General features: G+C 39.1%; 2 long non-coding RNA genes across 2 annotated transcripts; one reads left to right on the top strand and one right to left on the bottom strand.

Moving 5' to 3' along the window:
• Window positions 1–30,916: 30,916 nt before the first annotated feature.
• Window positions 30,917–52,451, top strand: LOC124254073. The gene is made up of 3 exons (XR_006892377.1): window positions 30,917–30,929; window positions 38,228–38,230; window positions 52,338–52,451. It is a non-coding gene; the product is annotated as an uncharacterized LOC124254073 (long non-coding RNA).
• LOC124254074 lies at window positions 31,651–51,054 on the bottom strand. Its single transcript, XR_006892378.1, has 3 exons — window positions 51,043–51,054; window positions 37,890–37,892; window positions 31,651–31,734 (listed from the first exon to the last, which is right to left on the bottom strand). It is a non-coding gene; the product is annotated as an uncharacterized LOC124254074 (long non-coding RNA).
• Window positions 52,452–72,089: the final 19,638 nt, after the last annotated feature.

Raw genomic sequence — 72,089 nt, 5'->3', positions numbered from 1 at the left:
GGAAGGCACGGAAGAAAGCTGAGAATTATTTCCGTCGCCATCCTATGGTCCATAATTTGAATAAATTTAAAATTTTAAATGCTAAGGCACGGCGTACCTTCAAGCAAAGTAAACGTCAATCCTGGCGAACTTATGTCTCAAAAAATAAATTCACGAACGCCGATATCAAAAGTATGAAATATGATCCAGAAAATAAAAGGTAAAGGGTTCTAAATCTAGCATTAAGCATCTGAAGATGGAGACGAATTAATAACTAGTCAATCTGATATGCAAATAAACTTGGAGAAACTTTGGCCAAACCACTCTTCCTCATCGAATTATTTACATCAATTCCAAAATTATAACAAACAACAGGAAGAAAAACTATTAATTTCATTTCAGATAATGGGGAAGATTACAATGAACTATTTTCTATTCATGAGCTTCATACTGCTCTTGATCAGCAGCTCATGATACGGCTACAGGTGCTGATAACATACATTATCAGCTCCTGAAACTATACCGGATTCATGCTTAGAAACCCTTTTAAACATTTTGATGATATTTGGACTTCTGGACAATTTCATTCTTCATGGCACGATGCTATTATTGTACCCATCCCTAAACCTGGACGTGATCATACTGATCCTTCGAATTATCGACCAATCTCATTAACTAGCTGCGTTTGCAAGACCATGGAGCGCATGATAAATAATCGACTCGTGTGGTACTTGAAACTAATAACCTTATAACAGACATTCAATGTGGTTTCCGTAAAAACAGAAGTACTATCGATCATTTAGTGCGTTTAGAATCCTTTATTAAAAATGCCATTATTAAAAACAACATGCAGTGTCGATCTTTTTCGATTTAGAAAAGCATATGACACCACATGGAAACATGGTATTTTAAAGAGATTTACACGATTTTGGATTGAGAGGCCGTTTGCCTCTTTTTATATCACAGTTTTTAACGGACAGGCAATTTCAAGTTCGCGTGGGTTCTACCCTGTCTGATCGTTACAATCAGGATCAGGGTGTCCCACAAGGCAGTATTTTATCTGTCACACTCTTTGAGTATTAAAATAAATAGTCTGTCAAAGGTTTTAAGTGATTCAATCGATGGATCTCTTTTCGTGGATGATTTTAATATTTCTTGCCGTGGTAAAAACATGCGAACTATTGAGGAGACAATTACAAATTTGTCTCAACAAAATTCATAAATGGTGTCTTGAAAACGAGTTTACATTTTCGAAATCCAAAACCAACTGTCTACATTTTTGTAGGAAATACAAACCCCATAAAGATCCAGAATTATCATTAAATGGCACACCCATCAAAGTTGTCAAAGGAAGCTAAATTCCTTGGTCTCATCTTTGATTCGCATTTAACCTTTCTGCCACATATCAAAATCTAAAAGCCAAATGCCTGAAGGCACTCGACTTGTTGAAAGTCGTTTCCAGTTCAAAGTGGGGAGGGACCAAACCACCCTCCTTCATTTGTATAGATCACTGGTCCGATCGAAGCTTGATTACGGCTCTATCGTATGGTGGGGCCTGCAAAAGCAACCTCAAACTACTTGATTCTATCCATCACCAGGGTCTAAGACTTTGTCTTAGGTCTTTCAGAACCTCTCCCATTGACAGTCTCTACGTTGAGGCCGATGAGCAATCTTTAAAACTTCGCCGTATCAAATTGTCCCTACAATATATCACAAAGTTATATTCCTAATGAATCCAATCCTGCTCACACTTGCGTTTTAATCCTCTTTATGAGGACTTGTATAATAAAAACCTTCACTTGTTCCACCTCTTGGGATAAGAATCAACAATATATTTCTGCTGGTGGCATTGAGTTGGAGAATATATCTCCTTCCCGTCTTCTTTCTTCTCCTCCTTGGCAATTAGGTGAGGCCACAAGTTGACCTAACACTGACAAAGTTTAAAAAATCAGAAACTAACGAATTACAGGTATAAACAAGAATATAATCAATTAAAGAATAACTATAATACATACAAATCCTTATTTACAGATGGGTCCAAGGATGGTGGCGCAGTGGCATGTGCCACTCTCATTGGATCCAGAACAATATCTTCAAGAATACCAGATAACAGCTCTATATTTACAGCAGAAGCAAACGCCATCTTAACAGCTCTTAAATATATTGAAAGACATCCCAAACATAGACAATATATAATATTTTCTGACTCTCTTTCTTGCCTTCAGGCGATTAAAATCTCTCTTGCAAACATCCACTTTTAATTGAAATAATCTCCGAGATTATATAATGATCTTGCTACTGGCCAATGCGACATCGTCTTTTGTTGGTTACCCAGCCACGTTGGCATTTCTGGGAACACAATGGCTGATCTTGCTGCCAAGGCAGCGCTCAACAAATCGGTGACACCACTTCTTATTCCATATTCTGATTATAAAGCCAGCATTAGAACATACATCCGCGATCTAATGCAGAAGAAGTGGGACACCCAAGTAGGTATTAATAAATTACATGCAATAAAACCCTACATTGGTTACACCTACTTGGGTTGTCAGTCCAGATTTGAAGAGGTCATTATGCGACGATGTCGCATTGGCCCACACAATATATACTCATGAATATTTACTGAAAGGCGAAGATCCTCCGTTTTGCATCCCTTGTGATGAAAGAATCACGGTCAAGCATGTCCTGCTTGACTGTGTTGAATATTCCATCACAAAGGGATAAGAATATTTAAATGTCACAACATTGAAGGATCTTTTTATAATGTTAGTACTCATTTAATTATTGCATTTTTAAAAGAATTAGATTTGTTAAGTGATTTGTAAATAGATAAATATTTTATTATTGGTAATTAAATTAGTAACTGAGATTGTTAGTGGCTGTACCCTCAAGGGGTTGACGTAGCGTAAAATTATTGTCCTCCTGAGGAGGGTATGTAAGTCCCAAACATTTCAAGTCAGTTTAAGTGTACCAGGTTTTAATCGTAGTATATTTGTGTTTTAATGTATGGCTAAATCTCAGCATCAACGCCAATGGCTGAAGGGATGGTGTAAATCCAGCTAGGGTCCATGCAGGTAGCAAAAGTAATGTAAGTCCCCATGGGCCTTAGTATGGTGATCTACGTTCAGTTGTTGGCGCTCTATAGCCCGTATTTTTATATTGTATTGTCTTCTTTAATTGGAATATTTTAACTTTGCGCTAGTTTTATATTTATAACTGTGATTCTCTAGTCTTTTTACTGTCCATCGTCGACAGGTTTTAATCTTTAAAATGTTTCTACTTTTCATTGTATGGCTTGTTTTCGTCACGATATGGCTGCAATATTGCCGATGTGACGTTAAATCTTAACTCACTCACTCACTGTTATCAATCAAAACATTTGCCAATATCGAGGTTGCTGTGACCGTGCACAGAACTCTCAATTCCTGTCGTGGCATTATTCGAGATCGAGCTCGCTGTCTGTCTGATATGTCGGAAGACGATATTGCAGAGGAACTACAAGATCAGGGTGTTACTGCTGTGAAACGTTTCACCGTTAAAAAGAGGGTACTGTTGTAAAACAAATACCTATCTCATAACGTTTGACCGTACATTCTTACCGCCATCAATCAAGGCAGGAGTATTTTAACATCTGGGTAGACGTGTACGTCCCTAGTCCCCTTTGCGATGTTATAAATGTCAAAAGTTCGGACATGGGTCAAATTCCTGTCGTGGGCTCTGCGGTATGCCCTCGTTGTGGTGAAAGTCACGAGAACACAGACTGCAACAAAGATTTTAAATGTGCAAATTGTCTCGGTCCTCATGGTGCGTCGTCTAAATCCTGCCCTGTGTGGCAGAAGGAATCAAACATAATGAAACTAAAGTGTGAACAGAATATATCTTACTTTGAAGCCAAAAAATTACTTGGTAATGAAACCTCAACTCCACTAAATATTACCTACTCAGCTGCACTCACCCGCACAGTGACAACATCCTCTGTTACATGCCAGACTGACTTGACATGGGTCAAGTCAGACAAGCCCATTACTTCAACTTCAGTCGCACCACAGAAATCACGTATCACACAGTCTACATCTGGATCACAGACTGAACATCAGCCTGAAACATCATCACAGACTTCTAACCAACAGCCTGACACTGTTCATTCATCAAAACAGAAAGGGCAAAAATTCCTTCACCTTCAGAGGTTCCACTAGAGAACCCTTTTGGACCTCTAGATATGGAGATCACTCTGTCCTCACGGGACAAGCGGAGGAATAGTTCCTCCTCACATACTCGAGGGAGATCACCAATTGAGCCACCATGACTCAGTTGTCTCCTTTAATGCAATGGAATTGCAGAGGACTGAAACATAATTTCAATGAAATCCACTTACTAATACAAGATCTTCAACCGTCAGCACTATGTCTTCAAGAGACTTATCTAAAAAATACTGACAACTTTAATCTGAGACAATACAATGATTATCACTCTTTTCTCCGCCTGGAGATAAAGCGACGGAGTGGTGCTTCCATTTTGGTACGACAGGGTGTTATACACAGCCCTGTCCATCTTAATAAAATCTTCAAACTGTAGCTGTTCGTATCACCCTGCACATTGCGTTGACGCTGTGCAGCTTATATATCCCTCCATCTTCTGATATTCGTCAATCCGATCTCAACAATTTATATGATCAGCTTCCGAAGCCATGCCTCATTATGGGCGATCTTAACGGACACAACCCGCTTTGGGGGAAGTAACCATACTAATACTAAAGGTAAAATCCTTGAGGAATTCATTTCCGATAACAATTTATGTATTTTCAATGACGACTCAGCCACTTATCTACATCCAGCTACGGGAACATATTCTTCCCTGGATCTGTCACTCACCGATTCAACCTTGTATAATGAATTCGAACGGATGGTCCATGATGATCTGTGTGGGAGTGATCACTTCCCCATCATTCTCAAAACAATCAGCCCCTGATGATGATCCACCTTTATCAAGAAGGAACTTCGGCAGAGCTGATTGATCATTATATGAGAATCTGTGTGCTGAACACATAACTCATGATCGTTTAGGAACAGTGAAGATCCTATTCAGTCGTTTTCTGATATCCTTAATGGCATTGCTGACAGATCAATTCCTCAGTCCTCTGCAGTTCCACATATTCGTAAACCATGGTTCAATAACGAATGTAAACAGGCCAGAAAGTGTAGGAAGAAAGCAGAAAAATATTTTCGCCGACATCCTACTGTCCATAATTTAGATAATTCAAAATGTTAAATGCCAAGGCGCGACGCTTTTAAACAGAATAAGCGTCAGTCTTGGCGAAACTATATTTCCAAAATAAATTTGCGCACACCGATGTCAAGGTGTGGAACATGATACTAAAGAATAAAGGGCAAAGGTTCCAAATCTACCGTTCATCATTTTAAAGGACGGTGATAATTTGTTAACTGATAAGGCTGACATTGCCAATAAGCTTGGTGAAACTCTCGCCAAACATTCGTCTTCATCCAGTTATGTCCCTGAGTTTCAGAAACATCAGAAACAACAGGAGAAGAAAGAATAAATTTTACATCAGACAATGGAGGGACTATAATGAATTATTTTCAATGCATGAGTTACGTACTGCCCTTGAGCAAGCTCATGATACAGCAACAGGGGCTGATAATTTACACTATCAGCTCTTGAAACATTTACCTGAATCATGTTTGGAAACACTTCTAAATATTTTTGATACAATATGGACTTCAGGGAATTTCCCAACTTCGTGGCGTAAAGCCATAGTAGTCCCTATACCAAAGTCTGGCCGGGATCATACTGATCCGTCTAATTACAGACCAATCTCTTTAACGAGTTGCGTCTGTAAAACCATGGAACGGATAGTAAATAATAGATTAACATGGTATCTTGAAACCAATAATCTCATAACAAATATTCAATGTGGTTTCAGGAAAAATCGTAGTACCATTGATCATTTGGTACGTTTAGAATCCTTTATAAAAAATGCAATAGTTAATAAACAACATACTGTATCGATATTCTTTGATCTTGAGAAAGCATACGATACCACCTGGAATCATGGCATTTTAAAGGATTTACATGATTTTGGTTTGAGGGGTCGTTTACCTCTTTTTATATCACAGTTTTTAAAAGACAGGCATTTTCAAGTCCGAGTGGGTTCAACCCTGTCTGACCATTATAATCAGGATCAGGGTGTCCCACAAGGCAGTATTTTGTCTGTCACATTGTTTTAGCATTAAGATCAACAGTTTATTCAAGGTTTTAAATGATTCTATCGATGGATCACTTTTGTGGATGATTTTAAATTTTCTAAATCAAAAACTAATTGCATACATTTCTGCCGTAAATATAAACCACATAAAGACCCGGAACTGTTTTTAAATGGCACTCCCATCAAGGTTGTAAAAGAGGCCAAGTTCTTAGGTCTCATTTTCGACTCCCATTTAACTTTTCTTCCGCATATCAAATCTCTAAAAACTAAATGCCTGAAGGCACTCGATTTATTGAAAGTCGTGTCTAATTCAAGGTGGGGAGGGGATCAAGCTACGCTCCTACACCTTTACAGATCACTAGTCCGCTCGAAACTTGATTATGGCTCCATCGTATATGGTGGAGCCTGTAAAAGCAACCTAAAACTACTGGATTCTGTCCATCACCAAGGCCTAAGTCTTGGGTCTTTTAGAACCTCTCCTGTTGACAGTCTTTATGTCGAGGCAGACGAACCTTCTCTTAACCAACGCCGTATAAAATTATCATTACAATATATTACAACATTATATTCAAACGATTCTAATCCTGCATTTCACTGTGTCTTTAATCCTCTTTATGAGGATTTGTATAACAAAAAATCTTCTCTTGTTCCTCCTCTTGGGCACAGAATTAAGCCATTCCTGTCTGCTGCCGGCATTGAAATATAGCTCCTTCCCGTCTTCTTTCTTCTCTTCCTTGGCAATTGGTTAGGCCACAAGTCGACCTAACACTCACTAAATTTAAAAAATCAGAAACTAATGACTTATTATATAAACAAGAATATAATCAATTAAAAGTAAATATAATACATATAAATCCTTATTCACAGATGGGTCTAGGATGGTGGCGCGGTTGCTTGTGCCACTGTCATTGGGTCCAAAACAATATCTTCAGATTCTCTTCTCTGACAGTTCAATTTTCACAGCAGAATTAAACGCAATACTAACAGCTCTTAAATATATTAATAAACACCGTAAATATAAACAATATATCATCTTTTCAGATTCTCTTTCGTGTCTTCAGGCTATTACAAATCTTTCTTGCAAACATCCACTTTTATTAGAAATTATTGAATTGTATAATGAGCTTGCTACTGGCCAATGTGACATCGTCTTTTGTTGGTTACCCAGCCACGTTGGCATTTCTGGGAACACAATGGCTGATATTGCTCCTAAGGCGGCACTCAACAAATCTGTGACACCACTTCTGATCCCATACTCTGATTACAAAGCTGCTATAAGATCTTATATCCGTGATCTGATGCAAAGAAGTGGGACACCCAAGTAGGTATCAATAAATTACATGCAATAAAACCCTATATCGGTTACACTTTGCTTGGGTTGTCAGTCCAGATTTGAAGAGGTCATCATACGACGATGTCGTATTGGCCACACAAGATATACTCACAAATACCTGTTGAAGGTGAGAATCCTCCGTTTTGTATCCCCTTGTGATGAAAGAATCACGGTCAAGCATGTCCTGCTTGACTTTGTTGAATATTCCGTCACAAGGGGATAAAGTATTCAATGTCAAAACATTGAAGGATCTTTTTTATAATGTTAATTATCATTTTAATAGTTGAATTTTTTAATGAATTAGATTTGTTAACTGATTTGTAAATAGATAAATCTTTTATTATTGGTAATTTAAATTAGTCACTGAGATTGTTAGCGGCTGTATCCTCAAAGGGGTTGACCTAGCGTAAAATTATTGTCCTCTCCTGAGAGGGTACGTAAGTCCCAAAACTTTCAAAGTAAAATATAAATTATCACATTTTAAACGTAGTATTTTTGTTATTTTAACTGTTGGCTAGAATTTTCCTACAATCGCCAGCGGCTGAGAGGGATGGTGTAAAATCCAGCTAGGATCCATGCAGGTAGCAAAAGTAATGCTAACTCCCGATGGCTCCTAGCATGGTGATCTACCTTCAGTTGGTTGGCGATCTATAACTTCCGATTTTATATTGCGTTGTCCCCTATAGTTAAAATGTTTTAGATTCAATTACTAGTTTTACATGTATATTTGTGATACTCTAGTTGTTTTACTGTCCTTCGTCGGCAGGTGTTTTATAATATACATATATTTTATTTCAGTATCAAATGTTCTCGTCACGATATGGCTGAAATATTGCCGATGTGACGTTAAATAATAACTCACTCACTCCACTCACCCAAGCAGATACAACTGATTTTTGCTGGTTTCAATTCATGAAGTGTATATTTTTGCTCTACCTATGTGTCCCTCGTTTTAGCCAAATGTCCTGAGTTCAAAGTTTGGAAATATGGTTTGTAATCACTCTATGTGATAAGCCGTGGATAAAGGTTTCTCAAGAGCTGCCTTCACTGCAACATCATGGCTTGGTAACCAACAAAATACCACGTGACATTGGGCGGGAGAATGGTCGTTGTAAAGTTCCTAAAATGTCGAGACAGATAGTGAGACTCAAGTGACATTTTGAAACAAGACAATGAACCTGAAAAGATAATGAAAATGATGATGTTTTAAATTGTATTTTGTAATTATATTGATATATCGGAATATAATATATTCATGGACTGTGAAACAAGTGTTCATTGTCGTTGTAGTTCAGATCCATTTCAACAATACTGACATATCAGGGACAAGCTTCACTGTACATATTTCCTGTATGCTATTAAACATTACATGTCTTGCTGTATGATAAAGTAGTTGATGAATAAGAAAGTGAAAGAAGTGCGAAAACAATGTCAGTGTACATACAAAGAGAATAATAATGTTACAGTACTACTGAAATATGTACACAATACAGATTACATACAAAGAGAATAACCATGTTACAGTTACTACTGAAATATGTACACAATACAGATTACATACAAAGAGAATAACCATGTTACAGTACTACTTTGACATATGTACACAATACAGATTACATACAAAGAGAATAACCATGTTACAGTACTACTGAAATATGTACACAATACAGATTATACACAAAGAGAATAACCATGTTACAGTACTACTGAAATATGTACACAATACAGATTACATACAAAGGGAATAACCATGTTACAGTACTACTGAAAATATGTGTATGTGGCCGAGATGATTTTATACTTGCTTTGTAAATATTTTAGAAATATATGTTTTAGGCCATTAAGTGCCTGTACAAGGTTAACACGTTACACAGTATACAGAAGTAACAATAGATTTACCCCAGCAATTATATAGCTCTTAACTTCACCATAGCCACTGTCACTCTAATGATAAGCGCATTGCATTTGTCTGCCTTGTCCCATATCCTTATTATGTAAGTCTCCTTGCCTACAGTTCAACTTTATTTCATCAAGCGGTTATCAGATACTACTCTTACAAGTTCAGAGGTCCTACACGTTATGCTGAGCGAATAGTTTGTTTTTATGGAATGAGTGACTGTGGACCTCACTTCTATTTATGTATCTATAAGGTCAGTTTGCGTTTTTGCTTTCATATTCATGTATTTATTTATATGTCTGTATAGTTGTATATGAATTAAATGCATTAAGTTAATGCATTGATAGGATATATTTCTCTGTTGAACCAACACATTAACTTGCCATTGAGTGTGTGTTATTGACTAGTAGTTCATAATTAGTATATAAGCATATTTAAATGTTCAGATATTCTACCAGCTTTGAAGGTAATATAATTTCTCTTTTTAATCCATGAACTTATGTCCTATACACTGTATTTGTATTGCCATTTTTTCCTGGTTGCTCATCATTTGTGTAACATTTGTAGAATATCCCGATTGGACACTGTCAACTTAATCGCTGCCAGCTCATTTGCCACACAGTGGTAAGTCAGGTGTACATATTGTATATATTGACTGTATATCTTGATGATTTGTGGAGACAGTAATGTGTCGGCAACCTAAGTATACATTGTAATCTGTACGAGTTAATCTTTTCAGTTTAACTGTATCTAATGTTCCCTTTTGTACATTAGTCATGTATAATTCATAGATGTTATGTGATATGGCTGGTGTAATTAATTTATCAGATATTTTAAAATTATTTTTATATAAATATTTACAGAGCTGGAAACTGATTAGTGTTTACACAATAAAGAGATTGCTGTCGGCTCACAGCCCAGTAGCTGTTCCGCATTATTCTTTCTACGGGAACCTCGTCCGCTACTACATGTACACAATACAGATTACATAAAATGGGAATAATCATGTTACAGTACTACTGAAATATTTACACAATACAGATTACATACAAAGAGTATAATCATGTTACAGTACTACTGACATATGTACACAATACAGATTACATACACGTCGTTGTCGGTGTGGCAGTACATGTCCAACTTCTGGTTGATATGATGGAATTCCCACTTCTCTCAGACGATATGTGATGGTTTGGCCGAGAATTACTCGAAGAACAGGCACCTGCCCTGCTGTGTCCGTTGCTGTAGCAAATCAGTGACGTAGGTGAAACACCCAAATGAATCGGTTCTCCGCAGGAGTGGTCACTCTTGGTCGTCCACTTCTGAGACGATATTAGAGTCGAATTGAAGCGGGTATACCGATGCCATAATCAAGATGCGGTGCTGGGATGGACATTGAAGTGGTAGGCTGGGACTCCCCTGCTTCCAAACGTCCAGTCAAATGGTCTCGTCACGATATGGCTGAAATATTGCCGATGTGACGTTAAATAATAACTCACTCACTCACTCCTCCTCCAAACGTCCAGTGGCGATATTCCGGTCAGTAGCATTCAATCTTTTCATATTTCATTTTCGTATACGTCGTAAATTTCGTAATGAAATGATGAATTTGGTTTGATCTTTTATAGTCGATGTCTCTACTCATGTTTCCGCGATATGGCTGAAATATTGCCGATGTGACGTTAAATAATAATAATAATAACTCATGTTTCCGACGCATTGCACGTGCATGACGTGGAAAACCTTTTCAGCATGCACTTTTCATGTATCGTTTTCACTGTTTATGACAAACGTTTACAAACACATTTTGGGATGCATTTGCGCGCAATACAAAACAACCAAAACATGATTAACGGGATTCAAACATAGGAATTAATGACGACTGCTGTAAAAACATATCGATATGCACTGCTGAAAACGTCCTTGCAGTCTTTTTGAAGATTGTACATTTTAATGGAATTCTATCGGTAGGAACATTGCTATGATGAACGGTACTGTTACAATTACACTGTGAAAACTTCTGATCATGTGTTAATGCTTTCTTCATGTTCTCATGTTGCAATTCTCGTGCGTTTCCATGTGTTGTTGACGCGGCATGGACGCCTTGTAACATCACTATTTGATTATGATTCACAAACACATGCTCATGATATCGTTGTAATCGTGCCACGGATTTGCAGATATTTATCATGAAGGGTTTTATGTAGGTGGCTTGAAACTTGCTTTTACAAAGGCCTATAGGTTCGATCACATTAATATTCATTTTACAGCTTCTTTTTCTCGATAGAAATCAAAATGTTGCCAAACCTGGCTCTTTGCTTTTCCTGTAAAATCATAGATCTTGTTCTTTTCACTCATGATTAGTCACTATTCACCACTTTACTCCACTTTACTCCACTTTACAAGTCATAGTATTTCAATGACGTCGTGACCTTTTGGGAAAGGGACAACCCAATCTAAATATATCTATTGGCTGACAGAGGAGGCATGCGCACTTGTGTAGTACACAGCTTTCGTTTTAGATGTAAACAAGCAATGACGACCAGGGCCCCGTTCTTCAAAGCGACCGTAGTCGATACGTCAGTCTGAGTATATGTTAAAGTATGGGAGTTACGATCACCTTAGTGCTACGACTGTTGTAAGTCTATGTTAAAGTATGGGAGTTACGATCACCTTAGTGCTACGACTGTCGTAAGTCTATGTTAGAGTATGGGAGTTACGATCACCTTAGTGCTACGACTGTCGTAAGTCTATGTTAAAGTATGGGAGTTACGATCACCTTAGGAAAAGACGACAAGGTAGAATAAAACGTTTTAATGAATGTGCATCCAAATAATGATTATTTCTGATTATCGATCTGCAGTATATTAGTAATCGACAATCGTTTATTTTGACTTAGATCGAACGATTAACCGATCCTACGATTAATCGCTCCAGCACTAGATATCGCGTTTACATAAGTTTGAAAAGTGGTCAAAGTGGCGTGGTGACGTTGAAAATAATGTGAAGGTCATCCACGTCGACTGGTGTCATGATAATCCCTCAATGTATATGCTGTCACCAAATTTGAAGATATTGGGTACAATGAGATATCGTATTAACAAGAGTTTGACAAGTGGACGTACGGACGGATGCTGCTGTATACATAGTCCCCATGTGCTGTGGCAGGGGACAACAAAAACTACCGACAGGCCCTGTTTGGGTTATGGATTAAGTGTATTATAAAGAATATTAAAATGCGTTATAGGTGAGGTGAGGTGAAATTGGCTTTTAAGTCGTGCTTGAGAATATTTCGCTCATATGACGACGTGCATGCGTGTGTATGTGTATGTGCGGCTGCTTGTACTAGCCCAGACTGAAGCCTGTTTTATAGTGCTAGCCCACTGAGATACCATGCCGCAGTGAAGCATGAATACCCCACTCAGACACATTATACTGACTCCGAGACGACCAGTCCTTGATGTACCCATTAATGCCGGGCGCCAGGCGAGGGACCAACAAGTACCATATTTTAACGTCTTTTTGGTATGACGCGGTCGGGAATCAACCCGCGACCTTTCGCTCCGGGCGAACGCTCTAACTACTACACCACAGAGGCAGTCAAAATGCGTTATAAGAATTTTCTCATTTATATAAAAATATGTTGATCACACTAACTCTTGAGTATATAGGGCTATGATATATTGTTGTAAGTCTACATTACAGTGTGGGAGCTTCATTCCCCTTAGGGCTATGATATATTGTTGTAAGTCTACAATACAGTAAGGGAGCTCCATTCCTCATAGGGCTGTGATATATTGTTGTAAGTCTACAATACAGTAAGGGAGCTCCATTCCTCATAGGGCTGTGATATATTGTTGTAAGTCTACAATACAGTAAGGGAGCTCCATTACTCATAGGGCTGTGATATATTGTTGTAAGTCTACATTACAGTAAGGGAGCTCCATTCCTCATAGGGCTGTGATATATTGTTGTAAGTCTACAATACAGTAAGGGAGCTCCATTACTCATAGGGCTGTGATATATTGTTGTAAGTCTACATTACAGTAAAGGGAGCTCCATTACTCATAGGCACCCATGAAGGGCCACCTCCTCGTGGTGGGTGCTGGGTCACACTAAGTGCCCTTCAACCCCCCGTTGTGGACCCGGGGGGATATTAGGTCCACCAACCCGTTTGCCGTGGGTTGCGCCCCTGTGTCGGTGGAGGACGGGATTCTGGTGGTTGAGGGCAAGGGCTCCTGGAACCGTGTTCCTGTTGCCCAACACACCACTTTGGCCCTTACTTCACCTAGACGGGTGGGTAGAACTGGCCCAGTTCTATCAATCGGCTGGTCACGCCAAGCCCTGTGCATAGTTATTTTATTTGCACGTTTTCTTATTGGGCCTTGGACATTTTGATTTTCAATGTACAAATTATTTATATCTGAAATTGCCTAGAGTCCTATGCCAGAAGGCGGTGGCTCATGGGCCAATCTGGTGATGTTGACCTCTGAATAATGCATGTCTCGAATTTCTTGTCAAGGGCCGAACCAGTCTGGCATTAAATTGGTAGATAAATGCAGCTATTCATGTTGTATTCACTTGAGTATAACACCCCTGTATCCTTGGTGTCAGCATCTTGGAGATCCGGTGCTATGACACTGTCCTTGTTGACATTCCGTGGTGGATGGGGAGCAGGGGTGCCGAATCTTTTTCCTTTCACTATGGCGTCACAACAATCTGGTTCACTGAGAAATGAAAAGAAAAGGCGTTTGGATGAACTTGACCAAACTACAAGAAATATCTCTTCAAGTGCTGAGTCATGGGCTAGATTTCTGGTTAAAGAGGGCAAAGATAATTTACCTATCAAACTTAATCCTTTTTGCGATCTCCAAAGCAATATCTGGGTTTTGTGGGGGAAGTGGCGAACGTCACCCGTCTTCAGCGGCTCGCTTCTGGTCGAGTGTGCACGGAAACAGCAATCTCTAAATCTTGTTGTCAATCAAAATGTTTGCAAATATTGAGGTTGCTGTGTCTGTGCACCTGATGAACTAAATTCTTGTCGCGGCATTGTTCGGGACAGGGCTCGTTGTCTTTCGGATATGTCCGAGGAGGACATTGCAACAGAGCTTAAGGAGCAGGCTGTGACAGCGGTGAAACGTTTCACCATCAAGAGAGAGGGTGTCGTCATTAACACCAACACCTATCTCCTGACATTTTGCTCTTGCAACCATTCCCCAATCAATTAAAGCTGGATACTTAAACATCGGGTGGAGGTGGTGTCCCCAATCCACTCCGGTGTTATACATGTCAACGTTTTGGCCATGGGTCGAAATCATGTCGCAACTCTGTGGTGTGTCACCGCTGTGGAGACCATCATGCTGATCAGACTGTCAAAAGAGTATAAATGCGCAAATTGTGAAGGTCCTCATCCTCCATCATCAGATCCCGCCCTGTGTGGCAAAGGGAAGCGACAATTATGAAACTAAAGTGTGAAAAAGTATTGCATACTTAGATGCAAAAAACTGTATGCAACTCAGAACTCAACTCCTTTGAGTATAACTTATTCCGCTGCAGTCACGCGTGCTGTAGCAACATCATCTCTATTGCTTGCCAGACTGACTTGACATGGATCAAGTCAGAAAGACCTATTTCAGCCAGTCCACAAAAGTCCCCAGTTACTGAACCTATGTCACCAGCTACACAGACTACTTCTTCTTCTCAGACTGTTAGTCAACCCTGAGCTACAGTCAAAAATCGGTAACCAAACAGCCCCACTCAGCCAGTTCAGCAAAGGGAAAAGGAAAAAAATTAAATGCAGAAAGAGACACCTTCTGTCCCTTTACCTTCAGAGCTCCCCCTGGAGAACCCTTTGGACCTCTCGACATGGAGGTCAAGCAATGTCCTCACAGGACAAGCGGAGGAATAGCTCATCTTCCCATTCACGAGAGAGATCTCCGATTGAGCCACCATCATGACTCAATTGTCTACTGTAATTCAGTGGAATTGCAGAGGACTGAACAATAACTTCAATGAAATACAATTACTCATTCAAGATCTTCAACCGTCAGCATTATGTCTTCAAAGAGACATACCTTAAAAAATACTGATACTTTTAATTTAAGACGGTTTAATGATTATCATTCCTTCTCCCTCCAGGCAATAAAGCTCCTGGTGGCGCCTCTATTTTGGTACACCAGAGTGTCATTCACAGTCCTGTCACTTTAAATACGGATCTTCAAACTGTTGCTGTGTTGTCTCCTCTGCACATTGCTCTGACATTGTGCAGCTTGTATATACCTCCTTCTTCAAATATTCAACAATCAGATCTTCAAAATCTGTTTGATCAACTTCCGAAAGCCATGTCTCATCATGGGCGATCTGAACAGTCACAATCCGCTTTGGGGAAGTGACCATATTAATACTTAAGGTAAAATCCTTTGAGGAATTTATTTCCGATAATCACCTGTGTCTATATAACGATGATTCTCCCACTTATCTACATCCAGCTACAGGGAACATATTCTTCCCTGGATCTGTCAATTGCTGACTCCAGCCTGTATAATGAATTTGAATGGGTGGGTCATGATGACCTATGTGGGAATTGATCACTTCCCCACCATTCTCAAAACAGTCAGCCCTGGGGATGATCCACCTTTATCGAGAAGGAACTTTGCCAGGGCTGACTGGTCATTATATGAGACTCTCTGTGCTGAACAATTAGCTCATGATCGTTTTAGGAACAGTGAAGATCCTATTCAGTCGTTTTCTGATATCCTTAATGGCATTGCTGACAGAACAATTCCTCAGTCCTCTGCGGTTTCACATATTCGTAAACCATGGTTCAATAACAGATGTAAACAGGCCAGAAAGTGTAGGAAGAAGGCAGAAGAGTATTTTCGCCGACATCCTGCAGTCCATAATTTAGATAAAGTGAAAATTTTAAATGCCAAGGCTCGACGCGCATTTAAAACAAAATAAGCGTCAGTCTTGGCGAAACTATGTTTCCAAAATTAATTCTCGCACACCAATGTCAAAGGTGTGGAACATGATTCAACGAATAAAAGGCAAAGGCTCAAAATCTACTGTCCACCATTTGAAGGATGGTGACAATTTATTGACAGATAAAGGCTGATATTGCCAATCAGCTTGGTGAAACTCTCGCGAAACATTCTTCTTCGTCCAATTACGTCCCTGAATTTCAAACCTACCAGAAACAACACGAGAAGAAGCGGCTTAATTTTACGTCCGGATAATGGCGAAGACTATAATGAATTATTTTCATTAAATGAGCTCCACACTGCCCCTTTGAGCAAGCTCATGATACAGCAACAGGGGCTGATGATATCCATTATCAGCTCTTGAAGCATTTACCAGAATCATGTCTGGAAACGCTGCTACATGTTTTGATGCAATATGGACTTCAGGGAATTTCCCGGACTTCCTGGCGTAATGCCATTGTAGTCCCCATTCCAAAACCTGGCAAAGGATCATACTGATCCGTCTAATTACAGACCAATCTCTTTAACGAGTTGCGTCTGTAAAAGCCATGGAACGAATAGTAAATAATAGATTAACATGGTATCTTGAAACCAATAATCTCATAACAAATATTCAATGTGGTTTCAGGAAAATCGTAGTACCATTGATCATTTGGTACGTTTAGAATCCTTTGTTAAAAAATGCTATAATAAATAAACAACATGCTGTATCGATATTCTTTGATCTCGAAGAGAAGCGTACGATACCACCTGGAAGCATGGCATTCTCAAGGATTTACATGATTTTGGTTTAAGGGGTCGTTTACCTCTTTTTTATATCACAGTTTTAAAAAGACAGGCAATTTCAAGTCCGAGTGGGTTCAACCCTGTCTGACCATTACAATCAGGATCAGGGTGTCCCACAAGGCAGTGTTTCTATCTGTCACCCCTGTTTCAAATATTAAGATCAACAGTTTATCCAAGGTTTTAACTTGGTTCAATCGATGGATCATTATTTGTGGATGATTTTAATATTTCTTGTCGTGGGAAAAAAATATGCATACCTTCAGACAGCAACTGCGGTTGTGTTTAAACAAAATACATAAATGGTGTCTTGAAAACGGCTTTAAATTTTCTAAATCAAAAACTAATTGTATTCATTTCTGCCCGTAAATACAAACCTCATAAGACCCAGAACTATCTTTAAATGGCACTCCTATCAAAGTTGTTAAGGCCAAGTTCTTGGGTCTAATTTTTGACTCCCATCTAACATTTCTGCCACATATTAAATCCTAAAACTAAATGCCTGAAGGCAATTTGACTCGATGAAAGTCGTTTCAAATTCTAAGTGGGGAGGGATCAAGCTACCCTCTTACATCTGTATCGATCATTGGTCCGTTCGAAACTTATTATGGCTCCATCGCATATGGTGGGCCTGCAAAAGCACAACCTACAACTTTTAGATTCTGTCCACCACCAAGGCCTGAGACTTTGTCTTGGGTCCTTCGAACTTCTCCTGTTGACAGTCTCTACGTCGAGGCAGATGAGCCATCCCTTGCACAACGCCGTATAAAATTATCTTTACAATATATTACTAAACTATTTTCTAATGAGTGTAACCCTGCATATAACTGTGTCTTTCATCCCCTCTATGAGGATTTATACAACAACAAACCTTCTCTTATTCCGCCTCTTGGGCACAGGAATTAAACCTTTCATTTCTGCTGCCGGCATTGAGCTAGAAAATGTAGCTCCTTCCCGTCTTCTTTTTTCTCCTCCTCCTTGGCAACTGGTAGGGCCTGAAGTTGACCTAACTCTGACAAAGTTTAAGAAATCTGTAACTAATGACTTACAAATATAAACAAGAATATCATCAATTAAAAAATAAATATAATACATATAAATCCTTATTTACAGATGGGTCCAAGGATGGGTGGCGCGGTGGCTTTATGCCACGGTCATTGGATCAGAACAATCCCTTCTCGCTTTACCAGATAACAGCTCTCTTTTTACAGCCAGAAGCTAACGCCATATTAACAGCTCTTCCAATATATTGAATAAACACCGCAAATATGGAGCAATACATCATCTTTCCGATTCTCTTTCGTGTCTTCAGGCTATTAAAAATCTCTCTTGTAAACATCCACTTTTATTAGAAATTATTGAATTGTATAATGAGCTTGCTACTGGCCAATGCGACATCGTCTTTTGTTGGTTACCCAGCCACGTTGGCATTTCTGGGAACACAATGGCTGATATTGCTCCTAGGCAGCACTCAACAAGTCTGTGACCCCTTCTGATCCCCATTCTCTGATTACAAGCTGCTATAAGATCTTATATCCAAGCGATCTGATGCAAAAGAAGTGGGACACCCAAGTAGGTATTAATAAATTATATGCAATAAAACCCTACATTGGTTACACTTACTTGGGTTGTCAGTCCAGATTTGAAGAGGTCATTGTAGCCGACGATGTCGTATTAGCCCACACTAGATATACTCACCAATATTTACTGAAAGGCGAAGATCCTCCAGTTTTGCATCCCTTTGTGATGAAAGAATCACAGTCAAGCATGTCTTGCTTGACTGCATTGAATATTCCATCACAAGGGATAAGTATTTTATCATCAAGACATTGAAGGATCTTTTATAATGTTAATTATCATTTAATAGTTGAATTTTAAAAGAATTAGATTTGTGGACTGATCTGTAAATAGTTAAATATTATATTGATGGTAGTTTCTGTTAGTAACTGAGAGATTGTTAGTGGCTGTACCCTTAAAGGGGGTTGACGTAGCGTAAAATTATTGTCCTCCTGAGAGGGTACGTAAGTCCCAAAACTTTCAAAGTCAATTTAAACTTGCCAGGATTTTTTAAACGTAGTATTCTTGTTCTTTTAATTTTGGCTAACATTTCTTCCAATCGCCAGCAGCTGAAGGGATGGTGTAAATCCAGCTAGGGTCCATGCAGGTAGCAAAGTAATGTAAGTCCCCATGGTCCCTAGTATGGTGATCTACCTTCAGTTGTTGGCGATCTATTGCCTATTTTTATATTGTGCTGTCCCCTAAAGTTAAAATGTTTTTAGATTTAATTACTAGTTTTACATGTATATCTGTGATATTCTAGTTGTTTTACTGTCCTTCGTCGGCAGGTTTGTATAATATCTGTATATATATTCTATTTAAATGTTCTCGTCACGATATGGCTGAAATATTGCCGATGTGACGTTAAATATTAACTCACTCACTCACTCAAAGGTGTGGAACATGATACAAAGAATAAAGGGCAAGGTTCCAAATCTACCGTTCATCATTTTGAAGGACGGTGATAATTTGTTAACTGATAAGGCTGACATTGCCAATAAGCTTGGTGAAACTCTCGCCAAACATTCGTCTTCATCCAATTACGTCCCTGAGTTTCAGAAACATCAGAAACAACAGGAGAAGAAAAGAATAAATTTTACATCAGACAATGGAGAAGATTATAATGAATTACTTTCAATGCATGAGTTACGTACTGCCCTTGAGCAAGCTCATGATACAGCAACAGGGGCTGATAATATACATTACCAGCTATTGAAACACTTACCTGATTCATGTTTGGAAACACTTCTAAATATTTTGATACAATATGGACTTCAGGGAATTTCCCAACCTCGTGGCGTAAAGCCATAGTAGTCCCTATACCAAAGCTCTGGCCGGGATCATACTGATCCGTCGAATTACAGACCAATCTCTTTAACGAGTTGTGTCTGTAAAACCATGGAACGAATAGTAAATAATCGATTAACATGGTATCTTGAAACCAATAATCTCATAACAAATATTCAATGTGGTTTCAGGAAAAATCGTAGTACCATTGATCATTTGGTACGATTAGAATCCTTTATCAAAAATGCTATAGTCAATAAAACAACATGCAGTATCGATATTCTTTGATCTTGAGAAAGCGTACGATACCACCTGGAAGCATGGCATTTTAAAGGATTTACATGATTTTTAGGTTTAAGGGTCGTTTACCTCTTTTTATATCCTACAGTTTTTTAAAAGACAGGCAATTTCAAGTCCGAGTGGGTTCTACCCTGTCTGACCATTATAATCGGGGATCAGGGTGTCCCACAAGGCAGTATTTTGTCTGTCACACTGTTAAACATCAAGATCAACAGTTTATCCAAGGTTTTTAAATGATTCCATCGATGGATCACTTTTGTGGATGATTTTAATATTTCTTGCCGCGGTAAGAATATGCATACCATTGAACGACAACTACAGTTGTGTTTAAACAAAATAGATAAATGGTGTCTTGAAAACGGCTTTAAATTTTCTAAATCAAAACTAATTGCATACATTTCTGCCGTAAATATAAACCACATAAAGACCCGGAACTGTTTTAAAATGGCACTCCCATCAAAGTTGTAAAGAGGCCAAGTTCTTAGGTCTGATTTCGACTCCCATTTAACTTTCTTCCCCATATCAAATCTCTAATAACTAAATGCCTGAAGGCACTCTGATTTATTGAAAGTCGTGTCTAATTCAAGGTGGGGAGGGGGATCAAGCTACGCTCCTACACCTTTACAGATCACTGGTCCGCTCGAAGCTTGATTATGGCTCCATCGTATATGGTGGAGCCTGCAAAAGCAACCCTAAAACTCTTAGATTCAGTCCACCATCAAGGTCTGAGACTTTGTCTTGGGTCCTTTCGAACATCTCCTGTTGACAGTCTCTACGTCGAGAGGCAGATGAGCCTTCTCTTACCCAACGCCGTATAAAATTATCATTACAGTCTATTACGAAGCTATATTCTAACGAGTCTAATCCTGCGTTTCACTGCATCTTGACTCATCTTTATAACAAAAGCCTTCTCTTGTTCCGCCTCTTGGGCACAGAATTAAACCATTCCTTTCTGCTGACCGGCATTGGGCTGGAGAATATATCTCCTTCTCGTCTTCTTTCTTCTCCTCCTTGGCAATTGGTGAGGGCCAGAAGTTGACTTAACATTAACCACATTTAAAAATCCGAAACTAATGATTTACAGGTATAAACAAAAGAATTTAGTCAATTAAGAAATAAATATAATACCTATAAATCCTTATATACAGATGGATCCAAGGATGGTGGCGCGGTTGCTTGTGCCACTGTCATTGGGTCCAAAACAATATCTTCCAGATTACCCAATGACAGTTCAATTTTCACAGCAGAAGCAAACGCGATACTAACAGCTCTTAAATATATTAATAAACGGCGTAAATATAAACAATATATCATCTTTTTCAGATTCTCTTTCGTGTCTTCAGGCTATTAAAAATCTTTCTTGCAAACATCCACTTTTATTAGAAATTATTGAATTGTATAATGAGCTTGCTACTGGGCCAATGCGACATCGTCTTTTGTTGGTTACCCAGCCACGTTGGCATTTCTGGGAACACGATGGCTGATATTGCTGCTAAAGGCAGCACTCAACAAATCTGTGACACCACTTCTGATCCCATACTCTGATTACAAAGCTTGCATTAGATCTTACATCCGTGATCTGATGCAAAGAGATGGGACACCAAGTAGGTATCAATAAATTACATGCAATAAAACCCTACATCGGTTACACACTTACTTGGGTTGTCAGTCCAGATTTGAAGAGGTCATCATATGACGATGTCGCAAACGTCATGATCCAGCGAAAATTACTGCTTCCTCAGCCAATTTTCTGCTTCCGCAATCGTTGTGGTTCGTGATGAAACACCCGGAAGTACGGATCTGGAAGGACCGCTTTTACTCTGGAACGCGTGACCTTGAAGTGTCATAACACTTTGAAGTGCACACAAAGCAGAGGTGGTATGTCTGGAAACGCCAAGTCTTAATCCACAACTTCTTTTGTAATTAATGTGTGTTTAGGCGGTCTGTTTTAATCACCGTTGATGTGGTCGTTTATGATCCAGAAGTGGAGGGTTCGGCATGCAATTTGTGTGTTTCTGTGTACGCTTCGACAACGGCTACGTGCAGTTATTGCATTACTGTTTGCTCACATACTTCACTGTCTTTATGATCTATTGTATTCTATAGCAATTATCTGATATCTTCTTATGCTTAGTGATAGAGCTGAACTATTGTCGGAGTGACATTAAATTTTAACTCACTTACTTGAATGAGTTTTATATATCTCTGATTTTGACAGGTTGTGTAGTCTGCATATGTTATAAATATGTTTTAGATATCATATGTCTGACATGATTCTATTTACTCACTCTGTTGTTTTATTCAGACTGTACAGAGACGCCACCAGCCAAGATCAATTCCACCATTCAGCCTCTAAGTTCAAGCTATGACTTGGACTGCATATGTGGAGTGTACAATTACACCGACATGACAGCATTCTTGTTTACTCAAGATCACACCCATGCTGCAGGCAAAAGAGGGCATACCTGTTTTCGAAGGATTCTTTTTCCTCGGATTTGAAAACTTAAATCAATTAACCAAAAAAGGCGGATATGATTTTGATGTTGCTACCGCATCAGCAGGAAAAGCTACGGGCGTGGTGTTCTACACAAATTGAAGCAGAAAGTTATGCTGTGCACTGGAACTCCTTTGAGAAAAGTAGTAAATTCGTTGGCAGTGATCAAATCCTAAATGCCCGGGCTAATAACGCCAGTTGTTGGTACAGATTTTACTTGAACGGACTTGTTTGACCCACAATCACAACAAGAACCGTTGAAATGGAGTTGTTGCAGGTCGCTGTTACGTTTAAAGGATATCTATTCCAAATCAGAAACTATGAAGGATCTTTATTAATATAAGTTCTCATTTAATTATTGCATTTTTAAAAGAATTAAACTTGTTAACTGATTTGTAAATAGATAGATATTTTATTATTGGTAGTTTAGATTAGTAACTGAGATTGTTAGTGGCTGTACCCTAAAAGGGGGTTGAAGTAGTGTAAAATTATTGTCCTCCTGAGAGGGTACGTAGCATTCTTGTCATTTTAATTTTGGCTAACATTTCTTACAATCGCCAGCAGCTGAAGGGACGGTGTAAATCCAACTAGGGTCCATGAAGGTAGCCAAGGTACTGTAAGTCCCCATGGCCCCTGGTGTGGTGATCTACCTTCTGGTGTTGGCGATCTATAGCCTGTTTTTATGTTGTATTGTCCAAATAGTGCTATCAGTTTTAACTCTCCACACTAGTTTTAGTTGTAATTGTGATATTGTAGTTGTTTCACTGTCCTTCGTCGACAGGTTTTTATAACGTACATATGTTCCATTTCAATGTCAAATGTTCTCATTTCCCTTTTTACTGTTTAAATTGTTTTCGTCGAAATATTGCCGTTATTGTGACGTTAAATAATAAATCACTCACTCACTCACTCAAAAGGATGTGGAATGCAGATGTCAACGGAAATATTGCAGAAACCTGCTTTGACATACTTCGGAGGATTTGGTTGGATTGTTTCGTTGTTTCTGCGGGTTGTAAATATTTTAACATATGTCACTCCCTGATCTTTCATCTCAGAAACAATATCTAGTTCTGACATATCAGCCAACAGTCGACCTCTGTATCTGATTATGTCTTTACTAGTGTTCAGAGTTCTATGGGCAGTGATAGACACTGGAATTCCAAAAAATAATTCTGTTGACATCAGGTTAGTTGCTTGCTGTTTTCTACTGCATTCAACCAATAGAGAGCCTGAACGCAAGCGTTTAATGTTTTTGACCTCACCTGCAATGCCATGTACACCCTTGGAAATTGCAAAAGGGTTTAGCTTCAGTGGTGTCTTGTCTACAGTCTCGATAACTAAAAATCGTGGCCAATATTCGATTGAGTTGAAAGGTCATTGGTCGTCATCATCATTGTCAAATTGACGTTTGTTTCGTTTTTGGGGGGTTTTGTATTCCATAGGTAGTGTATAAGTTTCATCATCCGAGCTCCCCGACCTCCACGGAGTATCACAAGGACAATGCTAAACACAAGCGGGTCTCCGACTTGCAGCACCAAGGATACTCGGATGATATACTACAGCAGAATAACTAAAAGATTAATTCTTCCTCCAGATTGTCCCATGAGCCACCGCCTTCTGGGCATAAGACTCTAGGCAAAGTTCACGATAAAAATCAAATGGTGTTACATAAACAAAAGGTGACAAGAACAAAATTAAGACAATTCCAAATCAAATTTTGTGCACAGTCAATGCACAGGGTCTGGCATGACCGGCCGATTAATAGAACCAGAATCCCTTCTTCCACCGACACACGGGCCGGCCGATTAATAGAACCAGAATCCCTTCTTCCACCGACACACGGGCGCAACCCACGACAAACAGGTTGCCCAATTCGGTCTTACGACCAGCAATGGGTTGCTGTGGACCAATATATCACCGGGGCCACAAGGGGTTTGAAGAGCTCTTAGCGTTACCCAGCACTAACTACGAGGGGTTGGCTCTTCACGGGTGCCGCCTTGAAGTTAAATGTGTATATCGTCTGTGGTCAGTTCGACACCATCATATTATAACTATGGGTGACTATTGAGGAGGAAACTATAGGATACTATTGTGATAGCTATAGCCTATTGCGATCAACTATTGCAATACTATTGCAATAATATTTTTCTCAACTTGTATATATAATAAAAACAAGTTGAAGTAGTTTCAGTCTCTATTACTAGCTGACAACCAAAGATCAAAAAAACCCAGATCAAGTAAACAGTTACAACATAAACTTATTGTTAACTTACAATTTCTACCTCCGAGTCGCATGCCATGTTTGCCGCCATGTTTGTTAAAGAGGTTATAGGGTCAGAAACTTCTAAATCAAAGTGAATGAATTTGGTATTTCCTGTATTTTGCGCTGCGCATTTATTAATGGAAGTCAATTTCTAAACTATCAATAGCCACACATACTATCGATGCATCGATACTTTTTGTTTCTACCATCGATTTATTGCTATCTCAACAATTTCAATTCATCGATGGTTCGATGCATCGATACAACACTAATTATACCATCTCCGAATCTGCATCGACGAAACAAAACAAACTGATGCCGGGTTAAAGCAATTATTTCATATATATTTACAGTTATGAGAACTTATAAAATTGCCGTCTGGTAATCTTGATATTGTTACGCATTAAGTTGAAAGAACTTGTTAACCAACAAACAAGCCCAAATTATTGACTAGTTAATACATGTGTTATAACGGCAACTGAGTTTACAGATCACTGCAAATCAATGTCAGTGCAAAACACAGTGACAGTACAAATACATTGGCAATATATTATAAATGCTGTGGTTATATTAATATATAAAGCCAGGGGTGATATTAAAGCTCACTGCAACAGTGGTCATTTAAACTAGGCATAAGTTTAGAATGACAAAGTCATCTTCACAGACTGTTAGTCTCTTGTTTCACTATATTACAGAGGCTATTAGTCAAGTATACCCAGTGTAACCTTTCTTTAACCTTCCATACTGTTCTCATAAGGATTTAGTACCGTGTAGTACTTTCCAGAAACTCTCAGTTTTAATTTGGATAAAGTATTTGTATAGCACACCACTGCCAGTGCTGAATGTCATCATCTGGAATCAATGTTGAAACTCTGTTACAAAATGCATAACACTGACATATAAGGTGTTATAAATAGGGAAATGTACATTTGTGTCCTCATAATTCACCATGTTGTCACTGATTTGAATTTGTTTTATAAACTGCCACAAAACCTTAGCCGGAAATATATTGGTAAGGTGAATATAAGCATTAGACATTGTTATAACTGCATCGTCGGAGAGGTACACACAGTCAAATTTGGTGTTGTGCTTGTCAACAAATATATTATATTTTTCAAGACTACGTATTTCTTGGAATTAAGAACCTGCATCAAATAATCAAACAAGGAAGACACACTATATATGTTTTCGCCACATCAGCAGATCAGGGGACTGGTTACTTACACACATGCGTTGAGTCTGCAGCTGAAGGTTTTGCTTTGCACTGGGATTCCTTGGAAAGAGGACATATGACGGCAGTCTGTAAATAATCGACCCTGGGCCAGAAAAGCCAGTGATCAACAGTATGAACATCGATCAATGCAACTGGGATGCGATGACATGTATCAGCTAAGTCAGCGACCCTGACCACCTAATCCCGTCAGTTGCCTCTTACTACAAGCATGGGTTGCTGAAGATATTGCGGCCTTTTGTTCTCCGCAGAAACTGTGAAGCTGCAATAAACTATAGATCTACAGGGAGTGTTAGATCAGATACGTTGAAGCATACCGACCGTGCTGATGGGAAATAAAATGAAACACGAAGTCGCTTTCAAAATTAACCATATTGTATTGTGTTGATTGTCTTACGAGTTGACAGCAGAATGATTAAATACAAATATACTGAAAGGCGAAAGAAACGTAGTATTTTTGGATTTGGTATCAATGATGTATTTTGATTAACTAGTTGTAACTTGATGACTGTAAACAAAATATTAAAAACTTGATTGTTGGTGCAACACAGCAACTTTTGGGATGGTTTCAAAACGTTTCACTGTTTTTCAACAAGGAACAGCTCAACCAAACACAACATTGAAAATTCTGCACGTGCATTTCGTGTGCATACAAGTATAAATTCCAAGTTTGACGCCGATCCTTCAGTCGTTTCCTGCCTACGGCAGCTATGCCGAGGTTAACCGAGGGGCCTTCATTATGAATTATCCGACAATGGACATCGCTCTGTATTACACTACATCTTGACACGATTGACACACTGGTTGTTGTGTTTGTCACATTGTTCCTGATTCCTGAATTCACAACGGCGATATCAGGGCCATTAAACATGTTGTTCTGCCTTATGGTCTCCATTTCCACCCAATAACGTTTACATGGAAACCCTTCATTGTTTCAAAGGTAGAATGTATTTTAACAATGCACAATTTCTTTTTGTAGCTAGTATACAATATAAAACTTTACATTTTATCATATTAAAGAGAGAGAGAGTAGGGTGATTTGAGGTAGGTGAGTGAATGAATAACATTGAGATGTCTTTGATTGGTTGTTTAACGCAGCGCTCAGCAACATTTTAGTATATGACGGCGGTATGTAAATTATCGATTATGGACCAGACAATCCAGTTATCAACAGCATGAGCACCGATCTACTTAATTTGGATATGATATGAATCAACCAAGCCGGCGAATCGGACCACCAGACCCCTTTGGTCGCCTCTTACGTCAAGCATGGGTTATTACAGACCAATTCTAACCCGGATCTTCAAGGGCGAAATAAAGTTGTAGGACGCCGATGTGCCCTATCACTCTCCTCAGTATCATGTTATTGTTTGGTCCAGTTACGAATATTTACAGTTTGTCGTCAAACAGTTGTTTCGATTGATTTCTGTTTTCAAAATCAAGAATCAGTATCCCCCACACGCCTGATGGAATCGATAAGCGTCCCGCCGAGGAGACATTACTGACTTGTCAGTCTCATATTATTCAGGTTATTCAGTTACCGACAGTGTTTCAAAACGTACGGACAGAAAGCAAAGACGCATTTTTACAAGAACCTGCTGCCTTTGAAGATTAGAGTTGACGGTAAGTTAAAAGGAAATTATTTATGTCGACTATTTGCCATATATTTTGCTGTAACAAACGCAACAAAAGAAATTCACGATGAGTTCGTATATAAACTAGTGTCTGAATAAACCGACAGTTTATACTAAAATCACTTTCAAAATGTTACACACCCAATAATAAAGCAGTGTGTCGCCATTTCTCGCAAAGACGTATACGATACATTTTAACAAGAACCTGCTGCCTTTGAAGATTAAAATTGACGGTAAGTCAAAGGGAAATTATTTATGTCGACTATTTGCCATATATTTTCCTGTAACAAATGCAACAAAAGAAATTCACGATGAGTTCGTAAGTAAACTAGTGTCTGTATAAACCGACAGTTGATACTAAAATCACTTTGAAAATGTTACACACCCAATAATAAAGCAGTGTTTCGACATTTCTCCTTCCTCTGCCCCCGATGTTTGTGTATTCCTCCTGCATCTTCACTGTCACGTCAGTCTCCTGAAACCTCTACTGTCACTCGCCAATGGCTGAGGGATGGTGTAAATCCAACTAGGGTCCATGCAGGTAGCAAAAGTAATGTAAGTCCCCATGGTTCCTAGTATGGTGATCTACCTTCAGTTGTTGGCGATCTATAGCCCGTTTTTATATTGTATTGTCTTCTTTCATTGGAATATTTTAGCTTTGTTTGCTAGTTTTATATTTTCATATCTGTGATTATCTAGTATTTTTACTGTCCTTCGTCGGCAGGTTTTTATAATATCTATATATATCTTTTATTTCTTACTGTCAAATGTTCTCGTCACGATATGGCTGAAATATTGCCGATGTGACGTTAAATATTAACTCACTCACTCACTATATTGTATTGTCTTCGTAAATAAAACAGTTTTACATGTTCATGCTAGTTTTAGACTCCATCTGTGATACTCTAGTTATTTTACAGTCCTTCGATGACTGATTCTTTAGCAACTTTAATTTATTATTTATACAAAACATTTCTCGTCACTATATGGCTGAAATATTGCCGATGTGACGTTAAATATTAACTCACTCACTCACTCACTCTACTGTCACATCTATATCCTGGGTTTTCACTGACACAACTGTCCCCTATGTCTTCACTGATAGATCCGACGCCTGTAACTTGTGTTTTCACTGTCAGATCTGTCCATATATCTTCACTGACAAAACTGACGCCTGTCTTCACTGTCACTTGTTTCATCACTGTCAGCTATGTTCCCTGTGCCCTAAGTGCCAGCTCTGTACCCTGTATCTTCACTGCCAGCTCTGTTCCCCGTGTCTTGACTGTCAGTTCTGTTCCCCTTGTCTTCATTGTAAGCTCTGTTCCCTGTGTCTTTACTGTCATCTGTGTTCACTGTTATCTGTTCCCTGTGCCTTCATTGTCAGCTCTGTTCCCTTTGTCTTTACTATCAGCTCTGTTCAGTGTGTCTTCACTGTCAGCTCTGTTCCCTATGTCACCGCCGTTCCCTGTGTCTTTACTGTCAGCTCTGTTCCCTGTGTCTTCGTTGTCAGCTCTGTTCCCTGTGTCTTTACTGTCAGCTCTGTTCCCTGTGTCTTTACTGTCAGCTCTGTTCCCTTAACTTGATGACATTTAATACATATTATGAAATATCGGCTTCCCATTGCTCAGACTGGGGGTCAAGGTCATTAGGACCTCCCGAGACACATAACTTGCTGTTTGTTACGTGTTAGGTATTAGACTTATGTCCTGAGCGTTAAATCTTTGTAACTAGAGTCATACATGTATGCGTGTTAAAGTTCACCACTGGACTTCAGTGATTTAGTGAAAATAAAAGAGTACATTATATATATGTCCCAGACGGGGAGGTCTCAGGGCATTCGTGCCAGTCTGGATACGGGATTACATATGTGATATAGAGAAATAATAATTGTCATTGTTTGCCAATGCCTTGTATACCAAGTTTTCTAAACCATATCGCGTGAGGCAATGCTTACATTTAGTCAGCATTCTGAAATTGTGCTTGTGTTTCAGGTTTAGGAGCATCATTCAACCTGGCTGTAGCTGACAATGAGACTTCTGCAGACATACATGATAATACTTGTTGTTTGTCCTCTGGTTGTCCTGGCAAGAAGGAGGCGAGTTACATTCATGAATTTCCCAGCAACAAAATCAAAGAGTGCTTCTGTGACAATCCAGCCAGCCAGGAGCAGGATCGAATGCTCTGTGATCTGCCTGAATGACCCGAAATGTCTGTCAGCCTCCTTCTGCAAAACAGTAGATGGTTTCACCTGTCAACTGAGCGGGTCGTACGTGAATGGGAGCTCTTCTGGACTCACAGTTGATAGTGCCTGTACCCAGACTGCAGTTGTGAGTTGTTCTCTGATTATGATGATGTTAGGTGAAATAGCGTGTGTGTGATCCTCTGGGTGCATTTTGGAATAACTGATCCATATTGTTTTGAAAATGTTTGAATACTTTACAGATCTATGCTTTATCTAGGTCTAAACACTAATGATGCCCAATGTCAGCCTACAACGACACTGTGTTCATATTTAAACTGTCATGCAAAGGCGGTCCCCATTTTGCTGTACGGTAATTAAATGTGAGGAATGGGTGACATGAAAGTCACAAGAGCCTTACACACTTGCTTGTCAATATATCGTAACAGTAGAAACGATGAGCTGTTGCATGAGCGTTTAATAAAACTTAAGAATAAGTGTGATTTGTCCAGATTACTTGATGCACTACATTCCAAGAAATTTTATTATGGTAACACTAGATGGGCATCAAACAAATACCATGTTTTATATATCTGCAAAACCCATGATGTTTGCAGTCAAGAATATTCTCTTTCAGTTTTTAAATTTCAAATGTAGTTCTAAGATGTGTCATCATTCATTGATCAATAATCTATCCTTACTTATTATGATTTTTATTACTTGTATTTCCAGGTATATCCATGTGAAAATGGAGGAACATTCATTCTAGAGAATAGGACATGTTCCTGTGTGGAAGGATTCGATGGTGATTACTGTCAAAGGCGCTACAGAGGTAAGTTCCCAAGTATCTTGATATTGTCGGCTGATTATGTGACATTTTGACATGGCAGTCACATGATGGGGACAGGCGATTCATTAAAATATCGTTGCACAAAAATCATTGCAAAAGTAATCAGGAAGTTCATATTCCTGTAAGGTGTCAAGGCCTCATCTTAAAGACCAATTACAAATATAAAAAAATTCCTACCCTTGCCAGTTGATGTATCTAAAATGCTAATCATCTGAGATCTGCATCACTTCAACATAACTGAAGAATTAGGTTTACACGACGTTGTTACAGGAATTTTGTTCAAAGCGTCGTTGAACACATTTCGCTTACTCGCCCTAGCTCTTCAACTCAATTACAAAGTCAAAACCTGTGTATTGTACAACCATATATTTTTCCTTTCATCTCAGAATGCTCAGACACACCACGTCAGAATAAAGTCTACTCTCTTCAACCACTGAACTCTGATTATATCTTCGAATACCTTTGCGGGCCCCCGAATAAGTACACAACTTATGTGACGACTTACTCGTTTACCTTCAACGGAAATTTTACAAGGACATGGGAGACAATGAAACGAGGCCTTCCACTTTACACTGGTACTCACTTTTACTTTCTCGGCCTTGAAAATCTACACCAGTTAACCAAGCATGGTTCGTATGACTTATTTGTATATGTGTGGGTGTTTGGTGTTAACAACGGCTTACTATTGTACAAGAATTTCCGAGTGGACTCTGAATCAGAGGGCTATGCGTGTCACTGGGATTACTTTCAACAAAACACGACTGGTACCCTCAGTGATCAGTATCTGGATGGTTTTGGTGGTGCTGGTGATGTCACCAAGAACTTAAATGGATCACGTTTCGCTACCTATGACAACGACATCAATGGCTGTGCAAGCTCCAAAGGATCTGGATGGTGGTATAATCCCATCGGGTGCACTTCCCTGTTGTTTGAACCAAATGGATTGCATTGGCCAGTTAATCGAACAGGAACAATTGAAATTGAGAAAGTGCATCTAGTTCAAATACGCCTAGAGAGGGCTTACTGGTATGTGGATGATGACCTTGTCCTTTGATTAATCAGTATTTACAGATCTGAATGGTTGTTCTTTACTACAGGCACTGCCAATATTTGTAACTTTATTCACAATAAGCTGAAACTGATATGAACAAATTGTGTGCGCACACTGTGTACTTGTTCAAGAGTCTCTAAATTTATTTTCCCTTTTGCCAACGTAACATGTCTGTCGGTTTATATTTTCATCTATACTTTTATCCTAGATACTATCTTTTATCCCATCTATATAACTACACGCGAGATGATTGGCGTGCCAGTCTACCTATGCATAGTCTTTTTCCGATACCATCTGGATGCCCAAGCACAATTTCATCTTCCAATACTGGTTTCCAGAGGAAATATCGTTTTCGTAAGTTTTGAACTAATTGCTGATTGGTCAATATTTTCGGACTACCTTCATCTCCCTTAACTGTAAACAGATTGACCACCGCAATTATTTTTGTTCATGATTTGTTCTAACGGCATACAAATTTACTTAAAATACCGCCATGAAATGGTGAAACTTAAAGCAATAAATGTTAGCACTACTTTAATGTAGTCACGCTTTCCCTCTTCCATCACTGTATACGCATGTCTTTAAATGAATTTGTTTCAGGTAACGTTTTATTTTTAACTTCTCTTGAACGACAAATTAAGTATGCTATTGGATAATAAATTTCACACTCGTGGGTTTTTTTATATCTAACATATCTCCACCCGTTGATAATAGTGAGTTGCTGCACGCAAGACATGACAAGATTGATTGTGGCGAAGAACCAGATGATCAAAAACTTTTATAATCAACATCAGTATACTTCTTCTCAGCACATGTGCCTACTGCCGTATGCATGTAACATACCCATTAACACAACTGAACTAACAGACACATTACAACTGCATAACACAACTCATCTTCATATCTAGTATTCCTGTCAACACAATACTCGAAATATTGAATAAAGCCTAGTATCTAACCATATTTCGTTCTTTCTAATCCTTCCCCAAGGACCAGGGATATAATGCGTCTGCAGAATCACAATGGTAACTGTAGGAGCGGCCACGTTGCGCCCCCGTGTCAGTAGAGAATGGGAACTTGGTGTACTGTTTAGTTAATGCATCATATCACTGTTTAGTTCATTCAGTCATAACACTGAGCGCTAGTTGTTCAGCTAAGTACATCGAGAAGTTGAAACAAGAAGTGTTACCAAACTAAGGGAATATTAGACGCTAAGTGATGAAAACATATAGTTTGCCAGGAGTGCTTTGCCACATGGTGTTAGAAACATCATGTTTCAGTTTGGATATATAGAACACTTTATTCTCTCTGAGGGTCCATTCTAGATTGTTTGGCCCATGACGGACTGGGAACCTGTGAATGAATGGATGCATAAAACGCAGTTGCTCCTGCGAGCCGTTTTATAGGGACACGGGTATTATTTCGACAGGCTTAACAACCTAAATACATCAAAGCTAGTTGCTTCAAGCCCCGGCACTTATGAGGAGCCCAGGGGCCCAGATGTATAATGGGTCCTGAGTATTCCATTGCTGGTCGTAAATGGGGCAGCCTGTTTACGTGGGTTGCGTTCCTGTGATGGTGGTCTTTCCATCCAGCATGACCATGTTGCCATCGAGACTGCAGGGCATGTGTATGGTTTGAAGCGAGTGTCAGACCAAACGTTCAGGAAATGTCTAGGTGAGGTGGGAATTAGACAACTAAGGCAGTAGAGCAACACTGTACAGACATGGATCAGTGACGAGCTTGTCACTAAGGCTGAGAGTGATTACAACGTCACCAACGTCAAAGTGAAAGTTTTAAAACCTAACCATGTTAGGCTGTTCGATTGATTCTGTGGTGGAGGTGGGCTGGTACGGGAGACATGTCACTGTTGCCTTCTTCCACAATTCAAACGTCATTGCCAAAACATTGCCTTCAGAAACATTTATTCTTTATTTGTATCTGTCTGACAGAAATTCACGTAGATTTCACAGTGTCTAACATGGATTGATTATATAGCAGCAGTGTCGCTGAAAATAAATTGCTTGTCATTGTGTCTTTTCAGATCTTTTTGTCAGTGTATATATAATTGTTTTCACAACCAACAACTTCAGTAAATAGCCAACGAACATATACACCGTGTTGTTGACGCATGTCGCACATCTTAAACTTATTTAATTACATTCCTTCATATCACAGGTCGACAACATGAACAAAGTCACTAAATTTAAGATTTTGAGTTCTTGTTTGTTTTCACAAATAACTAAGTGAATATAAACGTTGAATTTAAGAATCTTAAGATAGTTCTAGCAACATTTCTTAATCAGTAACAACAGTCTAACAGGGGACATTTGTATATTTATCATTGGCCAGTCACAGAAATATAACATTACCTTTGATGTGCATAATTATTAGGGTAAATATTTGGCATTAAAAATTAATTTGCAAATCCAGTAACACAAAGTGACCGGTATGAATCACATAATCTGAAACTTTTGAAGCAACGTCAAGTTTTAGTTTGCCTGCGGACACACATCACCAGCAGCAACACTACTTTCAGTAATTCTACCCTGGCAAATATTTCGCAAATATATTTCAGTAAGTATTCTATTTCTTGTTACCTTACTTTTCACGGGGATGACTTCATTCGAAGTATTGTTACTATTTACCTGACACAAAACCAAAGCGACATTTAATCTGACCTGAGTAAGTCAAGAAGGGACGACTGATCAGGTCATCAGTGCTCGGTCAGACCAGCAGCCAGCAGCCCACAGTAGTCTTTATCATCAGATAAGAAAACACTATTGCACAAACTGCAAAGACGAACTTAGACTCGTAGCTTTTGAGTTATCAGGCGAAGCACATACATTGAGCTATACTAGGGAACAATCTCCTGTTTGGAAGAAATGTTTTAAAATTGACTTTGATTCAGGTGGTGCGTAATTAATGACCAGATGTATACATGCGATAATCAATTGGAACTTGAAATGTGTCTGATATTCGAGCAACTTCTTTGAGTTGCACTGATAAGTTGGTGAGATGAACAACGGAGACAGTTCTAATGATATACAGCTTCTGGATATATGCAATTTTCCCGTGTAGATGTAGATTCCGGTATCAAGCAAGATGCATCTACCGAAACGTCGTATATATTGTAATAGAGAGCTTGTATATCCCTATAACCACCCCCCCCCCTCGTTTGTATTCGAGTGATCATCAACATGATGCCTAATCATGGACTGGAACTGTCTTTATTCTGATGAAATGTTCTAAAAAATATAGGTAATATTACTCATGCTGCGTTGATCACTATGTACTCACTGTGCTGAGGTGATTTCGCTGTAATGTGGCTGATTGTCGTTTTTTACAACCTTAACACACGGTTGACCACTGTCTGATGTCAGATCTGCTTCACATTATAGACTCGAGATATCATCAGGCAGTGATCCCAAAGTACAACATCCTCATTCTAGTCATCTCCTTTTCGATCGTCCTTGCTAAAAGAAGGCGTGTATCATTCATAAATTGCAAATCAACAAGGTCAAGCTTTAGCATTAAATCGAAGTAGGATCAGGTGCTCAGTGACCTGTCTGAATGATCCGCAGTGTCTGTCAGCCTCCTCCTGCAAGACAGGTGATGGCTACTGCCATCTGTCAATACGTGGATAGCGGCTGCTCTGGACTTTCCTCAGATGGTGACTGTACCCTTTCTGCAGTTGTGAGTTGATGATGGTTAATGATGCCCTCTGTGTATTTGCGATGATCATTTCGTTACAGCATACATCTGTGACTCGGTTGCAACTCAGATACAGATTCTTTCCTGGGCGGCTTCACTGATATTGAGTCAAGAAACAATGAATGAGTTTTGTTATGCCTTTCGACCATCATAAGTTTGTAATGGTATGCTATATCGCTGGGATCATGCAAAGGAAGCTGGACACCGTAAACATATACTTAATGCTTAGATAAAATGGAAAATGCATCCACTCAGTAAACCGCTGGTCATTATGACCCCGAAACATCACTTACGTGACCTCATTTACTGCATTTGATTAGACAGATTGTCAGAAGGTTCTCATTCAACGTATGGTTTAGATTTCTCCTCGAGTGGTCCCACTGGATACATTGAGGACTTGAAACATGAAAGCAGCTACTATGTCAAAAACAGTTGTCCACTTTCAAATATCGTTCAACATTATTGAACCCATCTGCATGTGACATTTCTGCATTTGATACAAACAAGGGACAGGTTGTCTTAATTTTTCTGAGTTGAGTTGAGTTGAGTTGGGTTTTGCGTCACATTGGCATTATTCCAGGCATATAGTGACGAGAACAAGTTTGCATTATTTTTTGTGACAAAGCCTGAATTCAAATGTAACTTTACAGCTTAATGGTAAGACACAAACATTGACTTGTCAAAACATGTATAGCTCTGCATATCACTGAATGTACCCTCGGCGGTTTGAGATATTCTTTAGAGTCAAAACATTAAATATACATCTGTGCATAAAATAAGCACCACCCTTTATTTTTACAAATGAATTTTGTCTGAAATGAAATTCTAAACTCTTCCTAAAAAATAACCATAATAATTTGATAGAGCAAGCATTTAACATTTCAAAAACCAAAAACCATTTTAATTATGTTAATTGCATATATTTAAAACAGGTGTTTTTCTGTCCTAAAACAAGTTACCATTTTGACAGGTGAAAGTAATAATTGATTGTTGTGTGGCCTATAAATTCGTTATTTATTGTGAATGGATGAAAGTTTGTAAACTAAGATTTAGGAAAAGTTACAGTCTAACTAAAAAAAATAACTTTTTTAAATGCAGTAAAAGTTGCTTAACAAACAAACCAGATTTTAGCTGTAATTATCAGTATCCGACAAGGAGAAGTGTTTATTCATTAAACTAAACTCAAAATCATAAAAAAATTATTCCAAAATCTTTTGAGTTTTTGTCATATAGCAACCTGAAACAGGTCTGAATCTTTGACGTTCGGGTTCTTCCTGATTATGCATAATTAACGCTTACTTGATGTGTGAAAGTCATCTTGGTATATAACAGAATTGTGTAGTTTGAGCAGGAGAGGAATAGTTATTTTGGGTAAAAATTCAGTCCCATCATATTTTCATCAACATATTCTTTCATGAAGAATAGAAAAGGTTATGATATTTGTAAAACTGTCAGTGGATAACGCTTCTTTAACTACAGGTTGATTAAATTGATGGCTATACCCTAACTTTTTTTGTAGCATCACATCTTATTTTCAAAATAGGGTGGTGCTTAATTAATGCACAGGTTTATTTCAACAGTCATCCTGCATTGATCGGTCTACCAACATTACCATTATGAAATCCGGTCCCATACTTGCCTCTTTTTAAGACTGCATCCCATCTAGTTATATCTAAACATTGAAGACGTGTACCCTCTAGGGCAAAACAGATCCTATCATTGGATTCAGCTGTTGAGCAAGAAATGGCATATGGATGAAACAAACTCAGGAAAGATAAAACTATTGCTCACTCAAACACTTTTATACCAATTGCGTAGATCGAAGATCATGACGTTAATCAGTGGATTGTCTGGTCCGGACTAGATTAGTTACAGACTGCCACCATAAAGCTGTAATAATGTCGTCACCTGACTGAAAACCTGCCGCGCGGTGTTAAGCAACAAAGAAGCGAACACATATATTTATCAAAATTGTGGCACCAATTTGAATATTCATTTTCCCTTGATTTATTCAAGGTCTGTCAGCACGTAAGTATTGCATATTTTTCAGCACGTAAGTATTAGACGTCAACTGCAGAGAATAACCATTTTTCCACGTGAAACCGTGGTAATCATATTGAAACACACTTCTTACGGTCTGTGTGTTGTTTCACGCCGCACTAGTCCAGCTATATGGTGGTACACTAATAAAGAACAATGTATCAGTTTTACATTGAGTACATATCCCAAACATTACCATAGGGGCATTCGTCTCCGTTATTAACGCTGCTGTCCTTGTTGATATTTTTAATATAACATGGGGCAAGCTACAGCAATATTAAACAGTTCACTCAACGATTTCGGTATGCATAAAAGTTGAAATGCAGCAAGTGGTAAATAATGGGTTGTCTTAATTGGAACAGCTGTTTTTTTCAACTGACAGTTGGCATGAATGTTTCTTCTGGCGAAGAGTTCTTCTTCAGTTCAAGTGAGTGCGTGAGTTAAAAGTAGGATGGAGTTGAATGAGTTTTCGGCCGCTTTTAACAATAATCCAGCAACGACATAAACGATGACACCGTAAGTGGGCCTTGACGTTGTCCCAATATGGGGTATCGAAACCGTACAAATGTGCGAAAGCTGCAAGCAGTAGGCTAACCCACCGCCACTACCAGAGGTGTAGCATGAAGTATGTAAGGTATTTCATGCTAAATTACGTGCTTGGAACATGCCATGAGACAGCTGTCCCAATATGTTAACCATCAACATCTGCAAACTGAATTATTTTGGCTACATTTTGATAGCTACAACAATGAGTATGCTAATACTAGGTCCATACAGTTGCTTGAGAAGTACATCTCAAATCAAGAAACAATAATATCATCAATCCATCATGCAAAAGAAGAGAATGAATGTTGTGTTACGCTCCACAGTCAGTTACCCGTGAAGATCCGGGTTAGAATATTGATCTTCAGTAACCCCTTGCTGTAAGAGACGACTAACGGGATCGGGTGGTCAGGCTCGCTGAATTGGTTGACATGTGTCATCGGTTCCAAATTACGCAGATCGATGCTCATGCTGTGGGTCACTGGATTGTCTGGTCCAGACTCGATTATTTACAGACCGCCACCATATATACACAGTAAAAAAAGTGTTGCACCCCCATATTAAAACTCTGGTTACGTTGGCATATCTAAAACACACGAATAGGTTGTTGATGATAACCATTCTACTAGGATTTGGTGTTGAAGTCATTAATGTTTTCGTAGTGAAAACGATCTCCAAAACGTAGCAACCTGCACTAGAATAGCATGCTTCATGATTTTTGCAAATTGCAGTATGCTCATGTGATGAATCTCGCCTATAAAAATTGTTCTTCTGGCCGTTGAATCCATTGTAACGCAGCATGCCGGGTGCGAGAATAGCAGATGCAGTCAAGTGGCAGATTGTTGGACTCCATAGGGCTGGTCTTTCCTTCAAGGAGATTGGCAGAAGAACCGGGCGTCATTACTCCACAATAAGCCGCCTGGTGAGAAAACATGCGCATACTAATGATGTAAAGAATCGCAGACCTTCAGGCAGACCACGTACAACCACAGTCAGGGATGACAGAGCATTGCTACGGCTGGTAAGGCGGCAACCCTTTGCTTCAAGTGCAGCCCTGAAACGCCAATGGCTTCCTCATCGTCAGATCAGCCACCAAACAGTGAGGAATCGACTCGAGGCCGCTTGATTGAGGTCCAGAAGAGTCATCAAGCGCCCCCAACTCACAGAGAACCACAAGAGGTTACGTCTAGCCTGGTGTAGACAAAGACAAGGGTGGAACTTGAGGTCTTGGAGAAGAGTCCACTGGTCAGACGAGAGCAGATTTCTTCTGCATGTTGTGGATGGCAGAGTCAGAGTTTGGAGGCGTCCGGGTACAGCTTATGCACCTAGGAACATCATGCCAACGGTACCATATGGAGGTGGATCGGTTATGGTATGGGGTTGCTTCTCATTTGACTGTAAGCTGGATCTAGTGACCATAAGAGGCACTTTAACGGGCGATCGCTACATTCAGGAAGTGTTTGATCCAGTTGTTGTGCCCCATTTTGACAATCATCCACTTACAACAAGGCCAATATTCATGGATGATAATGCTCGGCCACATCGTTCACGAGCTGTGACCCAGGTCATCCAGAACAATGCACTGACTCACCTCCCATGGCCAGCAATGAGTCCAGATCTCAATCCCCTGGAACACATATGGGACATTTTGGGCCGTCTGATACAACGCAGGGATCCTCCTCCACAGAACGTGCGGGAACTGGAAGCAGCATTGCATGATGAGTGGCAGCAGCTGCCCATAGAGCGATTTCGACGTCTGGTGAGGGGTATGAGACAACGACTGGAAGCTGTTATCCAAGTACTGGGTGGAAGTTCACGATATTGACTGTTTGTGTTTGTCCACACTCTGTATGTCAGTTTCAGCCTAAGAGAAGTTTTGTTTCGACATTAAATTTCCATTCTCTGCCATACTTAAAACCGTCTCGTTTTCCTTGAATTTGAACGCAATACTTAAGGGCAAGATCCTTACATACCATGAGGTCAGGGGATACCCCATCTCAGTTCATTTTATAGGCACAAGACTGGTTTGTTGGTGTATGCACCATCCAGGTTCTAATTCTCATTCTGTTATCGTTCAGTTACGCCAAAAACATCATACCCCGGAAAAAAGATAGGGGGTGCAACACTTTTTTTACTGTGTATAGCTGGAATATTGCTGAGTGCGGCGTACAACAAAACTTACTCATTCACTCACTCGCTCCACACACAGTCAGTCAGCATGATCTGGTTTGGTGGTATGCAATCTATTGCTGATACCGTATTTGTGTATGTTCTGTCCCTGTGTTGAAAACGTATCGAATGTCCAGGCTCCCTGTAAATACTGGAGGTGGTACACGCTGTCTCAGATGACGATCAAACTGATTCCTGGGATGTTCAGTGGGGTTCATGTCAGGAGAACGCGCTAGCGAAGTCAATACCTTGACGTTAACTTTGTGCAGGTATTCTCGAACAGTTCTGGCGGCTTGACGACGTTCACTGCCCTGCAGCAAAATGACTCCGACTTCTTTTGGCTGTTGTCGAGTAAAAAGGCACAACAACTCTCACTGTCTCGCTGGGCATTCAGATTTCCTCAGATTGTCTTGTTGGCCCCAAATACCGCCCCATACCATGACGCCTCAATCAAACGGATTAACGTCTTGAACGCAGTTTGGCGCTCTCCTCTACGTCAAAGAACGTGACATCCGTCATCGTTTCTGAACAGACTGCACCAACTGTAATCTGTAAAGAGTACTTTCTCCCAGTGACGTCGTTGCCACCGACGTACAGTTTGTGAAAAGTGAAGTCTGCGTTGATGGTGTAGACGGCGGGTCAAGGCATTTCAACGGAATGGATGCCATACCAAGTTGTCGAAGAATGCTCACCTGCTGATGGCGTGTCCTAGTGACGTCGCCTTCGCGAATCTGTTCCGGGGGTGGATCTGCCAGATGTAGCGGTCTTCGGCGATGTCGTGACTCTTAGACTTCCCGAGCTTGGGCTTTCTTAGTTCTGGCCTGTTTTCTGGTAGCTGTTTACCAATGTGTTAATGCTGCTGTTGAAGGTTCCGATAAGCTGACGTTGTAAACCCCCAATTTCGGCCATACCGATAGTCTTCTCTTGTTGAATATTTATGGGGTTTTTTTGTTTTAAGTATTAGGCTCAGTCTTGAAAATATTTGTGCGTTTGAACAACTACAGAACAAGATATCAAGAGAGGTTGACTGGTCATGTTTTTGTTGACATTTAACTTCATCTAAAATTACGACCTTCACTTTCATTACTTTTTAAGTTTGATTTGATCATTTGCGGCGGTGGATTATGTCACCTTAGTCACAATTGCTTGTTCTGTTTGTTTTTTGGGGTTAGTGTATGATTGCTCTACCCAACAGGGCGGTGGGGTAGCCCAGTGGTTAAAGCGTTCACTCGTCACGCCGAAGGCCCGGGTTCGATTCCCCACATGGGCACATTGTGTGAAGCCCATTTCTGGTGTCCTCCGACGTGATATTGCACGTGCATTGGGACTATTCGGACAGTTGCGTTCTTATCGGGACCATGTTGCGTTTGGGCGAATGTTTCCTGCTGGGGTTCAAACCTGTACCAGAGTGTACTTTCTTCTGCCCGATAGTTTTTTGCCCTGTGTTCGAGCTTTCAAACTCAAGGCCATGTGCAATGATGTCTCAAGGGTTAATGCGTTTCCTCGCCACCTCGTATGGGCTCTAAATTGCCGTTCCACACATGATGCAAAAGTAACTATTTCGTGTTGTGTATCATATCCAAACTGTACTCAATGTTTATATTCAATAAGACAGAAATATTGCCTATGTCATGTCAAGTCTTAACTTACCCACTAAATGTAACATGTAAATTGACACATGTCGTATGCGAATTGTGTAGATGCTCATGCTGTTGATGACTGGATTGTCTGGTCCAGGCTCAATTATTTACGGACCGTCATATAGCTGAACAGTCCCTAGTATTGACGACCTATAGCCTGTTTGTATATTGTAATGTCTTCGTAAATCAAATAGTTTTAGACTTCACTGCTAGTTTTAGACACCATCTGTGGTACTCTACTTATTTTACAGTCCTTCGATGACTAATTATTTGACAACATATCTCTTGTGTAAGCAAAACCTTTCTCGTCACTATATGGCTGAAATATTGCCGAGGTGACGTTAGATTTTAACTCACTCACTCACTATATAGCTGGATTATTCTGATGATCGCATTTAACAACAAAGAAACACACAAGTAATACTCACAGATTGAGATGCCACTCGAAGAACCCACTCAGTCATCTCAATAACGTAGAACGCAACGTTAAACATCATCCCGCCATTTATGTTTCTCCATGATTTATGACTGATCTACATGCAAAACGCAGACTGGATACTGATTTACCAGTGTCAAACACTATCCGGAGTGTTTCAACACTTTCAACATTGCACAATGCCGTATATAAGTTGGGCCCAAAGGTACATCATAACATCTGTTACGTCATGCCACAACATTTGAAAGTCCTCACTCACTCAATATATGAATATGTCCGCTCTGTACTTGCCAAAAGATAACCTTGGGTTGTTCAAAATAGTTCATAATTGTATATCAACTGTTTAATATAGGTCATAAATGTAGTCCAAGTCACACACACATTGTCACCGACTTATTTAAAATGTCTGCTAAATAAAAAGATTGGATGATCTTTTTTATGAATGTTGGTGCCGCAATATCTGCTCCAAGAAATTTGTGAACATATTTTAAAAGATTATCTAGTAAATTGACCGCAGGACTTCAGTGCATAATACTAACATAAATATTTAGGCTTACAGGAACGTAGATGTATATAAGTTTTTGTTGAAGAGTACAAAACCTTATTCAAGAACGAGGTCATCGTTTATATACCAGTGAACTGGCATTATGCCTGTAATCACGGTCCTTATGTGTTCAATGGTAAAAATCCCATTTCGGTTTGTTGGCCAAGATATTCCACTTGGTTCGATAATTAAAATGGTGCATCCAATTGGGTTGTACCACCATGAAGCGTTCTTGGCATGGGCGCAGCCATTAATGTCTTTGTCATGTGTTCCAAACCGTTGTCCATTTAAATTTTTGGTGGTGTCACCCGCACCTCCGAATCCATCCAGATAGTCATCGAACTCAGTTTCAAAGGTGTCCCAGTACAAAGCGTAGCCTTCTGATTCCGAGGCGACTCTGAAGTTTCTGTACCACACCTTTCCATAAGGTTTACTCTTCGGATAAAACCTCAGAAACATATCATACCTTCCCTGTTTAGTTAGCTGGTGCATCCTTTCTAAGCCAATGACAAAGTATCCCGTAGGAGGAACAGCTGGTAGAATACCGTGTTTCGCATCCTGCCATGATGGATCAAGGGTCATGTTAAGATTCCAGAAGAAAATAGCCAGTACAGTGTAGTTGATAGTAGGAGTACAACACATCCATTGAAAGCTCTTTGGAGACCCGATTGGTTGGATGGTGTATATCTGGTTTTCGAGCGACGTCTCCATGCAGTCTGAAGAGAAAACAGGACACATTATGCTGGCTGCTTTTTACGACATTAATTGATCAATGTTGCAATACGAACGCTGTGTCCTATCTGCTCATAGGATAAGATTAACAGTGTACATTTGTAGCCACCGAATGAAATCCTTGATAGTGCAAGGCCTAGGCTTAGATGTACACGATACGTGATTGCATATGACTGATCGTTTTGATACTATGTTCCAAGTGTAATATACTGTACCAGTTGTAAACTTTGTTACTTGCAGAATACAATTGTTGATTAGTTACCGTTTCTTTGCTGTTGTTTTGGTTTTACGCCATGTCCTTTTATTGACTGATTCCAATCAAATACTGCATTATTTCAACTGGGGAATCAACACATGATAGTGGGTACAGCATATTTGTGAGGAAGAAACCAGTAGGAGAAGTGGGTACAATCCTGCTCTAAACAATACATGTATTTACACTGTGCGTCCACTCCTATAAATGTTATGGGGGAGAACTATGATTCGAACCTACGATAATAATTTTTCATGAGACAAATCTCTGGAACTTAGACGAGTGAGTGAGTGTGTTAAGATTTTAAGTCACATCGGCAATATTTCAGCCATATCGTGACTATAAACAAGTTGTGAATTCACCATACATACATATAAATTTTAAAAAAACTGCCGCCGAAGGACAGTAAAACCAGCTAGACCATCACAGATATATACTTAAAACTAGTAATTAATTCTAAAATACTTTAACTATAGAGGACGATACAATATAAAAACAGGCTATCGTATCGATCGCCAACAACTGAAGGTAGATCACCATACTAGGGTCCATCGGGACTTACAGAGCCTTTGCTACCTGCATGGACTCTAGTTAGATTTACACCATCCCTTCAGCCGCTGGCGATTGTAGGAAAAGTTAAGCCGAATTTTAAAGGAACCCATGTATGGTGTCCTTAACCGCATTGCTGGCGATCTGTAGACCAATTGTTATGTAGTATCGTTGACAAATAGTCAGTTTCATATGTTTTATGACCAGTTTTACAATCAACCTGCGATGTAATGTTTGGTTTTGAGTATGTCCTTCGATGATAGTTTTTGGGCCTACCATACAATTGTATAACTTGATAAAGTCACAACGAGGTTACAATAATGCCAACCTGACATAAATTAAGCTCACTCATTATTGTCAAAGGTTTCCTTAAACGTATCTCTATGAGCACTTTTATTTGCGTTTTGTCTGACAATAACATATGAGCATTATGTAATATGCGTCTGTTTACAAAAGCACTGAAACACATAATTTCTGGTTTGGGGTGTGGACTTAAAAATTGTAGTTTTGACAATTGTAGGAAACCATTTCACGAAACGCTTACTGGAGTATTTCCGAAAAATAGTACTGGGATGAGCGCACAGGTGAATGCTAGTTACGCGTCGAAAGAGGGAACCACAATGCCCTGCATAAAAAGCTGCCAAATTAGAGTATCTTCTTTGTAAAAATCCCCGAATTTGCCACACGGCAACATTGCCGATCATGGCAACAATTAGGTAAACGTCTGAATGCTATCCCAGAATTGGAGAGACTCCACAGTGATTAGGTTACCCTATTTACTTGCTTCTTACGAAAACAATATCACTGAAGGTACATACCTCGGGCGAGCCTATGACAGTAATCACCATGAAAACCTTTCACACAGTGACAGGTCCTGTTCTCAGGATTGAACGTTCCCCCATTCTCACAAGGATTCACCTATGGAAGAGAAGGGGTCCAAACCAATTACTGTAAAACACTGTGTTGGAAAAGGGAAATATTATTTAGATCATCAGAATTGGTTCTAAAGTACTCATTCATCCCCCTTGTTACAAAAGAATCATAAACATGATTGCTAAGTCATTTTCTGACTTGAACATGCTTAACAAATCTGTCATTGAAGGGCGGTATCTCAACCGATACTCTTAAGATTTTCTTTATTTCAAAACCAGTTATTATTACGGAAGAACACAAAATAAATATGGGTCATAGATTCAGTAAGGGATGGAGTCAATCCTCCCTGGGTGCATGCAGGTGGTGATCCCAGATATGATGGTAGTACACTGGTTATAATAATGAGAGTTCATTATACGTCCGTATTTGTCTCATGCTCATATCTTGTATAGGTTATGGGACTGCTGAGGTTAATTTGAGTTCAAGCTCTCACTCACGAGGGACCAGTTTATTTAACACCTGACACTACGTCCGAAAAAAACAAAGGATGATAACTCACAACTACTGTTTGAGCACAGCCACCAGACGTCGCAAGTCCAGAACAGCTTCCATCAGCATAATACCTACTTAGCAGACAGAGGTACCCATCACTGGTCTTGCAGTAGGAGGCGGACAGACACTCCCGGTTATTTAGGCATATGACCGAACACTCTATCCTGCTCCGTGCTGGTTTGGTCATCATGAGCCCACTGTTAGATTTTGAAGATGGACAATTCTTGAATGGTACACGTCGTCTCTTAGCGACAGTGACAAATGTAGAAAAAGCAAGTATCAAAATGCACGCCACGATGAACTTCATTCTGTTTCAAGTGGATAGATGTTGTTACCCTGCAGACAGAAATTGCAAACTCTTAGCATCATTCAGCAACTTCCAGATGAAGACTGTGTACAACACGTAGATTGCACACCTTTTGTTATATTTCGATCCAGGAATCAGAATCAACAACACGTCACTGCTGCTTGCATAAGTCTTAACATCATTTCATCTCACCGACCTCTGTCATCTACTCTATGGCAGATGCTAAGCTGGAGTTAGACCTCATTCTCACTCAGCTACAAATATCTGAAACAAGTGGTCGGTATGTCGACGTGAATGTAATCAAGAACACAATATGACACTCAAAGATCTATTTACACCTTCTGATCCAAGGACGATGACAAGTTAATAGCACTTCCTCAAAACAACACGAATAATAGATCATTCTGTATTCCCTCGCTATCTGAACAGCTGTGACTTTTATTCGACATCACCATTGTAAAAGTCTTCTTTTAAGACTCCAAAAGCTTCTCCTCTCATCCTCGATATTTTAGAACTTTAACTGATGTTTCTATCAGTCGTGTTATGCAGTCCTTTGCTGGTTGTCAGTTGCCAAGTAATGTAGGCATAGCAGGTACCTCTTAAGCCGATACTGCAGCAAAGGCGGCTCTTGAAAGTCGAATACCCTTTCCGGTGATTTCAAACCAACCAATAAATATAAAACCAGATTCTTAAACCAAATAAACTTCACCCATTGAAGACAACATTTTGTGATAATTACGTGGGTTGTCAGTCAATACAAGAACGTCGCAAAATGACTAGGAAACGGTTGTCCACCTGTGAGACACAAAGCTTCTTTTTTTTTTTTTGCACTGTGTACAACCAACGTGATGACGTAATCCCCGCTTAGGTGCAGATGTATTTAACACTTCGACTCTAAATATAGTCATATAAAATGTGTCTTCCGATACTAACAGCTCAAATGGACATTATTTGATTACTGAAGAAAACAATTACTCTAGTCAGAACTTCTCTTACCTGTTCCGGACCCGAGCGCGCTCAGAAGGATTGCCTCATGTAAGAAATTCTACACGTTCTTTTGATTTGGCCTTGGCAGAATTCGATTGATTAAAACGTTTGCAGTATCGGGAGGTCAACTTACACGGTAACGACGAGGCATATAGTAGTTGCTACAACAAATTGCAAGTCGTGATACTACTTTCTAAATATTATCGTCACGAAGTACATATCGTGTACAGTTGTCTGAAGACATTTCAACCCAAACTTTAGAAGAAGGCAATTGCAAATATAGTAAAACATTAACTATGTATGCCCTCCACTTAGAAATATTTCACAATGAAATGACGGTATTGCAAACAGCTCACATTGTTCAGTGTAAAATATACTGAGAGAAAAAAATAAGGGAACGCATAAAATTTCAGATTTTTATCATGTCAAACATAAGACTTGAGTCACTGTTTTCAGTTTCGATGCCAGGCAATGGGTGCGATCCTTTATTATTTTCCTTCAGTTTAGTTCAACGTCATTGATAAACTTTCGGTTTCTGTCACTTCATATTCAATTATTTTTTCGAGCCGACGTACATCAACAATGTGAAGCTGACGAATGATGTACTTCTTGCAAATGTTTAAATACATTGTTTGGTATCAAAATATTATAACGACACGAACAACGTCACTTTAATTTAGGTGGGGAGGTCTAGTTTACTTTCACAAATTGCTCACTGATTGTAGACTATGTTGGAACGAAAATATTGAGACAGTCTTAATAATATTTGTTGATTAGCAACATCTTGAGAGATTTTTTTCTTTTGTCATTAGCTACTAACAGAAATACACCATACTTCCATTCAAATATCTGTCGAGTAGGTGTTATGTCCAGACTTCACGGGGTAATGATGTAACTTCAAAAAACCATTTGCCAATGTGGAAGGACATAGGTAGAAAACCTTTATCAACTTTATTTTATTAGTGTGTAAACAGTCATAATTACTTTAGTGTTCACTCCGAAAAACACCTCACCAGCAATGCCACGTGTAGCATGGATAGAAAATAATCAAAATAAGAAAACATACTCGAAATGTTTTCGAAGGAAAGCCCACTTACCGAGAACCAACGAGACAGCGTGTCGAGACTTTAAAACTGTATGCCATGAACGAACGAAAAAGAATCGACATTACCAAAATATAACGTAACAACAAGCAAATCGAAATTTCGCCAATTATATAGAAATAAATCGAAATAACGAGAAACTTCGGTTAAAAACATAATTTATGCAACAAAATTGGTATCATTATTGTCGACTGAAAAATCCTGTAATCTGCACTATAGGTGAGTGAAGGGTTTGTACAGTCGATGCGAAGTACATGTATGTAGAGTGATGTGGTCAAAGAAATAAAGTCCAAGATATTTTGGTTTGTTAACAAGTTGTCGTGTTATCTCTATTCTTATCCTCCCCCCCCATCATATGTCATTAACGATACTATGTGTTAACAAGTTGTAATAACCTCTTGACTTGGGCTAGAGACTTCTGTTGACCTCTAGTAGTGTGTGAAAATCTATTTCGTGTGAAAATCAAGTCAATGTGACCACCGAATAGTGTTGCTATAATAGCCGCAGAAATTAAAGGTTACAGAAGAAAGAATACGCAATGCTGTTTTATTAAACAAAACTAGCCACAAATGCTACGATTAAAGATAGTTGTCGATCAAAATTTACTTTGAATGTTTCGGGACTAACATACCCTCTCAGGGGGGACAATACTTTTACAACCATCTAACCCCATTTGAGGATACAGCCACTAACAATTGCTCAGGTATTAATGTAATCTACAAATTATAATTCCATTGATCTAATTTTTAAAAAAACATGTTTTCACAATGTTTCTGACAAGGATTGGCTATTGTCTGGTAAATAGAGAATACTACACGAAGTCTCATTACATACGAATTATGCGAAACGAGTGTCCTTCCTATGGTATCTGACCAAGCGAAAGGAAAGTCACGAGACCCAGTGTGGCATTTTATTTATTACCCACTTCTTACATGCATTAAACTGACAAAATAGCGTATTTTTGGTATTGTTATGGTTTCAAACCGAAACCGGTTTCATAAAGAGGTTGCGGAAGAAAGTTGTTCTGTAGTACACTTTTGTATGACGTCACACTGTAATGAGGTCACTACGCCTTGCTCGTCTGTCCCCTTGGTAACAGACGTCACGATGCATGTCAGTTGTCATCGCTTCGTACAGCCTCCTACATTAAACTACTCCGTAGCACCCCGTTTCTTAGTTTGCAGTTGCTTCCATCGGCTAACCTCACTGGTGGAAACTTTGCGTTTATGTTTTTTCGACGCATATAATGTATCAGTTAGACTAATAAAACAGCGATACGGCAACGTTCGCAATGTTTACATTCCCACAATGCATCACTCCCCTGCGCGGCAAGCCAGCATAGTACCGCTGCCACAGGCCAGAAAAATGTGACGATTCGTCACATCTTGCAATGTCCATTCAATATAATGTACAGATTTCTTTTACTATTTTATTTTTGACGAGTGTACACATCTAACTAATCATCTTTAATAGAATTGTTTAGTTTCACAGAGAAAATATCCAAAAAACATGTGACACTATTTCGATTTGCGTAGCGATCTATTGTTTACATAGGTTGTACGGCTCCACGTGCTGTCATCGAAGCTGATAAGGAGCAAACAATGCAGCCAGTTTGATATCTAAATATGTACTGTCATAGACCTAACTGAAGAAGAATATATATGTAACAATGTAAAACGTTATGAAGAGAGCACCGAAAAGCTTTCGTGAGTCCAGTCTCTTCTTATTATGAATATGCGCGTTTGTTTACAAGCAAGAGAAAAGTCCGGTCACGTGATATGCAAATTAGCCTGTGGCAGTGATGTTATGTTAGTCATCGCTGTGCCGGAGTGTGACAATGCATATAAGTTTTAAAATGAATGAATTCACGTGTTTGTTATGAATGAAAAAGTAGTTCCGTCAATACATGACCTATCTGAGAGGTCATCGGTTATCCAATCAAATCGTTAGAATCTCAGGTCAAGTCGTTACGACACACTCGTGTGACGTACGACATTAGTATACAACTACCCTTACGTTGATCACGTGGGTAATAATGATGGTTATCTGGAATTATAAGGCCAAAGTTTCACAGTATATCTTGTTCAATAGATGAACATACCAAAATGAGAAAGACATGGTACTTTATGACAACATCTCCATTATTACTATTAAGCGACGTTTCGATACAGATTCCAGTACCGTTGTCATAGTTGATTGTTATATCTGCCTTTTAATCAGCACACAAACTCACTATGCAGAAGGAACGTTTATGCTCTGTTCTTGAGCTTAACAGAACCTCGGGTTGATGACATCTTCTTTGAGAGGCATTTAGAAGTTGGAGCAGGAAAGAAGGATAACAATATATGGATGAATTACTTCTTTATTGCAATGAGAGTGACGTTTGATGTTGGTTCTAACACCTTTTTGTTGAAATTGTTTGATTGTTTTTTGTATGTCAACCGCTTAATATAGGTCATGAATGTAGTCTTCGCACGACACATTGTCACTAACGTATTACAAATGTTTGTCACATGTAAAGATTCTAGGATCATTTTGGGGTAAAATAGGGGTTTTCACAGAAATATCTTCTCCGCGCAAATTGTGAACATTTTGTTACATCTGAACGTATATGCATCGTGTTGTTGTTTTTTTCGCTAAAGAACACGAAACCTTATTCAAGAACAAGGTCATCGTTTAAATACCAATGAACTGGCATTATGCCTGTATTCACAAACCAAATGTATTCAATGTTAACAATACCGGATCGGTTCGTTGGCCAAGACATTCCATTTGGTTCCAAAACTAATATTGTACATCCAGTTGGGTTATACCACCATGAAGCGTTCTTGGCATGGGCACAGCCATTAGTGTCTTTGTCATGAGTTCCAAATCGTTGTCCATTCAAATTTTTGGTGGTGTCACCCGCACCTCCAAATCCATCCAGATAGTCATCGACCTCTGTTTCAAAGGTGTCCCAGTACAAAGCGTAGCCTTCTGATTCCGGGGCGATTCTGAAGTTTCTGTACCACACCTTTCCAGACGGATTACTAGCGGGGTGGAAACTAAGAAACATATCATACCTTCCCTGTTTAGTTAACTGGTGCATCCTTTCCAAACCAATGAAAATGCATCCTGTAGGAGGAATAGTTGGTAGAATACCATGCTTCGCATCCTGCCATGATTGATTAAAGTTCATGGTAAAAGCCTTGTAGAGCAGAGCCAATAAAGTGTAGTTATTAGCAGGGGTAAGACACAACCATTGAAAGCTCTGTGGAGACCCGATCGGTTGGATGGTGTATATTTGGTTTTCGAGCGATGTCTCCATACAGTCTGCAGTGAAAATAGGACACATTATCGTACAGTGCTGACTATTTTGGATTGTTTGTTTTGTTGTTGTTTTTTGTGTCTTGTGGTTTGTTTGTTTTGTTGTAGTTGTTTTGATGTGTTGTTTTTTGGTGTTTCACACAAAGCTTAAAGTTTGCTAAACAACCAGTTACGTCCAGTATGCTCACCGGATTAACGTGAAGCACAGCCGAGGTTTTGCTCGATAACATCTGACAGCTCAATGGTGTTTATGGGTAGTGAGGTAGCCTGGTAGTTGAAGCGTTCGCTCGTAACGCCGTGGGTTCGATTCCCTACATGAGTGCAATGTGTTAATCAAATTACTGGTGTCTCCCGTGATATTGCTGGAATATTGCAAAAAGCGGCGTGAAACTAAACCCACTCACTCAACAGTGTTAAGTGACATCGTAGTTCATGCTATTCGTGTTCTCACAATCTTCCAACTGTAATACACCGTCGGGGACCATGGTCTGCTCTATATTTTGACCGAGTTCCTGAATAAACTACAACCCTCCTCGGATGCAGGAGAGCAGTGCCCCGTTTCACTAAGCTCTCGTAAGCCTGAGATCTCGCAACTTTCCGTGTAGCATTCCTACCTCCTATACTGTAACATAGACTTACGGCAGTTGTAGTGCTACGGTAGCTTTGTGAAACTTGGAATAGCATTGAAATCAGTGCATACTCTGCCTATACTTTAAATGTGACCATTGTTGCCGTGAGATGTATATTACAGCGTGAAGGCTTTAACCACTAGAAATAACAATGCGAATTAATGAGTGAGCACGAACAACATAATAGCCGTATCATCTGTTCTGGTAAGAAGCTGATTACAGTTTTCTGTGAACACAGAATGAAAGTGAAGACCCTCAGGTCCATTCAAAACTTAAAATGATTTCTCACATTTTATCTTATATCAGACATCCTAATCTTAAAGAATTAAGAAAATAGAAAAAATATGTTGACCAGTATAAATATGCCAAAATTCAGTCACGAGATTTAGACAACAATGGTCTAAACTATGACGAGGATTGCATAAATTTGGGGGGTTTAATTCCCTATGAAATGAGCACACTGCCAGTGTCTGCGGCAACACCTACTTACCACAACGTCATCCTAAGAACTGGTTTAGATTTACATTTCTTGTTCATGCTAAATACAAGTTGTCATAATCAGTACCAAGCATGTATGAGTGTCTTGTACGGTGGCCTAGTGGTTAACACACAAGACTGGAAATCCAAAGTGCTAGGGTTCAAATCCAGCTTAATGACAAAAACTTTTGCAAATTTAATCAGTAATTTTATAGCCTCACTTTCATTATTGATGATCACATGACCAAACCCTTGCCCAAAATCTTCATGCAAAGTCTGATTCACTGTGCTATCCACATGGTCACTTGGCTGTCTGCAAACCTCTCTGTATGGCAACTCAAATGTGAGTATTCTTAATCATATATTGTGTACTTTACGACATTTGAATAGCATATGCTGTAGGAATTATCATTTGGAATATTTTGACCATTATTATTGTGTAGTTTGATAGAAAGCTGTCATTCAAGCACGTTATTGAAATGCATTGTCGGACAATCTTCAAACGTTCTACCTAACAATTTTGAAATGCTTCATTTGATAATCTTGCAATCCTATATTTGAAAGTTCATAAAAGTTATAGTTAAATGCTCTAATTAATGTATTATCTAAAAGAATCATTTTGCTTCTTTTAGTTTCTTAAACCTCATCGATGGACCGAGTCATGTCAACAATAATTAGCCAATGATTTGTCAACGACTACCGAAAACACTTTAATAAATCCCTGTCGATGGGAGTTTTGGAGTTGTGTTCATGCATCTACATTTCCATAATATGCCTTTAAGACCATTTATTGTGAAAGAAATGAGAACGATATGTTATTTGCCTCTGTGAGCAGCTGTCAGATTAGAGTAAGATTATCCACATGTTACCAAGCGCCAACTTTGTCAACTTCTCACAACGTTTGGTCAACGCCTGTATGATCACAAGAGTGTGTGTGTGGGGCTTTGCAAGCCGACTGCCTAATACTGAGGGCAATTGGGCGTATAACATGTCAACACCATCACTTTAAGGTACATACCTCGAGCGTGCCTATGACAGTAATCACCATGGAACCCTTTAACACAGTGACAGGTCCTGTTATGAGGATTGAATGTCCCCCCATTCTCACATGGATCAACCTATGAAAGAAATAGACAAACGTAATAAATGTTGGAAGGAGCGAAATACCTTATTTAGCTCACCTGATGGTGTACCTGCATTTCAGTCATCATGTTTAGCACCAAGAGCATATAACAAACTGTATGATTACTAGAAATACATATGTGTTAAACCAATTACCATTTACAACAGGAAACTTATACTCGATAATAGTATAGTCGTATGTGAGATACTCGAGATAGCTCTTTCAGGCAGGAAGTACAATATACATTCAGCTGATTATCGGCCAAAGGCGGACGATACCTGCATAGAACTAGTAATTGACATCGTGGCTGTTCCGTTGACTGATGTGAAATAGAAGTACATAGTAACCCCCTTCGACAGGTAAAGTATGATCACACTAATGTGTTGTTGAGACCACTCTCTTGAGTGTAGAATATATGCATGTATTACATTGCGGCTTAATAAGTGAACAACTGGCCAACTGCAACATTAGCCATTAGAAGAAAGGTGTAAGCCCTCCTGGGGTCCATGCAGGTGCCCCCTTGTTCCCAGTATGACGAGTGTACAGATCTTCTGTCAGTGCGCCTTCATAATACTTACATACTGGTCCCGTGACTATTTATTTCGTTGAAGCAAAGGTACTGCCGACTTTGCATTTTCACTCACGAGGGATCAGTTTATTTAACACCTGATACTACATCAGAAAAACAAAGGATGATAACTCACAACTACTGTTTGAGTACAGCCAACAGACGTCGCCGTCCACAACAGCTTCCTTCAGCATAGAACCTGCTCAGCTGACAGATGTAGCCATCACTTGTCTTGCAGTAGGAGGCGGACAGACAGTCCCGGTTATTTAGGCAGATTACAGAACACTCTATCCTGCTCCGTACTTGTTTGGTCATCATGACTCCACTGTTAGATTTTGAAGAGGGGCAATTCCTGAATGGCACACGTCTTCTCTTTGCGACAGCGACAAAAATACAAAAAGCGAGTGTCAGCAAGCACGCCATGAGGAACTTCATTCTGTTTTAGACAGGTTATTGCTGTTACCCTGCAGACAAGAATTACAAACGCTTAACATCATTCCGCAACTTCAAGATGAAAGGCAAGAGGCAGATTGCACTCTTCTGACTGGATTTCTCTCAAGGAAATATATTTCAACCACGCCTAGCAGCTTGCATAAATCTTAATATCAGATCATCTCACTGACCTTTCGCCGTCCTCCCTGGCAGATGGTTAAGCTAGGCTTACACCATATTCTCAACTAGATGTAATCAAAAACAAAATAAATTTCTCTTAAGATCTATTCACACCTTCGGCCCAAAGGACGATTATGGCAAAGCAATATTACTGGATCCACAACTGCTCCCTTGAAGAATCGCAAATAATAGGTCAATCTGAAGCCTTGAGGACCTTTATTTCATAACACCACTTTAAAATATCGTCTTGCCTCCTGCAGCTAAGACAGCTCTGGACGAAGCAATATCATGTACTGTGATTCAAACCCAGCATTTGATCTATACGTGGGATCTTAAAAACGGTGGGAAAATACGTTAAATTCAATAACTTTCTACCCACAATTGGTGATAAGTACTTGGGTCAAGAAGTCCTCTTGCAACATTGTAATAGTAACCACGATCGGATTGATGACGAACCACGTAAGTATAACCCCTGTGATGAACCGTCAGTCATATTTTGGCCTGTATCAAAATATTGTAGGCAGTGCAAGACAGAACAGGGCAGGAGTAAGTTAGTGAGTGAGTTGTTATTTAGAGTCACTATTTTAGTCATATCGTGACGAGAACAATGTATATATGGCAAGTTATTGAATAAGAGTGTATTTCTTACTATAGATATCTGCTTAAAGATGATTAAATACGCACTCACCCACTGGATTTTACTCATCGGAATATAATGTGGCGACATACTGTAAGGGTTATTGCAGATGGCATTTTTAAGGGATGGTTCATCTGCACCAGCATACAAGTTATGGATAAGATCTAACCTGAACTGTAAAAGTCATAAACAACTTTTACAATAATTTTTGAACGGATCAATCATCTGCATAACTTCAGGAAGAACATCACTATAGGCCCTGAGGTTCCAGTGCCATAAAAAGAATGTCCCCCTGTGGCTTGCACTGTGAATAACCATCAGTCTGTGTGTGTGTGTGTGTGTGTGTGTGTGTGTGTGTGTGTGTGTGTGTGTGCGCGCGCGCGCGTGTATGTTTCCTTCAGCTTGAACATTAATATTGGAGAAACATAATTGCCCTTACCTTCTCGACCCGAGCGCTCTCAGCAGGATTGCCTCCAGTAAGAAATTGTACACATATTTGTATTCTCTTGAAGTTTGGGTTTGACCGTGGCAGAATTTAATCGATTAAATGTTTTACTGATTTTTAAAGTTAACTTTGAGATGTGGCAAAAAGTCATGGAGTGGTTGCTACAACAAACTGCAAATCATGATATAACTTTCTGAAGTCTATAACTTTACTAATTGAGCTTTTCCACAACATATTACCATACCATTCACAAATATCTGAACAAATTCCAACCCAAACCTGTCAAAATATCACAAAGAATCAGGTTAGATATGATAACAGTTTGGTGTACGTTATTATCAATTCTATTATTTAATATTTCTAATTAAGATCAGGGTAACAATATTTAAAAAGGTATGTGTAGGTTTTACTTCAACAACTCCTTCCCTATATATCTACACAAAGTGGCAGGGTAGCCTAGTAGTTAAAGCGCTCGCTCATCACGCCGAAGACCCGGGTTCTATTCCTCACATGGCTATGGTATGTGAAGCCCATTTCTGGTGTTCTCTGCGGTGATATTGTAGGCATAGTGCTAAAAGCGGCGTAAAACCAAAGTCACTCACTCACACACTACATCATAAAGTCATTTGAAGTTAGGAAACTGTGAATAGAGTAAACATTAAGTTATAAGGCCTCCACAATGAAATGACGAAATTGGGCCCATATATGATTATTTTTCATTCTTCATAATCAGATGACGAGTAAACAAAGTGCTCGCACCATTGTCCAGTGTAAAGTAGTTAATTGTTACAGTTTCGGTTTTGTCGATATAAGTTCAACTGTTTGGGTTTATTTTCATAAAACAAGCTAAAATACATACACAATTTGAAGCTGACGCATGACGTACTTCAGATGATAAAAAAACATTGTTTGTTATCAAAATATGCCAACGACGTCAAATTAATTTAGGTTTGGACCTGGTTTAATTTCACAAATTGCTCACTGTTTGTAGACTATGTTTGAACAATATCTTAAAACAGTCCTATTCACATTTGTTAATTAGCAACAATATTTTAACACAAAATATGTGACTTTTGTCATCGGCTACTAACAGAAATACTTCGTACTTCCATTCAAGTTTCTGTTTAGTAAATATTGAGAGAATAAATCTCGGGGTAATGATGTAACATTAAAATTTATTGCCGATCTGGTAGGACGTTGGAAAACTTATTGCAACTTAATGATATTAGTGTATAAACAAGCCTGAGTATTTTTGTGTTCTCTCGGAGAAACACATCGCCAGCAGTAATACCGCTTTACATCACGACGGCCTCTTGGAAAATATTGTTCACATACAATTCAATAACTATACTATTTCCTTACCTTACATTAAACATGTACTTCAATCAAACAACACAGTTAGTTGGGCGGTTAAGGCAAAAAAGTTCACTTTAACCCAAAGAGGAAAATTTTGACTAAATTCTGTCTTAACCACCCCACTAAGAATATACAGGTTTCTACAGCACACGTGGCTATACCACATTGAAAACTATATCGGAGTGCCAATTTGGTAGCGTAAATAGAGAATAATCGAAGTAACGATAAAACGTTCGAGGCATTGAAAGAAAGTTGAATTAGCGAGATATTATAATTAAAATGGGTAGAATTACTTTAGTGTCTCCAGTCAGGAATTAATCCGTTGCATTTCTAGAGTCTACTGTTGCAATTCCCCCCTTTCAACAAGAGTCATGAGATTTTAGCTCACCTGTTTTATGAAAAGAAATGATATCAATAACGGCACCATAAGCTGTTGTTGGCTTTGCTATAGTCTACTTCACTCTCCCTGAACCCCATTATTATTACCCTACTGCCTAGCCGTTCCTGCAAAGCTGAAGCCCTGAATGAAGCAAGCTAGATTTCCTCATCTCCCAGCTCACTGGGGCTCCTTTTCAATAAAATGGGATTATTTGTTGCTATCAAAATTATATATATCCAGAGACCAAACGTTTGTAACGTATTATAGCTAAAATGAATAGAATTGCTAGTCAATGAGTCATTTGTTATCTGCTCAATATTAAGGATTGTTAAAGTTAGAGGTGGACAAGAAACAATCATTTTTGACAGTGCCTCTCGGTCTGCTGTAAGAAATGATTTAGCACCAAGAGCATGGATCTATGTAAATGGCATACGGTGGTGATTTAACCTCTGAACCGTGGAGATCGGGGATAAAATTGGTACATACATATACAAAAGAGGTCAGCAGAGACTATATTTCTTAAATCGTTTAAACAAATGTATAATTGGTTGTTTTCTTATGAGTTTTACAAAACGTTTAAACAAAGCATTTTATCTCTTAACCTACTTTGTTATTCTCTACAAAATTGTTAAAACAGCAGGCAAAATCATTGGCACAGATTCAGTAACATCTATCGGCCTACTTTACGAGCAGCAAATTGTCAAAAACTGCAGGCAATTGTAAATGACAGCTCTCATATTTTTGTTTATATATTTTAACAACAGTTAATCTTTATATTCATTCATTTATCATCTGCTATATACACCGCTGCTATTTCTAGCTCGTCATCACATTGTCATATCTTTCACTCTTTTAGTGCTCTTATCTATTGATTTGTATATAATCATTGTGCTTGATGAAATGTGATATGTTGCGATTCCGCGTGTTATTGTGTTCTACGTGTTTACGATGTAATCAAAATTTCCCTCGGGATAATGAACTGAACCAGTGAGTTAACATTTTATGTAACATTGCAATATTTCATCCACATTGTGACGGCAAAAAGTTATGTACTAAGAAAAAATATATAAATATACTTTTAGCAACCTGTCAGCGAAGGACAGTATAACGACTAGATTATCACAAATTAATCAAAACTAGTTTGAGGTCAGTTTAAAACACTAAATCATTTCAAAAAACACAGTATAAAATCGGGCTATAGATCGCAAGCAACTGAAGGTAGATCACCATGCTAGGACCACGGGGACTCACTCACTTTTGCCACCGGCATGGGCCCAAGCTGGATTTACACCATCCCTTCAATTGTTGGCGAATGTTGAGCAATTTAGCCATAAATAAAAACTACAAACATTCTACGATTAAACTTCTGGCAATGATCAACAAACATTGAATGATGTGGTCTTAAGTACCCTCTTCGGAGGACCATTTTTTTACGCTACTTCAACCCTTTCCCAGGGATAATAAAGTATTATCTTATCTTATCGAGTGCTCATCCTCGCTGACTTGGTTGGCAGACGTCATCTTTTGGTTGCTCGTGATGTCAGTTACGGAGCTGTCTGGCGCACAGACCGCCGTCAGGTCATCAATCACTACTCGTGTAGGTCCGGGTTAGAATTGGTCGTCAGTAATCCGTGCTTGTCATAAGAAGCGACTAACGAGAATGGGAGGTCAGACTCGCTGACATGGTTCACACATGTCATCCTATCCCGATTGCATGGATCGATCTTCACCATAATGATCACTGGATTGTGTGATCCAGCCTCGGCTATTTCCAGACTGCGGCTATATAACTGAAATATTGCCGACTTCAGCGGTAAACAAAAACATATAGACTTCCCTGTGCATTGATGTCCATTTTGATATCAGTTTTCCATACTTCGTCACTTGATCTACATATCAAGACGCAGTTTTCCGGAATGTTAAGCGACTGATTATCACAATCTAATTGCAGAAAAATAAAATGTTACAGTTACAAGTGTTCACACTTCAGAAAAGAAAATCATACTGTACTGGGCCTAGATTTTCGAAGCTCTCTTAGCGCTAAGATAGTCGTAAGTACCATACATTAACATTAACTTACGACGCTCTTAGCGCTCAGAGAACATCGAAAATCTAGGCCCTGCCTTGCGGAATGGGGAACTCTCAACGTACATTCTTCTGTTGTTTATGCGATGCAAGATTATGCTTATATCTGGTAGAACAGGTCCTTAGCTGGTCGAAAAAGGCGACCGTATTCGGCAACCTGTTTCCCGTGAGTTGAGCCCCTGTGTCTTCTGGGGACGGGATTCTGGAGGTTGAGGTCACAGGAGCCAGGAACCGAGTTCTTTTAGCCCAACACCCCATTTGGACCCTGACTTAACCTAGACGAGTGGTAGAATGGGCCTGGTTCTAGCAATCAGCTGGTCACGCCAAGGCCCATACTTGTTGCGTACTTTTGCACATACGTTCCTTAACATACAGTTTATTTTTTTCAGTTGAGCAATTGACTTGCCTCTGCATGTGTTTGTGACGGGTGTCTTACCTTACCTATCTGATATGTATTCATACATTGGTAATCGTACGATACATTCTCCTCTCGAACTCGAATTATGTCTCCTACCTATGGGGTCGGGAGACATATTTTGGGGGGGTGAGTTTACGTAGGCGTCGGCGTTCCCATTGTTTCCGGAACATAACTCTAAAACTACTTGAACAATCTTCACCAAGTTTGGTATACTGACTCTCAATATCATGTCGATGTCCCTTATGGGGGTTTGAGTGTTTCTGTTTTCATGACAACAATTTGGACTTGGTCTTTTTAAAGGGTAAAGTTCGTTTCCGGAGCATAATTCTGACACAAATTGACCCATCTTCACCACATTTGCTATACTGCCTCTCCATCATGTAGATGTTCCTTTTCGGGGTTTGAACTTTTCTTTCAATTTTATGTTTTTCTGTTTCAATGGCAACAAATTTGGAATTGGTCTTTTTGAAGGGTAGGGTTTGTGTTCGGAGCATAGCCTAAAACGAGTAGATGCAAATTGATTCACTTAAAGTTTAAACATTTCAGGAAATAGACAACTTACACACCTTGTAACATGAACACAAATAATAGACTAAATATGCCTCTTGCAACTTGAATTTGATTTTTGAGTTGCGTATTTTAACATATAACTCACTGACAATGGACAGTAATAATACAAACATTGAGATAGGCATAAATATTTACACAAGGTACAGGAAAAATACTGGGGCCGTATTTATAAAAGAATTAAAAGTTACTCCTAAGTGTAGAAAATACTGAGAATTTTGTGAGAGTTACATTTAAGTTTCAGAATTTTCTTAAGACCTAGTTATAAAACCTTTTTACTCTAAGAGTACACTTAGAGTGAGCAAATGTTAGAAGAGGAACTACATGCCCACAAGGTGCCATCTACTCGGAGACAGTGGCTACCCATGCAAACGCTGGTTACTAACGCCATATTTGAGACCTCTACCCGGCCCCCAGACAGATTACAACAGGTATGATATGTTTCCTTGTTTTGTTTACCTCGTGACCTATAAACGATAGATAACTGTGCTCAAAACAACCATTATAACGAACTTGCATACATAAAGACTACATTTTACCTACCCACAGAGATTTTTGACGGATATGCACACATGTTCAGCCTGTCATAAAAAGGGCACGGTCTGCAACATCCCCTTTAAGTTTATTGGTAAGAGTAATTTCCCTTTCCCTGTGGGTTTCTACTAAAATCATGCAGGACAATCCCAGAAATAAGATCATTATTCCTTGGATATTAATCAAATTGTAACACAAGTTGTTATTACTTTACCCTGCATCATCACAAAAGTATACATCACTTCACTGCAATCCAGTTATCAATATGTATATTTTTAAATAAATACCTTTACTCCAATCAAATTAACACGAAATGATATTTTTGTAAATACGCAACATCTCTGCCATCAGAACTTTTTTTAAAATACATCATTTCACTGACATCTAGTTAGCATAAAAGATATTTTGAGGAGACATTACTTCACTGCCATCAAATGCATAAAATCTTTGAAACGCCAATCATCTGAAGTTAATATATTTTTCAATAGAGAAGACTTTATGCACATAGTCCATACCAATCTTATTTCAGTTTTTACATAGTTATTTTAATGGCAAATAAAATATTATTCTAAATACCTTCTGTATGTATGATATTTGTGAAAAGAAACACTTAATAGATGCAATGATTCATGATATTGATTATATTGTAGAAAAATGACACCTGCATTTAATGAATAAATAACTTACTAAATATACAAGGTGCTTATAGCTCTTATGTAAGAAAGACTTTCCCATTTATATCCATTGTTACATATATATGTATATTTTATGACACTGCACAATGTAAGTTCCAACTTCTCTTTGATAAAGACATGTTTAAATTCCATGTTTCTTTTAAGGGACAGAAATATACTGTCAATAGAAAATGTTTGTTTTGATTTTATGTCAGAGCACACGAGCGCACAAGATCTTTTGTAGAAAGGGGGATTGGTCAGCTGAAGTGAAGGTTTCATGTTTTGCATGGTGTGAGGGTATGCCAAGAGAAAGCATGTAGGATAATCATTTCTTGTGCCATATTGCACAACATATGCAAGCAGAGGAATCTCTATATACCTCCTGATGAAGACACTGATGATGAGGATGGGGACAGTGATGATTGTGGAGATAGTGTTGATGGTCGCCTTCCTCTACAACAAACTTCCACCGTTGATGGACAGCGATACAGACAGCACTTCACAAATGTTCACTTTCAGAGTATGTAGCAACATTTATTAAGAAAATGCATGCAAATCAGTACCAAAATATTTATAAATAGTAACTTCAATATCTCTACTATAACCATGTTACCCCTGCAGTAATTCAAACAGTTTTGATATCGGTAAGCATGTACAGACATGGTTCTTGCATTTACTTATCAGATTGATCTGTCTTCATCTTTTCCAATTTAAGCATTAATAATTCTCTCTGAAGCTGAAGCACGTCAATCTGCAACCATGTTTTTTTCCTGGAAAGTTCTTTGTCACGACAGCAGCTTCCTGACTTCTGAAAAAGAAATATTTAACTGTATTACATACAAATGTAATAGCAACCAGGTCGAAGATGAATATCATGTGTTATTTGTGTGCAAGCACTATCAAGACCTGCGAAATGAATATCTTCCAAACTTATGTATAGGGTATAAGGATCAACATTTTATGATAAATCTTTTAAATTCTAAGAATGAAGATGCTATTAGCTCTGTTGCTTGTTTTCTGAAAAATGGGTTTATATAATATTGATTTAAAACGTGATAAGTATGTAAATTTTAAAAATATGTAACTGTACTATGTGTCGTTTGGCCCTAAAAAACTGAATAAACTGTCTGTCTGTGAAATATTTTAAATGAATGTTTGAATGTGAAACTGAAAGTGAATATTAAAAAAGTATTGTAAACCAAAAGGAAAAATTGTCTACCTGTTTGATATGTCCATGACCTGCAAAAGGGTTGAATCAAGCTCCCTTCAATTCCACTTATGCTGACATTGGATTGGCCAAGAACGTCATAAACTGCTTCAGAAACAGCACTCAGCTTGCTTGGACCAGGCCCTCCTCCTGCAATCATTTCAAAATTTTGAATGCTTATGTACTTTTTGATGCATTTAATAACCGAGATCAAATAAATGAGGATAAAGAAGTAAAACACTTTATTAATAATTTTGCATAGATCAGTCTTTCTGTTAGGTGTAGAAAACATGTGAAGTGTGACCATTCTTCTGAACACTAGTTCTATACTAGTGGCTCATGCCTATTGTTTCATGGTTCATATTACTCAATTATGTAGCTATCATGTTTGAATTTACAAGATAGTGTATAATAAAACATACTCTGAAAATAATTACAACTAATATGTTTTATTTATTTTTATTTTTTTTTACATTGATTTATGTTCTAGGAATATACCCATGTAGATTATTTTGTATAAATGAGAACACATCTCCCACGTAGAAATACAACATACATGTATGTACAAGTATCAAGCAATGTTTTTCAGTTCATACACTGGCCCATATATAAACATAACTAAGATGTTTTTAAAAGTTATATATTATCAATATAGCTCTTTAATTCTCATATATATCTACACATGTAAATAATTTAGGCTTGTGTAGTGTGCATTGAAATTTGAAATTGAATATATTTTTATTTTCCCAGATATCTGTGATCAAAAGACTTAGAAATGTACTTACTTACCAGTGCCACTGAGCTGTCTCATGAAAGCAGATATTTCTTGCTTTGACTTGGACTGGATGTTGTACCATCTTTTCTCGCAGTCATCGCTTGATCTAACAACGTTAGGAAATGCAGCGTTGATATTGGCTGCCACCCCCACCCCCCATGCCTCCTTCTTCATTCTTGATGTTACTCCCGGTCCAAACTTGCCCTTGATGATTGGCTTCCGCTCATCAACATGTCGGACCAACAGCAATGTCTGGTCAGATGTCAGATTCACGTCTGCTTGTTTACATCATGAGACAGTCACGTGGTATAAAGTTTCGCCTCCAAACCGGAAGAAGCACAGGAAAACCCCTGGTTACTATCAATGTCAGCACTAAGAGTTACGCTCAGAGTTTCCTTTTCCTATTAGCTAAGAGTTACGCTCAGTCATTGTAAGTACACTTTTAAGTGTAACTCTTAGCTGAGAATTTTCTTAGCGACTGAAGAGTATTCTTAAGAAATTTCGAGAATTTTATAAATACGGCCCCTGAACATTAAAAAATTATTATTGCGAAATATTTGCAGTTTGTTATAACTTAGTCATTTGTACGAATTACACAGCTAAATATATTGTTCAGTCTTCACTGCTGAAATACCACGTCAGCAGCAGCACAGCTTTACATGAGTTCCATGACGACGAGCACCAGAGAAACATTGCACAGACCTATTTCATTGGGTTAAGAAATATATCAAGGTCACATACTAACACTATGGTATGATTCGGCTTAATGTAGGTAGCTATTTGGCTGATTACACGCAATGTGTCCTAATATTTCAACGTCAACTACATATATTAGCTCGTTAATATCCACATTCACTTTGTAACATGACTGTAGCGTGACATGAGGTTAAGGTTAAAATGACAAAAGACAACTAAAGACAAATTAATAGGAAAATGGTTTCCTTCTCATGTTTTATGACTTTTATAGAGCCGACATTTAGAAGAACTATTTATTCAGCAGTTTACATCTACTATTGAGTCGGCATTTTGTTCGGAGCCAATACGGCATTAACAAATTTATGTATTTTAAAGCTGGACAAGTTAAACTAAAATCTGAAATTGCTGAATAAACAACAAACAAACATAATTTCACATTCTTTTCGATTCATGTATTTTAAAGGGCATCAGGTAAACACCTGATCGACTGCAAATATGGCCAGATCCTGCGTCACAGACTGAGGGAAATAATGAAACAGTTACTAGAAACAACCTATAACTGTAACAAAGACTATAACTTCGCTTCACAAAACTGATTATATTTTTCCATGGATCACGAACCTGTTTCACTTTTACTCTAGCAGACCATGTCTCGGTACAATGCAGCTTCTGTGCCTGTAATTAATCATTTCAGTTTATAGTTATATATTTCGTAAGTGATCATTCCTTACCATACTTATATCTAAAATATAGCTGCGAGCAGCGATGTGGGGCTCCTTGGCTTTACTTCTTTGGAGCCTTTTGCATCTCTCACATATCTCATGAATGTAGTAATGGTATTAGTTAATATGAATCATATCACTGCTAGTCGAATGCTCTTCGACTGGAAGTACTGGGAGGTCATTACGTTTCGATAAACTCATCACAAAACCTATTTTCGTACATTATATAATATCACTTAGGTATCATGAATATCAAAACAGAAGAACCCTTTGTTCAAACAGTCAGAGAAACAGAAAATGTTGTGGCCTCAACTATATAATTTGAAAGGTTCACTGTGACTGACATTATGTGAATCTAAATGTACGTCACATGTAGCTGACAAGTTGTGATGACTCGATTATTTACAGACCGCGGACATACAACTTGAATATTGCTGAGTGTGGCGTAAAACTAAACTCACTCACACTCACGCTCACGCAAGTGAACTTGTGATTACACAGCAGTTAAGGTACTTCAGTAGTTTTGCATCAGTATCCATTACACTGTTACACTCGATCTGTTGCAACTGAATTCGTGAATCGAGAGCAGGTATATATACTGGAAATACACCTAAACTCGATACAGGTCACCTATGAAGTTTTAAAATCCATGCAAACAGCACCGAATTGTTAGCAAAAGCGTATTACTCTTCGGGCATTGCAAAGTCGGCGCCTGGTCGTTGTTGAACGATTTTACTAGCGCTTACTTCAGCTAGACCAGAGTTTCCCCCCTTAGACCACAGCTACAACTTTCACCCTGACCCGGAACGCTCAATCATTGACAATCTTTAAATACTGCCTAAAGATATACCCCTTACAAAAGATTGAATTACAATGAAGGAATAGCACCTCTACTGCAGTGTATTTTAATTTTGTGTAGCGCTAGCTCTCGTCATTGTCAATTGAAATTTACATCGTCTCCCATATCTGCACGTGGACCACGCTTTGCAGTGGTAGTCTCTTTATAGGAGATATCGTCCTTGCGCCTTCCTTCAGACTGTCGCATGTTTTGCACGGGTAATCTGCCGTGCCGTAAATGTCGATGAAACTTATGACACATTCGGCAATGTATCCCTGGGCCGTCGGTGATACAAAGAAGTCCCTATTTCGTTAAATCTGCCCAAACTTTGGGGTTTTGAATGTAAGCATTATTTATGATGACTGGTACGTTGTTGGAAGACTTTTTGCGTGACGTTTCGCGTGTTCTGCCTGGAGTTGAGGGTCAGTTTGTTTGGCACTCTTTTTCTTTCATTTGGGGCACGTCTCAAACAGTTTTTTTCCCTTTTAGCTCCCATACGTTTTATCCACATGGGTAATGTTGAACAGATGTTTTTGATCAGTAAATTTTATGGCGCTCTTCAAAGTTTGAAAGCCGTAGCGCTTGCAGGGTCTTTTGACATAGGACTAAGAACAGAAAATGTTTGAGTGGCATTTTAGAAGTTGAGACGTACAATATAGAACAAGTTTTATGGATAACAACTTCTTTATTTCGTGAGTGCGACGTTTCGATACAGATTCTTGTACCGTTGTCAAGCAAGAGTGATACATGAAGTGTAGGAGCTGCATATATATACTGTATATAACAATGAAACAACATAATAGACAAAGGAAACAACATAATTGCCATGATTGGTTAAGCAGTAAGCTGAAGAAGCCAGTGAGTACACAAAGGATAGTGAATGGAAGCCAGAGATGTAGTTACAATGAGATGTTTAAACAATAGATGCGATGTTTATACAATAGATTGGGCTTGGTGGAGGAGTGGATCATAAGCTGATGGAATGAAGTATCCTTGGTCACGGTTGATGGTGGGCTTGTGGCGTTTGATGTGAATGGCTTCTGTGAGCTTGCGTTTAGTGAAGTCCGTTTGGTTGTTGGCGAGAATGGTGATGTCGGACCACTCTATTTGATGATTGGGGTTAGCTTTGATGTGGTCAGAGATAGCTGACTTGGTGTCGGAATTAGCAACAGAGGTGCGATGTTCTTTGACTCGGGTGTTGATGGGTCGGGATGTTTCACCTATGTAGCATTGTCCACAATCACAGTTTATTTTGTAAATAACACATTTCGGGTTGTTGTTGTTGACGGTGGGTTGTTTTCTTCCATTGGCATGGAGGAGGTTGTTGAGGCTGGAGGACGCTGAGAAGGTTGTTTCTATGCCTGCCTGTTGTTTCAGGAGTCGGCTGATTTGGTGTGATGGTTTACCAATGTAGGGAATGGATATCTTGATGGGGGCTGATTCTGGTTTAGATCTTTTGGCAGGAGGTGAAAGCGTTGCTTCGATAGTTCTGTTGACTATTTCAGGTGGGTAGTGGTTGCCTTCTACAAAGACTTTCCTCAGGTGTTCAATTTCTTCCTGTAGGTTCGTTGAGCAGATGTTTTTGGCTCTTCTGGTCAATGTAGAGATGACGCCGGTCTTGACTTTAGGGGGGTGGTTGGAGTTGTAGTGGATGTATTGATCCGTATGAGTAGGTTTTCTGTACACGGAGGTCTGGAGTTGGTTGCAGGAGGTGCGGGACACAAGGACATCAAGGAAAGGTAGTTGGTTGTTCTGCTCTGTTTCGATGGTGAATTTGATGCGGGGATGTTGGCTGTTGAGATGGGCGAGGAGCTGCTTTGGATCTTGCTGAGGTTGGAGGATGACGAAGGTGTCATCCACTTTGCGGTACCAGCAGGACGGTTTGAAGGGTGCAGTTTCTAGGGCCTTCTCTTCCAGGTCGGCCATGTAAATTTCTGTTAGGATGGGGGATAGTGGGGAGCCCATGGGAAGACCGTGGATTTGCTCATAGATGGCATCGCCCCAGGTGAAGTAGGTGGAGTTGATGCAGGCGGAGGTGAGGCTGATGATAGAGTCTCATTGTAACTACATCTCTGGCTTCCATTCACTATCCTTTGTGTACTCACTGGCTTCTTCAGCTTACTGCTTAGCCAATCATGGCAATTATGTTGTTTCATTGTTATATACAGTATATATATGCAGCTCCTACACTTCATGTATCACTCTTGCTTGACAACGGTACAAGAATCTGTATCGAAACGTCGCACTCACGAAATAAAGAAGTTGTTATCCATAAAACTTGTTCTATATTGTGGTGAGTTTCGTTTGGCACAAAATAGCAAAGTAGCCCGTGAAAGTTTTTGAAGACAACGTTTGCCCAAAAGTAGCGTCCAATATGGCGGCCATCATATAAACATAGGCACATTTGACGATGCTACTGTGTAGAAACATGCATAGACACAAAGTATGCAACGTTTGAAAGCCGTAGCCCTTGTAGTTTTAGTGCAGCACATTTTGGGAGGTATGCAGTCAGGATTTTGCTGAAAAACATCAACAAAAACTTCAATCCCAAATGGCGTCCAAACGGTGCATTTTAGCGACTTGAGCCGTCCAGGCGAAATTGTAGGCATTTTGATTGCGCATCTGCTCAAGAACTTTGGCACACATTGGAGCATTAGTTTTGGAGATATTTGCATTTGAAATTGAAATTTTTGAATTAATTTTGAATTATCTGCCCTTTGCTATTGGGCCTACAGCCTAGAGATTTTAAAGCGCGAAATCTACACCTCGGTGGGCATCTGGGTGATTTTTGTCAAGGCATTCTGTCCAGCGGTGCTCTCTGTAGCTCTGGTACAAAATACGGCGGAAGAATAAATAATAATAATAATAATAATGATAATAAAAACACGAACGATTACAATAGGTCTCCTGCCTAAAGGCAAAGGAGCCCTAATTATTTGATCAGGAATTGTTCCAGCAACTTAATCAAAAGATGACCAAAGACGTATGACAGTGGTTTTCTGCCTCTTGTTTTCTGTTTGTTTTCTGCTTCTTGTTCGCTTGTCGATTCGCCAAGAGGCTCAACGAATTGACATCATGTTCGGCGTTGACAAGAAATCAATGATTTCAAGTCTGGCAGCAATTTCAGAATTTAAGGACAAGTAAAGTGAAAGACGTTCAGGACAAACCACTCAAGAGTTGACTGTCACAAGAGTTTACGGTAAGTAAACGGATAACTATTCATGATTAATAGGTTCACTATTTATCGTTTCCAAGCTTGTCATCGCTAGATACCACGTGGTTTGACGCAAGATGACATGTTTAACCAAGAGTATGTATTCACATTGGTGTCTTAATGTCCATACATTTTGTAAGATGTACTGGGAAGTATCACGTGTATTTTGAGAGGTCCATATGTCACTTAGGAGTTAAAAAATAGAAGATAATCAAACCAATCTTTATCCAGAGACGCTGCTGTACCTTTAATATTACGCTCTCAGTAGGTAAATCTGGAAGATTCACTTATGCCCATAGGTTCTGGGCACTGCCTTTTGCTGCGAGTTTACACTATACCTTTGCTTTTAATGCTAGGGTGACACTATGTTCCCAGCGGCCACAACAGCCTCGTTTCCCCGAAACATAGTGCGCCATGAGATTTTGGCAATATTTTTCCTCCAAAGTGAAGTTTTGTTCGGTCCTGCTAAGTTTTCTCACGGTCTATCACGGTATCCGTGATGGACCGTTGGGAAATACGGGCTGCTGAGTCTCGGAAGCTCAAAGGCTTCGGCTTTGCAGGGACATAACGTTTCAACACCAAGAGACACACAGGCAGAGGATTTATTTTGTACCATCTCTTGCACAATTTTCGACTTTTTGCTGAAGGGTGGGGGTGATAACCATTATTGGCATGAGTATATCATTGGGAAATTGGGCAGGTCCAGTCAGTGACTGGTAGTCATCACGCATTGCAGGGCTCTGATTGAAACAAAAATATATGTACATGGATCTTAAGAGACAGTAAAGGTTCCAGCTTGTCTGTTGTGCACCGTATTTGAATTCTTCATTGACTACATATCTGCAAAAAACTGTTTTGTTCAGTTTAAGCATTAATATACAATAAATATCAATATTAAATTAAGCTGACAGTCCAGCAATTGCAAAATCTTCAGGTTTGTTCAATATATTGGAATCATGTGGATTGAAAGCAATTCTTTTTTCCTTAATTATCATTAGGTATTGCACAATATGCCTTCAGTTTATAGGGTTTCGGGTAGTCTATCGCATTTCCCTGGATACCTTGTTTTATTTAATAATGGTTGTTGTAGTCACATGTAATTAGGTGTATCATTTTGGTACCGAACATCTGTCAGATGGGCTGCCCGCAATCTTTGCGTCATTAATTAAGGTGTTGATTTCAAGGCTGCGGTGAGAGTATATGACACTGAAAGGAATGTTATCAATTATTTGGTTTACAAAAAAAAATCTGTATGAAAATTCTAGAGGGGGCAGCTTACCATACAACCTAGCTTCCCGTGAGATCCGGGACTAATCGGGCTGCAAGCGTGAAACAACCGTGACAAAACGTCAAACAAACGTGGCCGAACGTGACAAAACTTGAACTTCAGTTTTGTCCCCGTTTCACTACTCGTTGGCGAAAAGGGGCTGCCATGGCCACCTGGAACATGGTGTAACCCTAGCATTATAGCTTCCTTTAGCGGTGCTTCCAGGATTTCACCCTTACACATGCTTTCATGCGTCTATTGTATCTTGGGGGAGGAGGAGGGTAGTATGTTTTAATCAAATCTTTTTTGCTTTGGTATTGTCGTCTTCTTTACTATCGCGCAGCAGGTGACTGCTGCTAAGTCTGCTTCAGACATTTTGATACCATGGAAACAAAATACCGCGAAATATTATGAGATCGACACTAATATCGGAAGATTGAATCGTGTGAGAGGTAGCAAATCGATCAGTGGATATTCGTTACAAGCACCGAACATGTTGTACAATGTATGGAAATCGGCAGGTCGTTACGACGTGCCGACCCGTGTTAATCGCGCTTTACCGGCTTGCTTTAGCGTACCTCGTTTCATTCCACCCCAGGCATGTTACTTAGGTGAGAAATCTGGATCAACATATAGAATATAACAAATCAAATCTTTTCGGGTTGCTGATGTTTTGGGGTAAGAAATATGATGGCTGCAAAAAGATGCCAAACAGGTAGCCTGTAGCAGCGTACAATTTCACTAACTTTGCTTTCTTACTTTTCTATTTTCGTCATTTCCAAAACCTTTAGTTAAAGTATTCGATTATTACGATTACAGGGACTGCCTTTAGGACAAAGGAACAATGAAGTTCCTACCTGCATCATTGCTGATGCTATCTGCCTTCATGCTGGTTGTTGTCGCCAAAAGAAGACGTGTATCTTTTATGAACTGTCCTTCAACAAGATCAAACAGCAACCTCGTGACGGTCAAACCAGCCCGAAGCAGAGTCGAGTGTTCTGTTATCTGTCTGAGTGACCCGGGCTGTCTATCTGCCTCTTACTGCAAGTCTGGCGATGGATACACTTGCCAGCTGAG

This window comes from Haliotis rubra, unplaced genomic scaffold, assembly GCF_003918875.1.
Source record: "Haliotis rubra isolate DU_JTF1 unplaced genomic scaffold, ASM391887v1 Scf562, whole genome shotgun sequence".
Lineage (NCBI taxonomy): Eukaryota > Metazoa > Mollusca > Gastropoda > Lepetellida > Haliotidae > Haliotis > Haliotis rubra.
The sequence above is the reverse complement of the archived record's forward strand: the minus strand, read 5'-3'. Positions and strand labels throughout refer to the sequence as shown.